Source organism: Thalia democratica, chromosome 6, assembly GCF_965202585.1.
Source record: "Thalia democratica chromosome 6, ktThaDemo2.hap1.1, whole genome shotgun sequence".
Classification (NCBI taxonomy): domain Eukaryota; kingdom Metazoa; phylum Chordata; class Thaliacea; order Salpida; family Salpidae; genus Thalia; species Thalia democratica.
The window spans coordinates 30,110,452-30,182,540 of record NC_139170.1 but is presented as its reverse complement, the minus strand read 5'-3'; the positions used below and the strand labels follow the sequence as shown (position 1 = coordinate 30,182,540).

General features: G+C 27.6%; 2 protein-coding genes across 2 annotated transcripts in view; one reads left to right on the top strand and one right to left on the bottom strand.

The window, feature by feature from the left end:
• The window catches only part of LOC145838046 (uncharacterized), a 20,606-nt gene extending 3,505 nt beyond the window's left edge, over positions 1 to 17,101 (top strand). Inside the window, exons 2-10 of the mRNA XM_082945574.1 lie at positions 1,744 to 1,884; positions 4,207 to 4,444; positions 4,769 to 4,919; positions 5,614 to 5,780; positions 6,509 to 6,803; positions 11,067 to 11,270; positions 11,779 to 11,954; positions 15,741 to 16,138; positions 16,224 to 17,101. Coding sequence (XP_082801700.1) covers positions 1,744 to 1,884; positions 4,207 to 4,444; positions 4,769 to 4,919; positions 5,614 to 5,780; positions 6,509 to 6,803; positions 11,067 to 11,270; positions 11,779 to 11,954; positions 15,741 to 16,138; positions 16,224 to 16,868 — 2,415 coding nt within the window. The 3' untranslated portion in view covers positions 16,869 to 17,101. The remainder of the gene's footprint in view (positions 1 to 1,743; positions 1,885 to 4,206; positions 4,445 to 4,768; positions 4,920 to 5,613; positions 5,781 to 6,508; positions 6,804 to 11,066; positions 11,271 to 11,778; positions 11,955 to 15,740; positions 16,139 to 16,223) is intronic.
• A 22,906-nt stretch (positions 17,102 to 40,007) lies between these two features.
• LOC145838943 (cullin-3-A-like) lies at positions 40,008 to 48,678 on the bottom strand. Its single transcript, XM_082946562.1, has 3 exons — positions 48,529 to 48,678; positions 40,462 to 41,444; positions 40,008 to 40,023 (listed from the first exon to the last, which is right to left on the bottom strand). Exons 1-3 carry the CDS (start codon positions 48,676 to 48,678, stop codon positions 40,008 to 40,010), a joined length of 1,149 nt encoding a protein of 382 aa, XP_082802688.1.
• Between the last annotated feature and the right edge of the window lie 23,411 nt (positions 48,679 to 72,089).

Sequence of the window (72,089 nt, the reverse complement as noted above, 5' to 3'; positions counted from 1 at the left end):
GGTCAAACTTCCTTAAACTAGATCAGAAATTATATTTTTATTTTTATTTTATTTTTTGTAAAATAAACTGTTCATTTTTTTATAGTTTTTTAATCTCTGGTATAGTTATTTTAGAATATGCCTATTTATAAAATAGTTTAAGTATTTTGTTCGGTTTAAATAAGTTACTTAGTATTAACTTCTAAATGTCCAAATTTGTTATATGAGATATTATTATGTCAGGTTTCAGTTAAGATTTCAGATGGGTAACGTACAGCTCAGATCAAGTCGCAGATCCAGTCGAATTTCGACCCTCTAAGTAAATTGAAAACAACTTGTGCAAAATAAATAAAATTTAGTTTTTTGATACTTAATATTTTGAAATACGCTTTCATTTAGTTTTCAGTTCACAATGTATTTCCTACATCACAATAATACTAAGTCATTTTATTACAATTTTGTTCGAGTTTTTTTATTTTCTTATTTGTTATTTTTTTTAAATCATGCAGCCCGCAATTACATTTTTTAACGAGTTGAAACTAGAAAAGAATTTTTAGGAAATATGAATTGCTGACTACAAAAGTTGTCCACCACTGACCTAAAAGTTTCATTAGTTTTAAAACAGTTCATATTTAAACAGGATTGATAACAGATTACACAAGGCTTATTAATAATTAAGTATTTTAATACACTTTACTGGGCTTCTAAGAAAATAACTGTAAACTATTTTCTCAAGTCCTGTAAACTACTTTGAAAACAAAAGTGCGTGCATAAGAAGTACCAGACTAAAATACATTTTGAACACAAGTTTTTTTAGCTCAAAAGTTTGTACTCAAAAGAAAAACTACTTTGTAAAATCGTGGGGGGCGATTTTTTTATCAAATTACTGAAAAGGGGGCGATTTAGTAAATGAGTTTGGGAAACCTTGCTATACACACAAGCTAGAAGTAGTGGCTCTTAATACCTTTAAAATTTTTTGAACTGTAGACAACTTTATCTATACTTTTCACTTGATAGAAAATATGTTTCAAATTTTAGTTGTTTTTACAGTGGCATGACATAATAAACTTGTTAATATATATGAAAAGTAGAAAAAACTTGTTTTGCTTAATTTAAGTTCTACCTTAAACATGTTTCTGTGTGCACTGATATTTTTTTTTATGGACAAAAATTGCCAGAATGAATTTTTGTTAATATGTTCTTGCATTTTCTTCCAACTAAAAACAGAAGAATGCTTAGCTTTAAATTTTGGAATAGAATGAAACAAACAAAAAGTAATCTTGCTTGAACAGTTTCAGTTTGTTTAAGTATGTGCAGGTGCACAGTGCGCACTAGCTTAAAAATAATTGTGCAAATGGGCACAAAAAAAATCCAGGATATCTTTTTTTCCCTCAGAGGGTGACAACCCTATACACTGTTTATAAAAACACAGTTTTAATGTAGTAAATTGACCATGAATTTAAGACTCACAATAGCTATCCAATTAGTTGTAGATTAAAATATGCAGTTAGCATTGAAATACAAATATTTACCTGAAATTTAGATTTTACTAAATGATTTAAAAGATGAAGAATAGAATGTAGAAAAAACTTATTATTTATGCAGTTTTTTAATGTTTACTTTAAAAGTATAAAGTCAAAATTATTTATTTTTAGCTCTAAAAAATAAAATTCAAATTTATTTATAACAATTTAAATACAATCAAATATCTTTAAGCTGCGTTTTCTTATAAACTTACTTATTATTATTATTATTTTTCAACAGGTCAAGTTGTACCATGTGATCGAGACAAAAACAAAACTTTATTTGATATTGGAGCTGGGAGACGGAGGGGACATGTTTGACTACATCATGCGCCACGACAGAGGACTCAAAGAGTGTCAAGCAAAAGAATATTTTTCTCAGGTTTGTTTCAAAGTTTGATAACTTGTGACACTTTAAAAGATATTTAACAATTCATTGACAAGTAACTTTGAGTTTGTTTTTATTGGCATTGAGGAGTTTCACTAATTTTTGTTGTTTTAATTTTTGAAACTTTATAAAAACTTTAAAAATTTTAAGTTTTTTAACTATTTTTTAAATTTTTAACTTTTTTTTATATGTTTTATACTTATTGCAATAACTAAAAATATTTAGGTTTTAAGTGTTTAGTTTTCTAAAAATAATGTTTTTTAATTTATACACGGCGTTATATATTCTTTTTTTAGCTAAATTTTTAAACAAATTAGTTTATATAGAAAAAATTTACTATTTTGTATTAATTTAAAATTTGTTTTTGAATATATATTATTCTTTTTATATACATTTACAACTTTTTAATTTTAAGCTCTAAAATCTTATTTTTAGATAGCATTTAGTCAAGTGAAATTCTCAAATAGCCTTATTTGTTTATAAATGCTTCAGCAATATTTTCATTAATTTTCTTTTATATTAAAAAAACAACCTACAGTCATAAATATTTAACAAGAAGATATAAAATATGATGAGAAATTTGTACTTAAAATTAAATGAAAGTAACAGATACATTACTAAAATATTTTTGTAATACTACAACTGTTTTTCTGCTTAAAACATCAGTTCTTCAAATAGTTTCAAAAATGCTCTTTTTTTATACTACCCAAGTTTGTTTTTTATTGATAGAACTAACACGGTTTAAACAAAATTAAAAATTAAAATTTCATAAGAATTTATAAACAATGTATGATTTAAAATTCTAAATCAGCCAAGTAGTTGGGTATATTTTGGATTAATTTTTTTTTTAGTTACAAATCTTCTGTTTTAACTATTTGTGCAATTTGTTAGGTCTATCTTCTGATTAGTAGTATACGGGAAGAAGTTTTTAAACCTTACGTAAACTCAAGTATGAGTATGTTTTAATGAAACAGCATTATTTAAAAGCAGTAATGCTGTTGCAATTAAAATATTAAAAATACAATATTGTTAATTAATCCACTTTGGAAAGGCAGATTTTATTAAAAAGTGTTTTTTGGTGTGTATAAATAAGAAGTGTGTTAAAGTTATTTAATTTAATGAGGTATTCGGTAGTAAAAGTATTTTCAAAACAATCACAAAGTTTAAGGACATGTTCTGCTAAAAAAAAACGTTTAAATTTTTTGTTTCAACAATTCAAGGCGATCTTTTTTGCTGAAAATAGGCAACGTTGATTAGATGAAAACAATTCCAGTTTAAACTAGTAGTTTCAAAAAAAAACTAATTGTTTGGTTAAGTTAATATAAAACTTAAAATTTAGGTTAAAAGCCAAAATTTGCCAAATATTATCTATATTTTATGATATACGTTGTTGCACTTGTACCATGGTTTTGTTTTTTTAGTTTTTTAATTTTTAGTCTGCTACTTGATTTTTGAATACAAGTAAAATAGCAGTTTTGTTTTTGTATGACAATTATATGTATTGAAAATTTTCTTCTGTGTGTCCACAATTGAAACAAGTAAAAGTTTCAACTCACAAACAGCATTTTAATAAAGATTGATCATTTTCTTCAAATACTAAATCCATCATTCATTGGTCGTTATTACAATTATTGATAAAAAATATGGTAATTTGATATAAACATTAAGTTTCATTGTTGGTGTTCATTCTGGTAAAGCCCTGATAAACAGCTGTGTAACACACTGGTTTTGAAAACAAAATTAGAAACTAAAACTGAGTTTAGTGTTTGTATTGACATATTTCCGTACAGATATTGAACGCCTCAGTGTACCGCCACATGTGAATACTATTTTTTTAAAACAATAAACTGCATATGCATACCTAATAAATAAAATGAAAAGTTGTTTGTAAATGACATAAAGCGCATGGATTAACTAAGTAAATATTAAATGCATGCCAGATGATAATATTTTTGTACTCACACTTAAATATTCCAAATAGATCTTGAATGTGATCGTATATTATAACTTTATATATATTACTTTATTTCGATGGCGTAATGTCACATATGAAAGAAAATCCAAAGCTTTACAACTGGCGACCCAACACAAACATGTTCTGAAAACTTTCATCGGTGCGTCCGCAATTAACAACAAACAAAAATATATGCTCATACATAACCTTTTGACCTTAAATTATTTCCCAAACAGATATTGAACGCAATTTTTATGAAAAATTGTATTTGCTATGTGTAGTATTAAAAGTTTGTACGCAGAGTGTCAAAAACAAGGTTGTTCTATGGAAGGGCTTTTTAACATGAAATTATTCAAACACAGATCTTGAACGCGATAGTGTACTGCCACAAGCTGCACGTCGTCCACCGCGACCTCAAGCCCGAGAACGTGGTGTTCTTCGAGTCGCGCGGGCTGGTCAAGCTGACCGACTTCGGCTTCAGCAACCTGTACTGCCCCGGCAAGAAGCTGTCCACGTCCTGCGGGTCGCTCGCCTACTCGGCCCCCGAAATTCTGCTGGGTGAGGAGTATGACGCCCCCGCCGTCGATGTATGGAGCCTTGGTTGGTTTTTGTCAATTATTTTATTTTTTTTAAAGTTTTTGTTCTAAAGTGAAGAGATAAATTTTAACAAACTCAATCAGTGTTTGTACAATTGCAACAAAGAATAAAAATCTAAACTCATATACAAGTTTTTAGTCAAAAAAAAAATTTGAGCTGATGTAATTTTTGAGCTTGGGTTGTTTTTTTTCTATTTTTTTAACTGAAATTGAGTTTTTGTATTTGTCTGGTAATGTTTTACGTTATGATAGTTTGTAATATCGGTCGTATGTTGTTTATTTCTTATCAATAAAAGTTCAACCAAACAACTAATCAACATGTTTTCAGGCGTGATATTGTACATGCTCGTGTGCGGGGAAGCCCCTTTCAACGAAGCAAACGACAGCGAAACGCTGACCAACATAATGGACTGCAAGTACACCATACTGGACCACGTGAGCGACCAGTGCAAACACCTCATCAAAAACATGATCATCAGGTTTGAATTGAGTTTTTAGTTGATAGTTTGTTGTATGTTGTTGTGTTTATAGTTTGATTTGTTTTCACTCTTAAGTTTAATTTGTATATACACTATTGCTGTCTCAATGTTAAAACTATGTAAATATTTTTTTATAATTAATCTTTTAAATATATATAAACAGAGCACTGTTTCATTTTATTTTATAAAACTTTTAGTTGCAAAATAATAAGTACTAAATGAAAATAGTATAATTATATGATTGAAAGTGTAGCTTTTTAAGTAAATAATTTTAGATTATATTTAAAAAACTTGTCTTATGAAACAATTTGACAAATCATTCAAAAACAAAATAGATGTCTTTCAAAGCCAAAGCGCATTTTTGTCCTTATAGAAAACAAGTGACAGTTTCGGATTACTTGAAGCATTTTCCATAACGCAGAATTTATTACATGACAATTCAAATCACGACAAATCAAATTCGTGTAAAAATAACAAGAATAAATATAAAATCAATATCTAAAAAAATATATTGGGTTTGCAAAAACTATAAAATGTACCTTAAATCACTTTACAAAACGCAGAAACATGTTTACTAAATCTATTAAGATTTTGAATTTGTTTAGCTCGGTTTGCAAAAAGTTGAAATAAAGATAAAAATTATGAAAATCACAACCATTTGCTTTGCATTAATAATTTTCTCATGTTTTCACAGGGACCCTTCGAAAAGGCTGAAGCTGGAAGACATCGTTAAGCACGATTGGCTGAAAGGAGCCAGGTCGCTCTCGACCAATCAAAACACTTCAAAGGAAAATCAGTACAATCGCAACGACGTGATTGGCAAGGAGCTGCACGAAACAATCGTGGAAAAAATGATACATGGTTGTTTGTTTTGAAATGTTTAAAATGTTATTCTATTAGATGTGCACATTTTAATTATTTTAAAGTCGTGTTATAGAGTGATATTTTACTTAAAACCAACGGTAAGTTGTTTCTAATAGAAATGAAATAACTTAGTGTACAGTTAAACGAAGAACTAAACAATTAGACAAACCCTTATGGAAGGATTTTTACTATAAACTTAAATTACTTGAAAACGACGCGCTTAAACACCCAACATGACGTTTTCACAATTTTTTTCCCATAAAACTACATTTTGTTTTTCTTGATAGCATATAAGTTATATAAATAAACAGGGTTGCCACTTTACCTGGAAACCTGGAAAAACCTGGAATTTTGATGTAAAAACCTGGAATTTTAACAACTTTAACATGTTCAGTAGTAAAATTTCGATTTGACTAAAAAAATCTTTCATATATATATTTTTTTTTTTCATCATCAAACATTTTTTTATCAAAAAACACATTTGAAGTAGCTTTAAAGTATCTTTTCAATGTTTTTATACTATTTAACACCGTTTCTTACCTAAAAATTAACTTAAAACTAAAAATAGATCCAAAAATGTGTACTTTTAAAATCATAAAAAAATTTGGAAAACCTGGAAAATTTTTTGAAAAAACGAGTGGCAACCCTGAATAAAATAACTTTTTCAGGACTTAAAAAAAAAGTCTTTTTATCTTAGATGTTTTTTAAACAAAATGTCTCCACAGAAAACATGGCGACGAAGGAGGAGATCGAACTCGCCATCGAGCAAGACAAGTACGACCACATCACCTCCTCCTACTACTTGCTTGCCGACAAGCATCACGTGGTCAATCTCCCACCGGTGACGTCACAATTCGACAGGGGCGACCACCCGGTTGCCAGGCAGCCCAGGATCGACGTCACCATGGCAGCGTCGCCGCAAGTGTCCAGGGCCAGAAGCTGCTCATTGGACGAGCTCGGAGGAGGGGGGAGGGCGAGCCACGAAAAGATGAACAACTTCTACAAGCCCCCCCACATCAGGTTAGTATTAAAATTGTTAATGGATATTATGTTCTAAATGATTTATTTGTATCTTTTTTGTATATATTTATTATGTTGTGTTTATACTACTAAAATCATCCCCACATCAGGTATTCAGAGTGTTTTAGTCTTTTTTAAGTATTAATTATGTTTTAATGCAAATTATTGTGTTTTTTTTGAGTTGTTAGCTTTTCAAATACTTTTATTAAGGTTTTAAATTAAATAGTTAACGAGTAATTTTTTTGTATAAAAACAATACACTTTTTTTGTATATTAAACTGGTAGTTTTTTTTAAAGTAATTTATCTAAAACGTTTTGTGATGTTTTTGAAGCAAAACTTTATATTTTTTAAACGTCCCAGTTTTCTAGCTTTACACTAGAGAAAATTTTTGGTGAAAGTTTGTTTTAGGGGTTGCATTGATAGTTTAAAATTTTACGAGTTTCGCAATAAATTTTTTAAATAGCTATTACTTTTGTGAGCAGCTTTGATCATTGCAAGTTAAATGCACACTTTATAATTCATTAAAAATAAAATTAAAACAAGTTTGAAAAGTTATGTTTGGAAGTTACAAAATATTATAATTATATTTACATTTTCTGTGCATACCAAATTACTTATACACACTATTTTTTTGCCATAGTCTAAAATTAATTCTTATTTTGTTCTTATTTATAATTTCTCATTTTCAATTTTTAACATAAATTTTACTATCACTAGTTTTAGTAGTTTATTCTATCCATTACATTACAACGCTAGTAGCCTGTGCATGTTAGAAAAGAAGTTATGTTTTTTTATTAAATTAAATTATCTTTTTCAAAATTATTAATGTTAAGTTTGCCATAAAACCTGGAATCTCGGAAAAACGGAAAAACCTAGAGTTTGACAGTTTAGGTAAAAAAATGGTAAAATCTGGAACTATAAACAATTTTTAAATTTAAGCTAAAGAAGTTTTGATTAGATTCAAAAAATCTATCATTTGAATTAGTTTTTTTCGTATCACCTAAAATTTTATATATTATTAAAACTTTTAAAGTGGCATTACACTTTATTTTCTATATTTTACACTATATAAACTAGTTTTTTACCTAAAATTTGATTTTATACTGAAAGTGAACAGAAAACTTGTACTTGTAAAAACTTGCAAGAAAGTCAGAAAACATAAAAAAATAATTCAAAAAGCCTATGGCAACCTTGTAACATTAATTTTGATGAAAGTATAAAAACAAAAATCAACAGTTTTTATTTTTGTTTTAAATTAATTAAGTCTAAAATCATTGTTTAGTTGTTTAAAATAAATTATAGTAAAAAGGTGTTTATAATTGCAATGAAATGGTATACTAACGTATTAAAACGTTACTAAATATCAGAAGTGAAAAGCAAACATTTAAAAATATAAATATTAACAGTAAACACGTTTATTTAAAATTTTACTTTCAAAAAAATATGAATATTAAATAAAAAACCTTCTAAAGCTCTGTTCATATAGAATTTAACTTGTGTTTACAAAATTCTCTTCAAAAAATAAGACAGAAATCTTATGGCTCATAAAATAAATGCTGTTTTGAATTTAATTAGTTACTTTTTCAATTTTTTTTAAATACTTAGATTTGAACATAAATGATTGATTATTGTAAGCTTTTAATCATTTTGACTGAGTTAAATAATCTAATGAATTTGTTAAATTTTATTTTTATTGCAAAAATGTTAAAGTATTATTGCTAAACCCTAAAGTACTCTAATATTAGAGTTACTTGATGTTTGTTATTCTTTTAAAACTGTAAGTAAGATTTTTAGTTAATGTTTATATACATATTTCATACATAACATACTTCCTCAAAATAGTTGGTATATAAAGTAAGTGTTTATTTAAACTTTTTTATAATCACTTATCTAAGGCGTGATGGACCTCTTAATAAATTTGTTATAGCTAAAAACTTTTTAGCGAAAGTCGCTTAGAAAATTATAACATGAGTTCAACTGGTTGATCCAAATAAAAAACTGTTAATGTCTAAAAAGTTTTTTGAATTAAAAAAAAAAGTGTTTTCTGTATAGTAAGTTACAGAATATTACATTTTAAACTTTTTTCAAAAGTAAAACTAAACGTTTTAAAAGTTTTCCTCATAATAATAGTTTATTTGTATGTAAAAATATACATACTTGCAACAAATAGTTTTAGTTTCACACAATTCGGTGTTATCACTTTATTTGTATGACTCTCCTGATATTAAATGTAAAGTTATTAAAACGGAAATGTTTTTTAATTGTTCATTTAATAAATTTTATATATTTCGGTTTTTATTACAGTTCAATTTCTAATCGTTCGAATTGATTTTTACTTGAACTAAATTATTATACATTAGTGTCATGTTGTTTTACGACATTAAAGCGCTTCCTCCATAATGGTAAAGCAAAACTTAAAACTGTTGGTTAAATATGGATCCGGACTTAACTATTTAAGATCCGGATCCGGCCGGACTCTGATCAAGTTTATTAGAAAGAATTTGCTTTCTGCGATCAGCTTCTTTCTGTTTTATACTTAAACTATTGTGTTTGTGTTCATAAAATTTTTTTTAAGGAAAACTTAACTACTCTTTAGCGCTTCAATTGTATTCCCCTATGCAGAAGTACTGTTTTTTATTTAAACCTTAAAGCGAATATTCCACCAGGTCAAAATGGTTCTTCAACTTTAGCAACTTTGTCAGAAGATATAGAAGAAACTTTCGAAAGAAAGTTGTATGCTACAAATAATAGCTCACACTTAAACCTTCACGATATGAAGTTGTCGTTAGTTATAACAGCTGTAGATATACGGAATCAGTTTTACTTTTTCCTTCGTAATCCAAAACAGGAGGTTGTAAGGCTGCTGAAATTAGAAGTAAAAAAGCAAAGTTGTCGTGAATTGTCAAAGTAGTCACTTTCCTCTAGTACCGCCTAATAATTCTAAAACTCAGCTATCTACAAATGATGTTCCCAATGATTTTTGTCGTTCTACTCAACGTTTAACAGAAACAAGTACAGCCACTCACGGAAGAGAGCAACAAGGTTTAGTTGATCTAGAGATTCAAACATAAATAAAGGTTTTTTTTTTTGCTGAAGAAAATTTACCTAAACAAATCAAAGAAGTATTAATTTGTTGGAAATCAAACAAGAAAAATACTAACATATTGCTAGGTTTGGAAGGAAATATCTTTCGGCACCACCATTTTCTGTTTATTTTGAAAGGTAATTTTTTAAAGCTGGTAACTGTACAAGCAAAAGCGAAAATGGTTGGTTCTAACGACCGGAAAAAAGTTTATTTCTTCATCACAATCTTTGTAGCTGGATAGCATGGGTATCATACTTTTAAATGTATAAATTTACCAAATAAGTTAATTTTCATCATTTATTTGGGACTTTTGTACTTAAAAGTTTAACCAGCTTACCATATATAATTTTAATTAAAGTCCGTTATTTTTTAAGCATTTTAATCCTTTTTTTTTGCATTAAGTAAGATACAAAAATCAATCGTGTAAGTAGCTTGAAATAATATTTTAGAGATTAAACTGAGATTTCGTCTAGTATTGTTTATTGAACGGTATAAAGAAAAGCGCTCGAGAAGTTTGGTCTAAGTTTCGGCGAGTTGGAAGGAACCTTCGGTTATCGAGTCGAACACCACAAGATAGATTTTATAGATAGAACTTTGTCTTTATTGTACGACGTTTCATGATTTTTAATGTTCAAAATAAAATAGTTTAACAAAAACATTGTGTTTCTTTCTCAACAAGGTATATGTATTTGATATCTTTTTACTAAACTAGTGATATTATAATAACTGGTTTTATAAGTTCGTCTCTATTGACATAACTTAAAACTGTAAATATTTAATATCCTGGTCCTAATTAAAAAAAGATTCAGATCCGGCCGAATTCTAATTAGTGGTTCCGGTGATCACTACTTAAAATTAAAAGTATTATTGAAAAATAAATTTAAACTATTTCTACTAAAAAAAACAAAAGAACGTTTCAAGGTGGATCAGACAAAAAAACAATACTTGTTTATTTACAAAAGAAAAAGTATCATAGTGTATAAAGTTAGTTATTTTTTTGTCACAGGGTAGTAGTAAGTTTAAGCTGTTTTATAACCTTCAAATATTTCGATTCAAAAGTTGCAACATAAAAATTTAAAACTCAAAAATAACTCAACTCATAAAGGTGTAAATATTTTTCAAAAAAAAGTAAAAAATAAAATAAATAAAAAAAAATCTAACTAATTTTTTCCACCAGGGAGCACCTGACGATTACGCCCAGGAGGGGCTTCAGCGTCGCCCACGGAGGCATCGACACTTTAATTGAGGAGGAGGAACGGAGTATGACGTCACAGTGCAACTCGAGCGAGGAAGACGATGACGTCAGGCCGCAGCCGTTCGTGACGTCATCGTCAGATTTCGGTACGAAGCAGACTAGCTTGAACGCTCAGACAGCGAACAGGTCAGATATATTAATAATAATTGTTTTATTTTTTTTGTTATTAACCGAAAAAAAAATGCTGAGTTGTGCAAAGTATACATTAATGACTATGCTTTAAATAGATTTTTGTTTAAAAAAAACTAGAGAAAATTATGGTTTTTTTTAAAAATAACATTCTTATATTTGTTTAGTTTGGAATTTCAATTGTTTTTAGATTAACTAACGAACGAAACGACACCAGTATTAGATTTATTAGAAATAATTTAAACATACTACAATTGCACCTCATTGCAAATAAAGCGTTCTACCAATGTTTGAGAATAGATATATTAAAAAAAAAACACTCTAAATCATTTTAAAAAAGATTACCAGCTTTTACCATGTTGTAAAAATTGAAAAAGTTTACCATTTTATTCCTAAAATAAAACATTAGGATGCGCACCTAAATACACTCTAAATCATTTCCAAACACACTACCAGCTTTACCATTTTACCATAAAAGTTTCCCAACTTTATTTCTAATTAACAGGCTGCAGCGCACCTCACTGCAGATAAAGCGCATCAAGAAGCGCAAGTCGGCGCCGATGATGCTCAACGAGATATGCGAGGAGAACGAGGTTGCCAGTTTCAACCTGCAGCAGTCGACCACGTCGAGTACAAGGAAGCTGAACCTCGTCAGCCCAACACCGAGGCTGCCACCGCACAGTACGTTTGCTATATGGTTAAATTAGTTAAACTAGGTAGTGAAGTTTATGGTTTCAATAGTTTGACAATGTTGTTAATGACTACAACACTGACACTTCGCAGGTACAAAGTATATTGCAAAGCTTGTGTATACAGGGACACTAATTGTCTTACTTAAAGATTTCCGTCACTCTGATTTTTAATTATGAGTTTGTTTAAATAAGCGTTAAAATTGGTAAAGTTTTTACGAAAATTCCTAAAAAAAAAAACAACTTTTTTAACAAATAAAAAGGTATTAGCTTTAGAAGTTTAGGAATTTTTTCTTGTACTTTTTTAACTAGTTGTTTTAATTGAAATTAAAAACTAACTTCAAAAAGTAGCTTAGGACATTTTGTTAAACATTTTAGAAATAGTTGTGAGATAAAATAGTTTTCAAATAAAATATATTTTCTTGCCGTTCTAGTTTTATACTCCAATAAAGGTCCTGTTAAATTCTCTACTGTAATCGTTTAAATCTCAAAAGTTTCTTTATTCTAAAAAGATGTAAAAAACAAACTGTTGTACCTTACTTTTTAGTGTCAAAAAATTATAACTTAAGGATAAGTTTATTTCCTCCCTACATTTTGTTAGAATATAAATCAGTCTCTCAAAATTATATCTAAGCTAATACAGGGTCGCCTTCAAACTTGAAAACCTGATATTTAAAAAAATACTTAAATTTTGAACAAAGGTCACTAAAAAAGCTGAAATTTTACAATTTTCAAATATAAATTACTAAAATTTATCTTAGATACAAAAAATCTACAATATGCAATATTGTTTTTTGTAATTTTTAGAACTTTAATTTTTATGAAGCACATTTAAGTATCTTTTAATATTTTTATACTAATTATAACAGTTTTTTATCTTAAGTTTAATTTTATACTATAAGTATATAATTTAATATACGAAAAAGCTTGTACTTTTAAAAACCTTGAAGAAAATCAGAAAACCTGAAAACAGTTTAAAGAAACCTATGGCAATCCTGCTAGCAGTTAGTATTTTTTGTTTTATTATTTTGCCGATTTATGGTACAGTACTTAAAAGTATAAGTCTAACTCCAAGGTTCCACTCACAATTTTTCTTATTTGTACAATTGGAAAGTAATAAGACTTGTCTAAAAATAACTTGTTGTTATTTTGAAGCAGGGTTTTCCACAGTAAAAATTACCGCACCCTTATTTACTGCTGTAATAACACAATCAGAAGTTTTTTTTTTGTAAATTACAGTTTTCTAAAGAAAAGTTATATGTATAATTAATAATTGAGTACTAAAAATTGAGGGCATATTAACGTGGTGATTAAAAAATAACTTAAGTAACTAAATAGAAAATAAAATATGCGACACCAGTGCATTTATTATTCCTGTTTTGAAGTTACCGCATATTTTGTTGATCAGTTGGTGTATGAACTGGGTATTTGTTACTACTTGAAAGAAATGCGTTAAAACGTGATAAAATGAATGTTTGTCTAATTACTAAAGTGAGTAATAATTGCAACATAAACCGCTAGCGTTACGTGTTTGTTGCACTTGTTTGTGAGTAAAGTTTAAATGTTTAAATTTATCAACAACTGGAAAATCAATTTTTACCACTTTTTATGGCCACTAGTTTATTTTTTTGTTTTGCATCATTTCATTTGTATTAAAAAAATGTTTATTTTTAAAACTTATCGTTTTCAGTGATGAAACATTTAGCTAAAAATTTATATTAATATAGTACATATGTTTTCTTATGTTTGTTATGAGCTGCGAAGTAAAATTTATCAAACATCAATTTAAAAAATATTTTATTGAGTTTGTTGGATTTAAACAAGTTTATTAAAAAATAGTGACTCAATTAAAAATTTATTAAGCTTTTATTAAAAATATGAAACAGTTAAGAAAAAAATTCAATAAATGGAATTTTAAATTCCAAGCCTCATTCACACAGCTCCAGCGTTTTATTGGAGACGCTCGTTTGTTTACATTACGCGCTTTAAATGCCACAGTAAATTTGAAACTTTCAAAGCAAATTTTCGTTCGAACAGCCTTATGCGAATAAGTTACACAAGCCTTTATTTTTGTTTATATTTTGTTATAAACAGCTTTTTTTTTTGTTTTCCATGCGTTCTGTGTGAAGTCGCATCTCAAGTTACGTAAAGATGTGAAAAAATCAATAAACTGCTACTGCTTTTTGTGTTAAAACAATTTGTTTTCATTCACTTCGAACTGCAAGGAAAATGCAATTAATCAAACCTTCGGTGTTACATGTAGTCGCAAGCTTTTATCTGACTAATTCGTTTATTCATGCGTATGCAAATGTTAACAGGTTATTTTTAAAAACACGCTTGTCTACTGTGTAAATTTAAGATGCATATTAATAAGTAAACATTTGTTAAATTAAAGAGAATATATATCCTTTACAGGCTTAAAAAATGATTAAAAAGTAAGTAGTAAAAAGTCATACGATTTTTTCTTAATAGTTATTTTAAGTAACTAATAATTTTATACTGTTCTTAAAGTGACTGTAGAAATAGTGTTGTTTTAATGTTAGTCAAATTAATATAAATGTAGGAAATAAAAAATCCAAATAGTATTAATTTATCTAATGTTTATTGATGCTTACTTCTAAACGCTAAAAGAAACTTAGTATTAATTTATTTAGTTTTTTATATAAGCCCAGTTGGTGTATAGTTCTTTACAATACTGCATGCCCTTGAAAATTTAAAATAATTGAAATAATTTTTGATAATTCAAAAGGACCTTCTTTCATAACTTGTCAGGTCAATTGAATTTAAAACAGATTGAGGTTAAAAATGTTTTTATAACAAAAAATTCAGGAATATTCTTAACACAATTTTTCTCGCTTACTTGGTACATTTGAATAATTGTTTGGGATCTGCTTAAGAATTAGTTAAGTGCAACATTCTTTCAGTTTTACAATAATAATAGAATATCAGTTGCATTGGTTCTTCGTTTTTAAACAATGTTGAATATAGTGACACGAAAACTACTATTTAAAATTTTTATAAAATGTTTCAATTAAAATCGATAATAATTTGACAGTTTAGCTATAAAATAAAAAGCACAAAATTTTTAATATTTATAATATCATTTCAAAACTGAAAAAATAAATCTTATTAACGTGTTGTATGCAAAGTTAAAATTTTTTTGATCAGATTTCACGATTGTACCTCGCTATTTAAATTTATGCATTATTCAAAACTTTCTAAAGCTCTGTCTAAAGCGGAAAACTGTTTAATTAACCGTTTTAATTTTATCGACTTTGTGACATCATACACTTGTTTGATTAATTTTTTTTTTAAATCAAATTTTAAATTAATTGAAATAAAAATCAAATGACCACTTTTTCCTCGCAATAGAAGTTTAGATCTCAAGTTAATTTTATGAGGAGTTGAAAAATAATTATTGTAGTTCAGTTTATGTTTTTAATTAAAAAAAAAACATTTTTTTACAATTAATTATAAAGTCTGACGTTGACAGGCTGCTGATACTTAATACTAAATTAAAAACAAATGTTGTTTAGCTACAGCTTCAATAACTTTTTGAAATTTTAAAGAAATATTTATTTTAGATAAGAATGTTCTTTGTTTAAGTTATTTGGTAGTTAAAAAATCTTATAATTATAGAAATAAAGTTTAAAAAGAAACATTTTCTTCTGCAAATTTTCCCGTTACAGTTCGTACTGTACACGTTGCCATACAAAAACACTCTTTTTCAATCAATTAAAACTGTTTACGACTCACTAGCAACACCACTTATTTGCAGGCTACCGCCAGGTGAGCGACAACGAGAGCGAATCGGCGTCTTCAGCCTCGTCTTCCCGCGTTTCCTCCGCAAACCTCTCCTCGCTCGTCCAGCAGAAGATGTCGCTGAAATTCCGCCACCGCAGGGACTCCTCCGAGGACCGCGACCCCGACGGTGAGGGGGGAGGGGGCTGTTTCAAACGTGGTAACTCCCCTTTTTCTTCGTTCACCCCACTTGACGAAGTCGACTGCCGCGAGCACGACGAAGGGGAGAACGAAAGCAGTGGTAAGGAGGGAGAAAGGGGAGGAGAGAAGGACGATGTGGGAGGTGCGAATGTGGAAGGCAGGAATGGTTGCGATGGAGAATCGCAGCAGAGAAGTTTGATTGTTTCCCGCAACAATATCGCGATGAAGAACAAGGTAAGTTTGATTTTAATTCACAAAACATAATTCGAACACGGTTTGCTATTTTCGTCACTGTTTTCTTCACGTGTTTCCTCTTCAGACGGCAGCTTCAAACAAGTTCCATAGCACGAAGCTGTGCAGCGACAGCCTCTTGTCAATAAGGAGCCTGTGCAGCGAGCATTCCTACCACAAGTCAATCAGGAGCCTGTGCAGCGACTACAACACTGCGAGGCGGTTCAGGTCGCTGCAAAGAGGCAAGAAGTTCCGCAACAAATCAAAACACAACTGCTTCACAATAACTCCGAACGACAGCCGCTGCAAGTTCATGAGCTGCTCGTGCTTCTACGAGTCGCAGGAGTCGGATAAGGTGAAGAGGAGCAACGTCAGCCTGGCGTCGTCGACGTGCAGCAAGAGCAAGTTCGCCGTCGACCCGGTGAAGAACGTTTTCGTTGAAGACCCGAGCGACAGGAACAACAATTTCGAAGCACCGCCGCCACCGAGGTCGCCCTTCGAGAAAGGAAGAAAGGAATTTGCTGTTGGCTCCCGGGGCAAGCAGAAGAAAATAAACCGCCACAATCTGTCAGGCTTGCTTTTGAGGCTAAACAAGTTCAAGCAAGCGCAAATCCGGCAGAACTCCAAAAGGCCCAAGTTTTTGTCGGGCGGGAAAAATTGCGCGGGAATTCAAAAGACAACATCTTACCAGCTGAGTAAAGCGAAGCACGGCGATTGTTGCGTTCTGATGTGAAGCATAAAATCGGTAGTTTTTTGATGTTTTTGCTGTTAAATTTTTATTTTTGAATAAGTTGAAAAGTTTAGGGTTTTCAATCTAAAAAAGAGTATGTTTACAAAATAGTTTTACATGTTTGCGATTTTATGTATTTGTTTAAGTCATTACATCAAGTTTTAAATTTAAAAAAGGCAACATGCAAGTAATGTTGTGTTGTTACTTTTGTTTAGTCCTTGATTTATTAATTGACCATCGATGTTTGACTATAACATTGTATTTTAAAATTTACTGTGAATATAACATAAAATTGAATTAAGAAAATTCATGTTATAAGCTTCTTAGTTATGAGTTTTAAAGCATTTTCATAAGTTGTTAAGCACGTTTTGAATGAAAGCATGGGTTTAAACTTTATCATGTTCCGTAGTTTTAAGAAGGTTTAGAGCAAGTTTAACTTTACACTCAATTACTTTGATCCTTGATATTTTTAAGTGAATCAGATAAAGAATTATGTGGTACTTAGTGTGCTTAAGAGTTTGAAATAAGATAAATAATCAAGTTTTTTCCATGGTAATAAGCATAATGAAATCTTTTATTCAAGTACTAAAACTGTTAACAATAAATTTCAAAAATTAGTACTTTAGAACTTAATTGTTTGTGTTCAAATAAGTTTTAGTTTAAAATTTTTATTTTAAATGAATAAACAGTTTTAACTGATAAAATATTATGCACAACCTACATTATTTGCACACTAGCATCAACATACGTTGTTTAAATAGTTGTGTTTTGAAAAGAGCTACTTAGAAGTAAATCTTGTGCACAATTTTGTACTTACACCGTTTACGGTTCAAACTGCTGACTTTTGCTCATTTGAACTTGTAGTTTAAAGTGTTGGATAAATATTAGTTCATGAATGTCTTGTAGATAACTTTAAATAGTAAAGTTATCAATTTTGTCGAAGTATTTTAATATGTTAGCAGTAAAGTTACACTGAATGGTAGTATAAATCAAAAATGCTATTAAAAAGTAAACAATTTTCTTTTGTATTTAGTTTTAGTAAGTTTTAAACTTTAGCAGATACTTTTTTTTGTAGGTGAAAACATTTTATTTTTAACAAATATTTAAATATTTATTTTACAATATTAATATTGTTTTTAATGCTCTTTGGAGATTATTTCTTTTTTTTGCTTGTTTTCATTCGCTCGATCAAATTATTCTTACACTTATTTACTAGTACTAGTTTTTGTTTATTCTTTATTGAATACACATTTCAAGTATATTTTTAAATAAGCCCATTTAAGTGAAAGCTTCTACTATTAACTATTGTTTAATCACCGATATAGCCTCAAAGTTGGTACATTTTATAAAAATATTGACGTAAAACTTTTCATCCCCGTTTAACTCATGCAAAAGTCTTTACGAAAAGTGGTTTATTGTTTGATAGTTTATTGAATTAAAATTTTTTTTTAATTAGAAAGTTTTTGTCATCTGCATTTATTTTGAACGAACTCAAATACTTGCCGAAATGTTTGTGATTATTTTTTGATATTTTTTTTAAATTAATTAGCTCGGTTTATTGCTTTCAGATTTTAATAAACATATTATATAAAGTTGTAGTTTTTTATTTTTTTGTGGTTACTCAAGTTAGTTGTGTAACTGTAATACTATTTATATAACAAAAATATTTTATATACAGAAAAGCGTTTGTTTTAAAGCTTTTAGCTAGTTTTAAATAAAAACTACTATTAGGTCGGTCTCTCACATTTTTATACAACTTTTTAAATTTTAAAGTATTGAAGTTCACGAGGGGAATGCCCCGAAGTGGTGGTCACTTAAGTGGCCATGCCAGACCGCTTTTAAAGAAGCTTAGCTACATCTCGACTGGAGGGGATTTATAATTACCAGGGTTGCCACAAGGTCAGGAAAAGTCAGGAGAAACTAAAAAAAATGACAAAAGTCAGGAAATTTGACAAAGTTGTAAAAACGTCAGATTTTGTCTGTTTAAATTTATAAAATTTTGTTTCTTTGCAAATTTACAAAATTTCTAACAGTTTAATGTCTTCATCTGGTAAAAATTAGTAAATATCCTTTATAAAACCCCCCCTTTATAAAAGTCCTTTGTAAAACTAAAAAAAAAAAGCGGTTTCTCGCGACTATTTCTGCCTGATTAGTCCTGAAAAGGACGAAACCGGTCGTAGCATTGTCTCGGATTCTGTTGTTGTTGATCTTGCGGTAAAGTTCAAAAATTATATATATATATATATATATATACTTTAGATAACTCAAACGTTTTTCATAAATATCTCAGACAGGTACAATACTTGAACAAACAGTTTTTGCATGCTTTTTAGTATTGATGGACACTTCCATAGTGAAACTGTGATCTATACACAAAAGTTTATTTTGCAGAATTTTAGAATTAAAATTTTTTTTGTTCAAATACAGTACACTACCGCTTAAGTACGCAAATTGAACCCGACCAAAAAGTGCGTACTTAGCACGGGTAGTGCGTACTTTTTAAAGACATAATATAATATGAACTTTAGTTGTTTGTTTTCTTTCTTACAACTAGCCACCAAATAATTAAGCCAAATAAACAAGTCTTTATATTTTAAATAACATTTAATACATAATTCTAATCTGCAAAACTTTTTATTAGATTTTAAAATAATTTATTTTGTCTATAAAAAGTTTCTACATAATTAATACATACTATTAATATAGAAAGTCAATGTCAGTCAATGGTATAAAAAAGAATACTAAGCCATATTTTGTTTTGTTAGAAGTAAAGTACCAAACTACATTGTGTTTACCAAACATTTTGAAAACATCAATGTTTGTACATTTAAATTAAATGACTTAACTATGTTGTATTTGTAGGTTTTTTAGCTTTGTCATCTAGATTTATTAATTTAATAGCATTACAGCTCAAATATCATTATTCTTTTCACTTTTCTGCAACCACTACATAAGTTTTTAGTTTATTAACATTTAACAACAGGACTGTCACAATTGGCCACTTAGACTACTCAGGATTACTCACCCTAGTTTAAAATTTGTGAAAGTCTTAGGCTAACTCAGCAGGTTGGCCATTCTACCTTTCTTGATAAGTGCGTACTTAAGGCGTGATGCGTACCAAAAAAAGTGCGTGCTTAAGCGGTAGTCTACTGTAAATAATTAAGTTTTTTATAATTAAGCTCTAAGTTAGTATTTTATGTAACAGTTTTATATACTTTACCTTTTTATAATTTTTTCAAAGTTGTTTACATTGGAAAAATAAATTATAAGAGAGGTATATGCCGTGGTTAAGTTTACTTACTTGTAAATTTTTGAAATAAAAAAGATTAGATTTATTTGTTTCAAATTTTATACTAAACGATAAAATTAAAAGCTTTACATAGTATCAAGCGTATGATTATGTATTTCAGAATAAATTTAAATTACGAATTTGATTTAGAAAAGTCAGGAACATTTTGATAAAAAGTCAGGAAAAATCAATAAATTTTTCTCAGCTTGATCTGTGGCAACCCTGAATTAGGCTCAATGTTAGAAATAGCTTTGAGTATAAGATAATTTCAATCTGTAAATAAAATCAAGACAATCAGCAATGTTAAATAACGAATTTATTAAGATTTAAAATCAATACAAATAAAAACAAATCTATATAATTTACAAATTAATCAAATATAAAACTTAGCAGTTAAATAATTTAGATTAATAGTAGCCATAACTAATTTGTATATAACAGCAGTTAAAAATGTTTTTAGTTCAAGTTGGAAACAAACTTCTGGGTTCCAATTCAATTACTCAGAGCTAAATATACGACTCGTTCCAATAAGCAGTAAATTCAACTACAAATCAGCTATAGTGATTTATTAAATAAAAACGAAAATTTCTCAAAATTTTTTTGGTCCAAGGACCTGGGTACGTAAAAAGACCTCTCGGTCATCGAGTTGCATAAATATAAATGAACTACTTCAACTACTCAGAGCCAAGTATACAACCCGTGGTTCAATAAGCAGTGAATTGACTGCAAGCCAGTTATAAAATATATTTTTAAAACTTAAGTTACAACAATGCATTTTATACTTAATTAGAAGTGAATTGCAATTAGCAAGTTTGTTAATTGATGATTGAACGTTCAGTTTCATTTTGATATTCATGAAACTGCTTGCAATATTACAAAATAAACTACTTTTTAGAAATAATCGCATCTACGTTGGTTGTAATTTTATAAATATTTGCAGTAAGTTAGAAGTTAAATTTCATAAGTTAAAAAAATCATACTAAATTAACTGTTAATGTTTATAATGTTAATCTAAAAATCTCATGTAAGGTTTTTTAATCTTTTGCTCAACTTTTTGACATGAGCGAGTAACCACTAACTTCTACATTTGATCTTAAAACGTCTAGGTTAAACAAGTAGATTTCTAAAGCAAATAGCTGAAAACTTTCAAAAACAGTTGTATTTTGTCTTATAGCTAGAGTACATTTATCATAAGTTCGACGTGTGAAATTTTTTTGTTAAGCTTCTTTCAGAAATGTATCTTACGCAAAATCAGCAGCTAAATCCAAAAAGTATTAAAAAAAAAATATATATAGTTTTCATAGGATCTGCTATTAAAAATATTTGTTTAAGAAGAAAATTGCTAATCTACAGCTTTTTATTTGTAAATCTTCTGCAGGGAATAGTTTTTTTTTTCATTATTTTTGTTTATAATGTTAGTTTTTTGAGCAACTTTACTTAGCTAAAATATTAAAATAAAGTGTTATAGTTCATAAAAGGTCAAAGTTTAAAATATATACACATTGTTGTTTATTATAATTTAATTCAAATGCAATTTTTTTTGTAGTTCTAAGTGTTTTAAATTTTACATAGTTCTATTGACCTGGACAAGATGTTATAAGATATCCGTGGCGTGCGACTCGACAACTGAAAGGTTTTTTCGTGCACCATGTCCTAGGACCAAATATTTTGAGCGTTTATTTTTGTAGATAAATAAACTAAACTAATATCTGGATATTATTGATAGTAGGTATAAAAAATAACTTACAATAAACTGAAAGAACTTCTATTGGTCGCACTTATTTACAGCAGACTGTTGATCTGCGAATTCGAACTCTTTAAATTATTTTTGATTTAGCAAAAAAGACGCTAACACTAGCTATAAAGATGTAGTTTATTAACTGAAACATTTAAAATAAAGTTTTCAATGCCCTTCTCAAAAGCCTCATATAAAGCTGGAGTATAATAAAACGCCAACTCTACTGGCACACTGCAGCCGCTACCTAAAAACAAATCACCGAAAAATCGCTACCGGTCAAATTTATTTTTACATAAGGACGTTTGCAAAATTAACTCTTGCAATCTTTCAAAGAACGCAATTCACGAAAAACCCCTTTAATGTTCTTAGGTAAAGTATTTTCTTTCTGAAACTTCTACGGCACGTGAAAGGACTTTTGGAGGGTGAATTTGGCTGAGGAAGTCTGGCAACGTGTCTGCCGATGTGAATTGTCAATTTCAAGGAGGTCAGTGTTGGGGTGTGACACCGCAATCATGTCGGCGAAAATATCTATGACGTAGTAGTTTACCGCATTCTGAAGTGGTTTGTTTTCTGCTGAAAAATATGTGTTCTATTTAACTTAGAGTTAAGGTAGGCGAAAAAAAAACAATTAAAATTTAGTTTTTTTTTATAGTTTCATTGGTTTTAATATTGTTTCCAAAGAACAGAACAAGTATTTGTAAACAACACACTACCGAGTTCTACAACTGCTTTTATTAAAGTATAAAAGTGTGGAGTAACCGGACAACTTCTATTTATAATTTTTGTTAATGACATCGCAAGAGATGTCGGTAATCAAAGTGAAATAAATTTGTTTGCAGATGTTTAGTTTATCAAATGATGCCTTACATTTATCTCTTGATAACTTTTACCAATATTAAATCAAAAGAAAACTTAAATCATATCCTAAAAAACTTCAAATCTTAAACATTTGCAAAAGCAAACCTAACCCTATTGATCTCCTAATTAATAAAACTAAGTTAATCTCAGCTGCAGTATTTAAAGACTTAGGAATATAAATACGTCTTAAAATTTAAAATGAAACAATCACGTTAATTATGTACAAAAAGCTGCACCACACTCTGTCCATTATTAAAATAATCAAATCTGATATAATTATTATTATAACCAAATTATTTACGCTTTATGTTTGTCCTAGACTAGATTACAATACTACAACTTTGTCCCGTTATCTTAAAAAAGACGTCATTAAAACTGAGAATATACAAAGAAACTTTATTCATTAATGCTTTATCGCCGAGACATTTCTAACTCAACATATCAAGAAAGACTAACTAAATTTGGTTTAAAGTCTTCAGAGTATGGAAGACGGCAATTTGACTTAAAAACTCTTAAATTGTAAGCTGTACAAATAATATATTATTTGATCAATTTTTACCTTGATTTAAATAAACTAATTATTAAGAGAAAATGACAAGAATATTAATATCGAAACGAATATTTTGATTTTCTTTCCCGTATGGTCTTGTTTTTTGCATCAATGCAATAACGGAAAATTTCAAAACATCTACTTTTATTACATCTACATAAGTTAACTTAATTTTTTTCATTGCACACATCAGTTTTTATCTTTTTAGTTTCATAATTTCTAAGTTCACAGAAATTTTTCGTATAAACATAAAGTATGTAAATTTAGAAAGAAGAAAACTAAAACAGTTTTTAGTAAAACATCAATTTAAGCTTTGAATTTTTTTTTCTTGAAATTTAATAGTATTTTAATGTTTAGTAACATTATAATTTTTAAAATCCTATTATAGAGAGTAGAAAATAATGCTGTAATATCTTTGCACTTTTATACTAAACTTTACCTAGAAATTCAACCTTTAATAAGTATTGGGGGTTCGTCGCATAATCACTTGTATTTTCTGCTCCGCCTGAAGTGGTAGATGTCCACGCCCCTTTTAGTTGAAACAATTTACAGCTGTGTTGAAAAGTAACAACTTCTAAGAAATTAAGTTGTGAATGTTTACACAAATACACAAATCTAGTTTAACAAACTATATTGCTGATAAGTTGTTTCACGACTTATATTAAAATCAGATCGATTTGTGTCAAGTTTATAGATAAAAAGGCGATATACTGTTATGAAAAATACTGTATGTGTAAGGCATGTAATTAGCAAAACTGAAAAATGTTTAAGTCAGAGCTTAAAAACGATTTTCAGCATGTAGGAAAGCAGTTACTGTTTACAGATATGAAGTTGAAATAAAACTTTTTAGTTGTTGTTGCTCAAATGACGTCACAACTAACTTAGAATTTGTAAGCTGGCCATCTTGATAAAAGTCAGGAATCATGGTGCGGATTGACAACTCATCAAAGTTCTTAAGAAATTTGTCCATTGACATCCAAAAGCTTTCATTGTGTTCTTTGTACTTTGCTTTTTCCTTACCGTTACCTTTAACTCGTTGCCAGAGAGGAAAACTATTTGTAAATAAAGTATTTTTTTATATTTCTACTGGTTTTATATAAAAAGGTGCACTTTGTGGTTAAGTGACTAAAAGGTAACGTATACGTTCATTTTACGAAAATAACAAGACTTTTCGCTCAAAACTAATTAAACTAATTCAAAAAAGTTTTTACTAAAATAAAACTTTAAAAAGTTTCATATTGATGCTTTATGCTAGTGTGTTTTGCTAAGTTAAAGTGATATTTTTAATGATAACTACAATGACTATTAAAAACTTAGTAATCTACGCAAGTTAAGTAGTACAATTTATAATCAGTGTTTAAATTAAAGATGAAATTGAAGTTCTTTAAATTTTAGAATCAGGGGTTGGCAACTTTTTATAAATCGCGGGCCGCAGTTATTTAAGTAGTTTGTGGTAAGTAGTATAAAAATATTTCTTTAGAACAAAAAAAGATGAGTTAAGCAATACTAAAGGACTAGCAATCAGCCTTTATTAAATTAAAAATCTAGTTGAATTTTTTTCAACGTAAAGCTTATCACTGTTTTACAAAAGTATCTTTTTTGCTAAAAAACAATTCGCAGGTTAAAATTTTTCGTTTACGCGTTTGGTCCGGGTTTGCCAACATCTGGTATAAGTTTATCTTGTATTTTAATTATAAGAAACAAGTATTAGCAAACCTGGCACTAAAATCACCATTCCATTCTTTACTTTCTCCGTGAGGGTTCCTCATATTGATTATGTTGACTTTTTCATTATCCATGGTATAGCGATTTATTTGCTCTATCTATGCATTATTTGACGTAAAATAAAAACTTGTAACTTCATATTTTTATGGGTATACTATCAAAACCCACCCGCGTTCAAAATTCACCCGATCAAAATCCACCCGCGGTCAAAATCCTCCCGATTTAAAAAGATTTCTTTTTATATTTATAAGTTTATTTTATAAAATTTTTGCTTTTTTTTATTTATTTTTAGTTTATTTTATACTATCACTGTTACCCCTAACCCTTACTCTCGATCGGTAAGCGGTTCTCAAATTTGACTTGGTGGATTTTGATCGGGTGGATTTTGAACGCGGATGGATTTTGATCGCGAGTGGATTTTGAACGTTTCCCATTTTTATGCAAACCTTAAAATTGTTAAAAAAAGCGTTAAAGTACTAACACGCATACAAAATATACGCTTTGTTATTTCAGCTTCATCAGGCAAAAAATGCATAACTTGTTAGAATTAGTATTATTTACTCAATTAGTTTTAATTTAAAATGTATAAAAGGTAATACTTAAACTCAGCCTTTAAATGAAAGAAAAAAAATTTTGCTCAGATACTAAAAATCGTTGAATTTAAGCAGTTTTTGGCTAAACCTGTAGCGTTTATTTTCTCAACTAGCTATATAAGTTAATTAAACTATAACTTATTTACCAAAGCTGTAAAGTTTTGGAACGGGTCGAAATTGCACAAGGGGACTAAATTTCACGAGGACTAAAATTTACGAAGGGTTAATTTTGCACGAAGATACTTTTGCATGAAGACAAACTTGCACGAGGGGATAAAATTGCACGAAAATAATTTTGCACCAAAGGTAAATTTTGCACGACTTACAATTTTCCACGGAGGGTCATTTTTGCACGAGAGTAAAAAAAATCAGTTAAAAAAAAAAAAAAAATAAAATAAAAAGTTATTGACCGAGGGTAAGGTTTAAGGATAACAGTAAAAGTAAAACTAAAAATAAAAATACTGATATAAATTATTATTAAAAAAAGTAAGAATAGTGAACAAACAAAATATATTGAATAGTAAAAAAAAAGCTAACGACCGAGGGTAAGGGTTAGGGATAAAAGAGAAAAAAAAAAAACCCAAAAAAAAAAAATAATTTAAAAAAAAAGTTACCGAGTAAGAGTTAGTAAGAGTGATAGTAAAATAAGTTAAATAAAAAACTAAATTAATAAAGAAAAATGTCTTCGTGCAATTTTGTCCGCTCGTGCAAATTTGACACCTACCAATAAACAACTTATTATCTATATGTTTCTTTATTGTTTTTAAATAGTTATGAAAAAATATAAATCTAAACAAGATACTTTTTAACGACACTTAAAAATAGATTTAAAATACGAATTGTTATAGGATAAAAAAATAAAAAGATACTAGATAAAAGCGATAAATTATATAACTATATCTTATGAAATAAAAAAGATTCAATTTTAACTTAGAAAAGCTAAACAAAAATCAATTAAATTTATTTATAAACACCAGTTTCTAAAGTTAAACAAGGATTATATATTATTTTTAAATTTATTGTAATTTTTTAATGTATGGTTATAACAGATTTAACACGGAAATCAATTCAAATTGGAGATTTATTTAACAAAAAAATAAATCTATCAAAAAATCCGGTAGTTACTCAGTTTCACCGCAAAAAGTAACTGCGGTTTTTATTCGAGCAGAATGGTTTTTTACTGACAGAAAAATTGTATATTATTTTCAAATGTCGTATATATTAATAATTGTTGCAATTTTAGCACATTAGAGGTAGTTCAGAGACCATTAGAAATGTTCGAAGGTCAGACAAACCTGATAATTGGTTTCAACACCTTTCTTTCAGCTAAATGAAAAATTGTAGTTTTATTAGTTTATTTATGTTTTTGAAGAAAGGTTTTATAGCAAAACGGTGTCCAAACCTTCTCACAGCAACAATAGTAGAAAAGGTAGCGTAGATTTCAACTGATAACCTGTTGTTTTTCGTAAATAAAACTATTGCCGCAGTATATTTTGAACTAATTTATTGCATATACTAAAAGAATTTTAAAGTACCTTTATATACATTGAATAGTATCCGCAAAAATTATACGAAACTGTTTTTACTTAACCTACAAGTATTAGATATTATAGCTTGATTAGTTTAGTGTTTCTAAAATAAAATTAAGTTTAGTAAGTTTTTAATACATCTAATCCGTACCTTTTGAGTAAAAATCTAATCGTTAAATGATATAGTTACGTTAACATAAATAAGACTATTTGAAAACTACCAATCTAAAAAATTATAACTCAAGTGTGATACACTAAGCCAGGGGTCGGCAAACTGCGGCCCGCGGGCTTGTTATTTTTTTGAAGGGAATGCGGCTCGCAAAAGAAAATTCTGCGGCCGCGAATATGTAAATTTGGCCCGCTGAGAAAAAAATTATTTTAGTCAATTTTTTTTTGGTAAAAGCTTTAATTTAATTAGTGTCTGTATAAAATTTAAAAAAAACAAAAAAATTAACTGCTTTTGCTTAATAATGTGAAAAAGGCAGACTAGCATTCAACCAGTGTTATTTTTTTCACGAGCGTGAACTTGGTATGAATAGCTTTTTTTGTAATTTTTTTTTAACCAAACATTAAAACCAATTGTTTTAAAATTCTTTAATGCAAACTTTAAACTTATTTTTTATTCTAAAGAACGTTCTTTTGCTTTGCTTTTCACAACAACTTCCATCGAATTGGCGTTTGACTTTTGTAGTGGGGCCCCTTTAAAAATTTTCAGTTTTTTCTACTTTTTTAATTTTAAAAGTTTTTCTCCGAAGATGATAATATTTTTTAATTTTTTTCAACATACTTGTTAAACTATGTTTAAGCTTGCAATTAATTATTTACTCAATTTTTTTTACACCATAAGCCTAAACAAATTTTTCAGAAAAATATCAGTTTTGCACGATTTTCGATTTTTAGGTTTACAGACTTTTATGCAAAAGTATTTTTTTTAACAATTTTTATTTTTAATAGACTTGTATAGTTAAGTTTCATAATGTAATTATATTTTTTCCCCAACTAATTATAGTTTTTTAAATATATGACCCATACAAGTTTTACTTAAAGTCTTAGCAAATCGATTTGAGGGATTTCTTGCTCAAGTGCTAAGAGTTTAGGTAAAACTTGTATGGGTCACATATTAAAAAAAAACATTAACTAATTGGGAAAAAAATATAATTACATTATGAAACTTAACTATACAAGTCTGTTAAAAATAAAAATTATTAAAAAAAATATTTTTGCATTAAAGTCTGTAAACCTAAAAATCGAAAATCGTGCAAAATTGGAATTTTTCTGAAAAGTTTATTTAGTAAGTTTCAACTTAGTTTAATAAGTATATTAAAAAAAAAATTGAAAAAAATATTATTTTTGGAGAAAAACTTGTAAAGTTACAAAAATTGAAAAAAATCAAAATTTTTAAAGGGGCCCCACTACAAAAGTACAACCCTAACTTGATGGAAATTATTGTGAAAAGCAAAGCAAAAGAACGTTCTTTAGTAAAAAAAAGTTTCAAGTTAGCATTAAAGAATTTGAAAATAATTGGTTTTAAAGTTTGGTTTAATAAAATTACAAAAAAAGCCATTCAAGTCAAGTTCATACTCGTGTTTTTTTCCTAGTTTTGTAAATCTTTCTTCATACAACAAAAGGTTATTGTTTGAAAAAAAAACCTAAAGAGTGCTTTAATTTAGTGAGTTAGTAATATACATGGTTTCCAAAAAACCTGAAACTTGACAACTTAGCCTAAAAAAATCAGAAAAACTTGGAACTTTAAAAAAAAAACTTTGAATTTTGAATATAAACTACTAAAACCTCAAATTTTGAACAAAAGTCTTTAAAAAACCTGGAAAAATCTTAATTTATAAACAAATTTTACATATCAAAGACCCAAAAAATCTATCGTATAGATAAAATAATTTTGTCATCATCAAAAATATTAAAAAACACATTTTTAAAAATTTACGATATCTTACCAATTTCGTTATACTATTCAACACAGTTTTTTTACCTAAACTTAATTTCAACTAAAAATGTACCCTAAAAGGTATAATTTTAATAATTTGGAAGAAACTTTGAAAACCTGAAGAAAATTTACCAAAAATGTTTGGCAGCCCTGCATATAATACCTATTTAGTAAACAAACTAAACAGTAGTTATTTAAATGTCATTTCCTTACAGTTAATGTATTTTGTTTAAAATGTATTTTTTTACCAAAGTTTCTTTCATAGATATTTTATCACCATACGTTATATTTCATATAGCGCAAAAACATTTGAAATAAATTACAATAGTATAAATAAAATAATACTATGTAAGGTTTATTTTATTTTAGTTTTACCACATTTTGTATTTTTAGAAGTTTTCTTTGTAGTTTAAGTTAATTCCCATGCACACCAATGAACGAAGATGCTCATATTTTAAACCATTTTTTATTAAACATTTAAGTTAGGTTAAGTGTAGTTTATGCACATTTTGTATTATTACTATTGTTATTGTTCTTATGTTGTTGTTGTTGTTGTTGCTATTATTATTATTGTTATTATTATTATTATTATTATTATTATTATTATTATTATTATTATTATTATTATTATTATTATTATTATTATTATTATTATTATTATTATTATTATTATTATTATTATTATTATTATTATTATTATTATTATTATTATTATTATTATTATTATTATTATTATTATTATTATTATTATTATTATTATTATTATTATTATTATTATTATTATTATTATTTTTATTATTATTATTATTATTATTATTATTATTATTATTATTATTATTATTATTATTATTATTATTATTATTATTATTATTATTATTATTATTATTATTATTATTATTATTATTATTATTATTATTATTATTATTATTATTATTATTATTATTATTATTATTATTATTATTATTATTATTATTATTATTATTATTATTATTATTATTATTATTATTATTATTATTATTATTATTATTATTATTATTATTATTATTATTATTATTATTATTATTATTATTATTATTATTATTATTATTATTATTATTATTATTATTATTATTATTATTATTATTATTATTATTATTATTATTATTATTATTATTATTATTATTATTATTATTATTATTATTATTATTATTATTATTATTATTATTATTATCATTATCATTATCATTATCATTATCATTATCATTATCATTATCATTATCATTATTATTATTATTATTATTATTATTATTATTATTATTATTATTATTATTATTATTATTATTATTATTATTATTATTATTATTATTATTATTATTATTATTATTATTATTATTATTATTATTATTATTATTATTATTATTATTATTATTATTATTATTATTATTATTATTATTATTATTATTATTATTATTATTATTATTATTATTATTATTATTATTATTATTATTATTATTATTATTATTATTATTATTATTATTATTATTATTATTATTATTATTATTATTATTATTATTATTATTATTATTATTATTATTATTATTATTATTATTATTATTATTATTATTATTATTATTATCATTATCATTATCATTATCATTATCATTATCATTATCATTATCATTATCATTATCATTATCATTATCATTATCATTATCATTGTTACTGTTGCTGTTGCTGTTGCTGTTGCTGTTGCTGTTGCTGTTGTTGTTGTTGTTGTTGTTGTTGTTGTTGTTGTTGTTGTTGTTGTTGTTGTTGTTGTTGTTGTTGTTGTTGTTGTTGTTGTTGTTGTTGTTGTTGTTGTTGTTGTTGTTATTATTATCATTATTATCATTATTATTATTTACTGTTACTGTTACTGTTGATGTTGTTGTTGTTGTTGTTGTTGTTGTTGTTGTTGTTGTTGTTGTTGTTGTTGTTGTTGTTGTTGTTGTTGTTGTTGTTGTTGTTGTTGTTGCTGTTGTTGTTGTTGTTGTTGTCGTTGTTGTTGTTGTTGTTGTTGTTGTTGTTGTTGTTGTTGTTATTATTATCATTATTATCATTATTATTATTTACTGTTACTGTTACTGTTGATGTTGTTGTTGTTGTTGTTGTTGTTGTTGTTGTTGTTGTTGTTGTTGTTGTTGTTGTTGTTGTTGTTGTTGTTGTTGTTGTTGTTGTTGTTGCTGTTGTTGTTGTTGTTGTTGTCGTTGTTGTTGTTGTTATTGTTATTGTTATTGTTATTGTTATTATTGTTATTATTAATACTATTATTTTTATTATTATTATTATTATTATTATTATTATTATTATTATTATTATTATTATTATTATTATTATTATTATTATTATTATTATTATTATTATTATTATTATTATTATTGTTATTGTTATTGTTATTGTTATTGTTATTGTTATTGTTATTGTTATTGTTATTGTTATTGTTATTGTTATTGTTATTGTTATTGTTATTGTTATTGTTATTGTTATTGTTATTGTTATTGTTATTGTTATTGTTATTGTTATTGTTATTGTTATTGTTATTGTTATTGTTATTGTTATTGTTATTGTTATTGTTATTGTTATTGTTATTGTTATTGTTATTGTTATTGTTATTGTTATTGTTATTGTTATTGTTATTGTTATTATTATTATTATTATTATTATTATTATTATTATTATTATTATTATTATTATTATTATTATTATTATTATTATTATTATTATTATTATTATTATTATTATTATTATTATTATTATTATTATTATTATTATTATTATTATTATTATTATTATTATTATTATTATTATTATTATTATTATTATTATTATTATTATTATTATTATTATTATTATTATTATTATTATTATTATTATTATTATTATTATTATTATTATTATTATTATTATTATTATTATTATTATTATTATTATTATTATTATTATTATTATTATTATTATTATTATTATTATTATTTTTTTTTTTATTATATTATTATTATTATTATTATTACTATTATACCTCATGTAGTATTTAAGCGTGTACAGACACATTTATAACACCATATTTATGACACAAAAATAGATTTTCATAGGTATATATTTTCAGTTTTCAAATATTTTTTTGCAAAATAAGTTAATTCCTATGCTTTGCACACTAATATAAACATATGATGTTTTTTGGAACTACTTGTTTAATACAAACTAGATTTAGGAATGTAAAATTTAGCACGTATGTATATTTTCAAACATAACAGTTTTAACTTTCAAATCAACAACTAAACATTGGCACAAACTCAGACTCAGTCAGGCAAGTTTGTAGATTTTTCAAATCAAGGTCCAATTTAGATGTTTTTTCAGTGAGTCCTTTTGTTGATGTGACGGAAATTCCCCAATATTTGTTGAGTCAGCATAAAAAAAATTATAACAAAATTATGTTTTAATTAGTTTTTAATATGTTTGGTAAGGTGGGTTAGGGTTAAAGGTATAAATATTAGAAAAAAAAATGATGATTGATGATTCAGCAAATATTAGGGTAAACACCTTTGATTTAAAATCGGACCCTGTTTCAGTTTTTGGCTTGAATTAATATTTTTGTTCTAAAATATCAGGCTAGCTTTTTTTTAATTTTGCTTTGTAAAGAGCCAAAATAAAATTATGATGTATGTTTTGTTATAATACGGTGTTGATTTGAATTATAATATATGTTAAATTTTTAGACTTAAAGCTAATATAATAAAAATAGTTTATATTAATTGTATACATATAAATGTGAACAACCAGTATTTCCAAAAAACCTCGAATTCCGGAAAAGCTTGGAATTTGATAATTTATGGTAAGAAATCTGGAATAACCTGGAGTTTGAGAATTTTTAAAAAACCTGGAATTTTAAACAATTCTTAAATGTTTTAACTTTTATCAATTATTACAATGCTCAGAAAAAAATAAGTTTTTCTATTTCATTAATGACTTAGTAAGTTTTTGTACTTTAGCTAGTAATATTAAAAAAAAAACTTAATTTTGCATTCAGGCTGCCTAACAATAATTTTTTTTGCTGTATATTATTACGCTGTTAATAAATTTCGTTATTTTTGTATTGTTAACTATATTTGAACTGGGTTGCAAATCAAACAGGCTAGTTTAAAGATTTGAATAATTCAGACTATTTTAACCTGTATAAGACGTTTTTTTAAAACTCAGGTGTGTGTGAAGATTTTAATACAAACACTTTGAATAAATTTTCTATTTCTCAGAATAGTTTTTATGACTGTAGTGTAGACTGTAGAGTTTACTAATTATAGTTTTTTTTTCTAGTCTACTTACATATTATGTACTTTTTCTTATTTATGGTATTTTAGTTAGGTATTTAAGCTTTTGTGTTTTTAGAAAGTTTTTTAATTTTTCAACTTTAAAAAAACGTAGGCTGATTTGGTAAAATTCAAAAAATTTCGCTTTTAAAGGGAAAACTTTATTAATAATAAATTAAGGCTGATTAATTACAAATTAAGTATTCTTTTTAAGTATTTTAGGATTAAGTATGTTGAATTGTTTTTTTTTTGATTTTCTACAATAAAAATAGAAATTAATTTTATTTAGTTAACTAATTACTGAGTTTTTTAAAGAGTGCAAACTGTTTCAGACACAAAAGTTATTTTCAAAAATTAATTTTCCTAAAAATATGAAAAAGTGGTTCATAATAATAAAAATGTATAAAAGTGACCTTTTAATGTTTTTCAACCTCAGTTTTTAAAGAAAGTTTGGTTGTAAGTAAAATAATAAAAATATTAAATTTAACTTATTTAATGTTTAAGAAAGTACACATTCTTAATTGAGCGAAAAAAAGAGCTCAAAAACTTGGTTAAATGATCTGGTGTACAAAAAACCTTTCGGTTATGTGTCATATACAAACATACAGTTTAATATCAAAGTTAAGTCCATAGTTTATTAAGACTTAAGTATATAAGTCAATATATATTTTACTTCAATAAATATTAATAATTTAAATAGGCACTCTATGTGTAGCTAAAAGTCATTAAAAAAAATAATAGTGAATAAAAGTAAAACTTTCTCTAGTGTGACTAAAACTAAAACTAAAAAAAAATGTTTAAATGTCACTAAAACTAAAACTGAAGCTCGCAAAGTTTTTGGAAACTTGAAACTTTACCCGCGAGCACCAACTAATCTAATCTATAACCAAAATTTTTTAGTGGCAATTTTTTTATTTAGCTGGCCAGACTCACCATTATATCTCTTTTGCGGACACATCATAAAGTTTGCACTGGTTGCATAGTTTTTATTAAATAGTCGCGTATAAAAAAAAAAATTATGTTGAAATAATAATTTTAAAAGCACTAATGCTTACTAAAAATATAGTTTAAAGAAAATAAAAAACGTTAGTTAGAGAAAACTAAAATTTATATGTTATACAAAATTTGTTTATTAACTAAACTACTCCATGCTAGCTTTAATTATTATATCACTATAAGAATATGGCTACATAATTACCTAAACATATCATTTTGAAGTTAAAACTAACAAATGTTTAATCACCATTTAGAGTTTTTTATTTCTGTAATTCTGCCAGCTTTGCCTACTTTCTTCTGCTTGTCGGGTCATACGATATTCAACTTAAGTTAGTTTCACCTCTATGCTATTTTTTTTTTAAATAGTAGGTTAAATGTTAATTTTTTGTACTTCAAGTTTTTTTAAGTGTTCTATTTTATCATTTACAAGCATAAGATTTTTAATATAGGTGTGTAAACTCCAATGATGTTTTATAAAAATAATATTATGCATAAAATTTACTTGTCTTTGAAGAGACAATTTTAATTATTTTAGGTGACTAATTGATAAATTAAAATGAGGTTGAAACGCTATTAGGTGTTCCTAAAGTTATTCCCAGAAGTTTTAAATATTTTCTTATACTTAATTCCTGTACATTTGGACTTTTACAAGTTGTAAACATTGGACAAAAACATTAAACTAGTTGTATAAAATTGATATATTTAAATAATAAGATTTACTATATTAAATTAATATACATTCCGTTTAAAGGGGCAAGAATATAAGTTATGAGGTGACGAACTGTATATCAAATCCAATATTTAAAACCAACGTGTTTTTTACATTTACAATTTAAATTAACAAAATTTATCATTTAAAATAAAATACAGATCAGTGCAGTTTAAATTTTCATACTTTAAGAATATAAATTATAAATTAAAAATACTTAAAACGTCTTTTAAAGTTTAGATAAACGAAAACAATGAACATCTACATACAAAATGAATGCAACAAAAGCGTAAAAGTCGTATAAAAATAGCGATATTAGTAAAAAGAAAGAAAAATTAAATAATTTTTTCTAGAACTAGATGCTTTTAAAAACATGTCTGTTAGTGTAGGTCGTCTTTTGAGTTTAGGAGACTTTTTATTGCTTTTTTTAATGATTTTTATAACCTTAAACTAGCGTTTTAGAATAAGAGAAATTAAATAAAAGTATAATTAATAATTTCATAGAAATTTGTTTAATAAAAATAAGTAATTACGTAATACATATGTACAATGTAGATTTTAAAGGTACAAGGAAGTACAGCATACTTTATTTTAAGTTTAGTGTAAATATATACTACATACAAAAGTAAAAACTTACATATAAATACTCAAGATTACTAATATACTTCCAATATTTTTTTGTTATTACAATAAAATAAAAGGCTTTCTTGTTAGGGATTTCGCATTTATTCTTAAACTTAATTGACTTTTAACATATTTTATTAGGCTAAATGTAATTAATTGATGTCCAAAATGTCCTAGGTACGCACTGCCGTTTAAGTCATTTTTTATTGTTTTCAAAGTGCGTATCTAGTTGATAGACAACTGTACTACATATTCTGGAGTTTGTACACTAAAACAATAGGAGCGATAAAAAACACTTAGGGGAATGAATAGTAAAATAACAATAATTAACTTACTCTAGGTATTTTAGGGTTTGTAATAGGGGGTTAAAAAAAAGTTCGAAAGTAGAAATGACGGGAGACTTGAAACTTACACTAAGTATTTTTAGGTTTGTATAAAGGAAGAGGGCCTATTCCTAACTCTTTAAAAGGGCGATTACAAATACGAACTAGAGAAAACTTGGTTTAACCTTAATGTAAAAAATAAAATAATAAAATATTAGAATTTAGAATACAATGAAAAATAATATTTTTCCAAAACTAAATTTCAAATTCAGACTTATAAAAACAGCCCTTATAAATATATTAATTGTATTAGTATTTGTTTATAAGCATGCAAACTAAAGTCTGCTGAATATGACTGGCTTTTAAGCTAAAATTGATAGGTACTAACGATAAAACCCGTAGTTCTTTAGTTTAAAGTTTTTATAAGGTTTTTTGAAAGTGACTAACAATTAAGACATTCTTAATAAGTTATATAGTCATTTTTTGAAACTCGAATATTCTAATAATTTATAACCAGTGCAAGCTTAGTTTAAAACTATAGAAATAAAAATAAAACATCAGCTGTTATAATAATATATTGTAGTGCTTATAAAGTAATTTTGTTTGAAAAAGTAAGTTTATATAGTTTACACAGAGAATTTAAAGTATTATAATTTAAAATTCTATGTAACTTATTGAACAGTTTTTTTTTTAAGTGGTCGTAATTTATTTTATGAGTTGTATTTTTGTTCACTATCAAAATTTATGAAGACAATTAAATTCATACCAAGGAATTAAATTGTGTCCATAGAGTATGAATTGATCACGGAAAAGTTATTCTTACCCCTGGTCCTTAGACCAAACTTTCTAAGTGCTTTTTTATCCTTTAATAAACAATAAGAAAAACAATATGGTATTTTAGTAGACATTTCACTTTAGCATGAGTTTTTCCTTAAACTATAACTTATCATACTAAAAATCACATAAACATGTTTTTTTAGTTTCGGATGATGATACTAAAAAACTTAATTATCCTAGCAACGACTTGAGATTTGAACTTTTTTTTTTAAATCTCTAAAGTTTGTTTATTTATTATCTTATTGAAAAGGGTTGAGTATAAAAGAGTATTTGTAAAGTGAGAATTACAAGACCATCAACAACATTTTAGCCTATTGTGTTTTACTAGGGTAATATCTTAGCTTTGCTGGAAAACTATCAAAAAATTAAAAAAATCACATTATATAATATGTACATTATACAAATATTAACCTCTTTTAGTCAAAACTGGTATAAAATAAACTTTCGTAAATATTTGACCTATTACAGAAAATAGGAAAATAAAACAAAAAATACCTTTGATATTAAGTCATCAAAAATTCAAAATTCTTATAACCCAATCTAAGTTTAGTAAATATTTATTTCTTGTTTATCTTGACTTAGGTCAAATTTTTACAAGATGCAATAAGTTGATTTGACGTAAATTTTTCTACTGTGTAAAAATTCGTAAAATTTTGATGATTTCTCTAGTATAAACTTTAAATTGAAAACTAGTGTAAATCAGTGACCATAGTTGCTATTTTGGACCTAATTTGATATCCAAACAAAAGTTTATTTTGTTATTTTTCATTATTTATTATAGATGGTGCTTTAAGTCGAGTGGTACTAAATTTAAAGTACTTTCATTGGTAGCTTATTTTAAACTACCAATTTAATTTTCAACCAAATTGCTTAGTTTTAAAGTTTTAAGAGTTTTATATTTTTGTAAATTATATTTTATACTATATTATTGACACTTGATTTTTGTTTAAGCACTCAATACTTGTTTAATTAAGTGCTTTTAGTCAGAATAATCTTATATTACTGTACATATATATACTTATATACTTAAATATACTTATACTGTTTGACAAATAATATGTTTGCTGTATTAAAATTGTTTTTTTTTCAACTTGAACACAAATTTAATAATTATACTATTCTAACTTCTGTATTGTTAATTAGTTCAGAAATATTGTTATTAATTAAAGTTGGACAACGTTTAGCCATTAAGTAAGTAGATTAGGAGTGTTAAAAAGAACGTGACCTGAATTTTCACCTAGAAAAGTATTTAAAAACTTTAAAGCGAAATTGTATAAAATTTTAACTGATTTAAAGGAAAAATTTTTGAAACACTTTAGTATTTACAAAATATATATAATGGACGAAATATAACTGGGTCCAGTTAGTGGTGTAAAATATTTCTAAATTAAATTTAGCAAGTTATTTTATTTTTATCGGCTGCCGACTCTTGTATAAAAGTTGTAGCTGCTAGAAATTTCAATGTTCAACAAAATCATAACTAGCTTTTCATTCTTAATTTTTTTCTAGTTGTTTTGTTGTTATATTTTCTTATAACTTTGTAGCAAATAGATAGTAGTTTTCAAATAGTTTTAAACAAGATTGAAAATTAACAAGTATAAATACAATACTTAATAATTATATGTTACATATAACTATTCAAAAATATAAATTTAATCGTTTGTTAACAAAGATCTGAGGGCAAAAAGTTCACTGTATATATAATAAAAACAAATTAAACAGTATTCTTTCTATATTACACTAATACATGTTACTGGGTTAACACACTTAAACGGAGCTCCGTAAAAAAATAAATACTGTAAGGAAAAAATAGAAGCTAAAGTTTACTTTACTTTATCTAATTAAGACAAAATGATTGAAATATCATATAATTTTATAACAGTCGGGATTAATATTATGTATTGTATCTATAATTAACTTTTAATCTACAATAATTTATAGTATTTATTTTAATTTCTAATAAACACTTATATATATCTATTTTAGCTTCTATTCTTTACTTACAGTATTTATTTTATAACAAAGCTCCGTTGAAGTGTGTTAACCCGTTAACATACAGAAACATGTGTTAGTGTAATAAAAAAAATACTGTTTAATTTTTTATTATTACGTCACATATAGAAACATGCTTTTATATTGTAATATTAAAATCTCTTTTTCTACAATAATCAACTACAAAATTAATAACTAAAAAAGTAAGCTTTTGAAACTTAAAACTGCTTATTGGATTATATGCAGCTTATTAGATAAAAAAAATTATCAAAAGCTTATCTCTAGTGCATTATTATAATCCAGTATTTATAAGTAAATTAATATTATCGCTATTTTTTGAAACAGACATATTTTGTAGTTTGTTTTCAAACTGGTACTTACTTAAAACCTGTAAAAGTAAAGTATTTATAATAAAGTTAAGCTATCAAAATTTGTTTGTTATACAAGCGTTCAACTTTTTACTTTAATCTAAATATTACTTTTAATAAATATAAAAACTAAACAATATATTAATAATGTTCATCAAAAATAAATTTATTTCTAATATTACTTTATCTGCTTTTTAATCACCGTCGTTCTAAATTTAGATCGTAGAAGTTGTTAAAATGAGCATAACGTTACAGTTGTTTACTATTTATAGTTTAAGGAAGAACTGTACTAAAAAAAAATATTATTAAATGGAAAAAATAATGAACAAGATTTACTAAACAGATCACAATACATTAAGTTTCATTTCACTATAACATTTAACTTACCAAATAAAAAAACCTTAATAAGCATCAATACTTTTTTATATTAAAAAACAATTTAAATTTTTTTTATCAGTTCAACAAATTTTGTTATTTGAAAAAAAATATTAAGTTCGGTATAAGTTAGTTAAAAATTGTATACTTACAAAACAAAAACTCTTTTTCAAAGTATAAAAGAAAAAAGTCGTCTTAAAAAATCAGAAAAAAGTAATTAAAGCAAATGTATTGAAACTTAAACGTACTTTTCAATTAAAATAAACAATTTTACTTAACATTAAAATACTACTTATGTATAACTTTTCAAATTATTCACAGCTTTTCCAGAACTTTCTTCATCGGTAAAAAGCTTTAAGTTCCAAAACACATTCATCTCTTTATGAAACTGTGAAGTAATTATAGTTAGCATAAACTATTTTAACATATACAACTACTGAGCTACATTTTGATATGACTAAAACTTACACATAACTAAAAATAAAAAATTTTCTTTAAAACTAGTTCACTGAACGTATTCAGGTAATAACTTTTTATTATATTTTTATCAGATAATAAGTATATGGATTTAACTAAAACCAATTGTAAATAGTGTAGTTCGTAATGGTAAAATAATTGATTACAATTATAAATGATATTTTTTGCGGAAAATACACACAATTTTTTTTTCATCAGTGCAGTCTTCATTGACGTTTCTACTGAAAAACTATGCTTTCAAAACTTTACAGCTTGGAAATTTTGCCGTACATATAACATAACATTGAGAAAAAATTCAAGTTAGTATATTAAGCTTATAAATACTTATTTATATAAAACCGCAACCAACCTGTATGAAACAGCACCGCCTTCACTCACACTCCTGCTAACAAAACCAAAATGTGTCAGGTAAGCGATTTCATGGTTCACATCTTCCGCGGACACTTCATCTTTAAACCTTCCTTTCAAAACTCTTTTGATCAGCTTCTTTTGATCGACATTCTCGTTCTCCATCACGATCCTCAATATCAGCGTCTTCAGGCTCTCGGGATCGACTTGACACTTTCTATCTTCGAAATCACTCATTGGAAACGAAATAGGGGTTTCCCCATCTTGGATAGTCTTCAAAGTGTCGTTGACCGCTATCAGGTCTGTCGGGGAAAAGTTTCTTTCCTGGTGCTTGTTTGGAAATCTTTGGAGTATTCCTTCGGAGTTTTGCGGAAAACACAGGGATTCAAGCACTTTCACCAGAAAGTTCTTTGAAATTCCAGTGACCAGCTCGATGTGATTGACCGCCCAGAAGTCTTTATCATTGAACAAGATCAACACTGAAAGCTGGTAGTTGTTCACCTTCAGCATTTTTCTCACAATTTTGTTATTTTTCTGATTTTGTGCATAGAAATAGACCTCAGCGTGGCATTCTGAATGCTGTAAATTCAAAATTTTTCCTCTAAATTTGCTCTCATAACATCTTTTGAACGAGCCATACTTTTCTCTTATTGCTGTTGGCAGATTGCAATTGGAAGTATCACTGCTCACATGCCAGTTGTACTTGTACAGTGCTCTGAATTGAGCTTCGTAAATTCTTAAAACTTCGTAGTTTTGCTTGTTTTCTTTTTTTAAATCATTGCTCAGGACTTCTGATACTTTCAAATCATCAAATAACTTTTCAAGGTCTATAGTGTAAAATGTTGCTTGTTTTTTCAACTCGCAAACAGCCAATTTTTCTACTTTCTCATCGGATAAGTTGTCAAGCAGTCTTGAACTTAAATGTTGTTTGTAAGCTTCGATAAAGTTATCTTTGTCTGTAACTAAATTAATAGTGTGTCTTACCTTATTTTTAAAATTTGTTTTTTCACCATTAAAGTATTTTTTAACTGTCTCATCAATACAGTCGGAAAATATATTGTCAGATAAAAAATTAGCTTGCAAAAAGTTTTTACTGTAAGAATACATTAGCTCTTGATAACTTTCAGATTTTGTGAAGACTTTATCGTAAATTTGAAAGTATGTTAACATATTTTCCAATAACAAGTTATAAAGCTCCTTTTCTTGGTTTTTATCAAACTTGGACGAAGTATAAATTTTAGTAACTTCTTCTATAAAATATTCAGAGATTAATTTAGCAACTAACATGACCCCATTTGACGTTTTGCAAAGTTTTTCATGAAGTTGTGATAGCATTTTTACATTTTTGTTATTTAATGCTTCTTGAACTTCGGTTTTTGCTAAAACTATAGCTTCGTCTAAATTAAACTTGTAGATATTGCCGTCTCCTTGTTTGTGTAATTCAAACAAGTTCTTGTGGTCTGAAGAAGATTTATTTGGATGATTAAAATTCATAACTTATTATTTTCTGTTTAAAAATTAGGCGTGATTTTACTGTAAATTTAAGTTGTACAATAACTAGTTTATATAAAACACTTAAAAAAAAATTAATTTTTGTAAATTATTATATTTTGAAACTTATTATAATATTACACAACAAGTTAATACAGATACTATACTAAAAAAAAAATAAAAAGCAGACTGGTAACTGTGGCCGTGCACAACAAGTAAAAATAAACTTTTGGTTTTAAATTAAATTACTAAATTTTGATTTGTAAATGTAAATTAAGGAAAAAATAGTATCATTTATGAAGATTAATTCTATCAAGTATTTTATAACGTATGAACATTTATCATATCAATAAAGTTTGAAAACGTTTTATTTGGATACTTACAAGCTAGTCATTAAACATTTTTAAGTAACTAAATAACAATTTTTAATTTTTTTTTGAAAAACTATACACACTAACAAATCAAGCAGTTAAAATATAACAAAGCTTACATAAGTATTGTAAAGTTTTAAATTTTAAGAAATGTTTTACAAATATTTCTTTTTTTGTCCAAAAAAAAGATTTTAGAGTTTAATTTCGATTAAAAATGCTAAAAGATCTTAGAATAAAACTCATTTTTGTTTTAAAAACTTTTCGTTCTGTATTTATAAGAACAATATTAAATGAGCTGTAACATAAAAGAATCAAAAAAATTCTAACATTTTTAGTACTCTCTATACTCTTTACTTTACTGATATGAACATTAGTTTCTACTTTCGATTAATAACACATACTGTAATAAATGTAAAATAAGTTTATGTTTGGTTACTTTTATAACCATTACACTTTTTTTTAAGTTTTATAAGTAATTTATTTTACTTGTTTTTAGTTTAATGTGTTTGTTTCTTTAAATTAACTAAGAGTTTAAAAAAGCTTAGTGTTTCCTGATTCTTGATAAAACTGCTGCAAGACGAGATAGTAACTAAAAATAAAGCTTTAACTCTTTATTTTTTAGAGAAATATAACTAAAAAGTTTACAAAAAGTATATTATTAAACTTTTGTTTCTAAGTTACCACACTTATATTATACTTTCGTGTTTGCTAAACTATTTTCAAATAATTTACACTTTTTGATAAGGGTAAACTAAAAAATTAAGTAGATGTGGATTAAATTTGCAAAATAACAACTAAAATGTACACAAAAATATTATTTATAACCATATGTAGCTGCCTAATGTTTACACAGTTTGTACTTAAGTGTATAAAACTATTTGTTATAAAAAAGTTAGATTTTTTTTCTTTTTTATAAAAATAAATTAAATTTAAGAACTTAATCTTAAAAAATACAGGAAATGCAGCTAGCTTAAGTTTAAGTTTAGATTAAAAAGAAAAACTCTAAAATTAGCTTGTTGTTACTAAGAATAACACCTTAGAATTAGTTGGTTGTTTTTAAGTATAAACGTTAAATTAATTGAATATTTTTAAGTGTAACACTTATAAATATGCTCAGCTTTTTTATTTATAATAACTTTTATGTATTCTTAATAGATTGTTACAAAGATACAAACAAATGATTTAAAGTGTATTAAAATACTTTTAAAGATTTTAAAACATAAAAATGTATTAGAACTATTTAGTTAAAAATGCTTTTTATAATCTATCTTAAAGATTTTTGAAACCAAAAAGTAATTTGAGTGATTTAAATATACAAAAATTGTTATAACACTTCTGTATGCATTAAACGCGCAAATTCAAAATCATTTGGGTAAATAAACTCAGCATAGTACTATTTTAAATTTTAAACAACCGTTACTAAAGAAACTAAAAACTATACTGGTCATTTTTTAGTTTATTAAAAAGTTGTACAATAAAACTTTAAATTTTTTGAATAAGTTAAGAATTGTACAAACATTTTATTCAAAAATTATTTTTTTTATTTTAAAGTAAAGACCTTTGACGGTAAGGTTTAAACCTGCGTTTTATTTTTTGATTTTATAGTTATGTAAACCAGGGACTTTTGCAGACAGTTAGCCAGATTTAGTTGTTAATGAAAATATGTTTAAATTATTAAGTATTACTATAAACTCAGAAAAAATTGAATTACAGCAAAATTGTAAACAAGTAACTATTTAACAATTTACATACTGTGCTTTTAAAATACTGTTCTACATTTTTTTTAACTTACACTAGTTGAGAGTTTTTAAATTTATTTTCATATTCGTTCCCTTGGGGCAAAATTTAATAAAGATAATTATTTCTTAAACCCCGCCTCTTTATGAGAAAGATTTAGCTTTTTTTTTGACTTTTTACTAGTTACCTGATATCGTCAACTTGGAGAAACAGTTTAAGTCTTACCTCACAGTAAAATTTAATTTGTAAATGAGAATTAATAAAATATCAAGCTAAAAACTAAACATTTTATTACTGCTTAAAACTCCATGTTGTGATTGCGACCAGAGAAGAGTGTTAATTATATCTTTTACATTAATATAATGTTTGTATAATGTTATGATGTTTCTTGAATATCAAAATTTTCTTTTAGATGCTTTATAACTATAGAATCAAATTTTTAAATTATAACAAAACCAACATTGTTTTAAACACTTTATTTTTAAGCAAGCTTATTAATTTAAATAATTTTTAAAGTAACATTTTTTATTTAATTGTTTCTTCTAAGTTTAGAACAACTAAGAGAAACAGTTTTTTATCTGAAATGTAATTCATTTCAATTACCAGACTAAGACAAAAACAAATCTTTTTTGAATTATAACTTAAGTTTTAAAATTTAATGCCGTCATCACAATTTTTTCTATTTGTTATATAGAAATTTAAAAATATAACAAAACACATTTCATTATTTCTCTAAAATTATTTGAGATCTTTCGTAGTAAGTCTTACCAAAAATTATATCTTATTAAGTTTAACTGAATTAAAATTAAAATAAGATTGTACTATAGTTGAAGTTTTAAAATATTAATTGACGTAATAAACAAATGATAAAACTAACTAAATGCTTATACTGTAGAAATTTGTTGTATGTACTAATAAAACTCGTTAGATTAAAATAAAACTAAAATAAACCAGCGATAAAAATAGATATAAAACTACACTTTAAACAAAAAACAAAAAATTTACGAGTAACTAGTTACTAAAAATTTACTTAATATAAGGATTTTAAAAGTCTAGTTTGGTATACGAACTTTTTCTGCTTACTTAAACTTGACTTTAAACATTGAATGCATAAGGCTTCCAGAATATGTAGCTGAAAAGAGTTCTCCGCTCTGACTAAAACTGAAAAGTTCTCTTTTTTATAAGATTCACATTCATGGTTGTCCAAAAAATGTTGCCCAATCGCCGAGAAGTATTTTTTCGTATGTTTCTACGAACGACCATCATACCAGCTATTCAAGATTTTCGGAACATGCTGATCGATTCTTACATGAAACCTATGAAATGTTTTTCCAACGTAGTCACTACCAAAGTGACAACTAAATTCATATATGATGTTACTTTTTTCTTGGGTGGGAGAAACATCTTTAAAAATTCCACTTTGATGTCGATCAGTATACAAAACTGTTCTTAAACGAACAAGGCTGAAATTCTGGCTTATTTCCTAAGAAATTTTCTTAGAAAACCTCTCAGAAATATTTCTAAGATAAGAAAGTTTTAAATATACTGTACAACAGAGTGACGTAGTGTGGTATTTTGGTCAGGGGGTGCGCAATTATTTTCTCAAAAAATCCCCTAACTTAAGACTTTTGTAATTAAGTATAAAAAGATCTTTTTATAAGTAATATAATTAAAATAAATTCATTAAGTAAAATAAATTCGAAGTAAATGTTTGAAAAAATACTTATTTATTACAAAATTAAACAATAAAAATAGTATAAATTTCATTAGAATTGTTATACTTGCACAAATTTAAACTTACTTAATAAAAATTGTTTTTACTCCTTACAGTAAACTTTATATCTTAAAAAATGAATATATTCAATAAAACGAAAGTATCTGTTTTATTCACGAAATAAATATCAAACTCTTTAATATGCAATACAACAGTGATAACAACACCTCATTGCACATAATCTAAATAAAGTTACACAGAAGTTAAAATAGACCAACTTTATAACTGTTATTACAATTTATTACAGCTTTGTAAAATAGTTAAAAATATACTTTTTAAATTTAATTCATCTGATTGTATTTGTTTAAAATAAAAATCACAAACAAAGTTTATTTCTCATAGGCCGACACGCTTTTTCTCGTATGTTTACAAAAATAAAGATCAGAAAACTAGCAGTAGTCTTAACATTTATGGTAGCATAAAAAAAAACTTGTAAAATTGTTTAGTTTTATTTTAAGCGTGACGTATTTTTGTAAATTTTTTGAAGAAAAATCTGTCATAAGGTTATACTACTGCGGTGCACTAATTAGTTGCGTTCTTTTTGAGTGTAAATTCTTATAAAGTTAATGAAGTTATAAATTTTTTGCTTATGGAGTTTTTCATCAACATCGGTGCGCACTTTCGCTTGCGCACCGAATCAGTATATTGGATAATTTCCCTAACTTTTCACTAATTGGTATTCAAAATTTTGTTTAACTTTTCTAATACTAGATAAACATAGTTGAAAAAAGGCAAATTAAGCAGAAAAAAAAACAATAAAGTATAAAGATATAACATTTTTTTTACTTCTTTTCTTTTTTTGGGTGGCACGCATGCGCCAGTGTCCCTCCCCACGCTACGCTTCTGCTGGACAATCTTGGTATTTCGAGCCAATCAGTTTTAAAGCTGTTGAACTTTTTGCTTTTGTTATAACTTTGGAAACTAAGTTACCTGGATAACCAACTTAGTTTCAAAAGTTATAACAAGAGCAAGAGGTTCAACAGCTATAAAAGTAATTGAAGTTATGCACCGGAAAAAAAACTGTTCAAACACAAAAATTGTACAAATTTCAAAAATTCTGTATCACTTTTTATACATTTTAGTTACTAGGTGCAACCATTTTTAGATTGAATAAAACTCAAAGTAAAATAAAATAAATGTCTGTTGTGTAGCTGTTAATAAATCGTATGTATATTTATAAAACTGCACAGTAAACATGGTTGGCAGGAAAACGTGTTGATGAAGCTTAATTTCAAATCTTTACAATTTTTTCGTTTTCGTCTTTGCCCGGCTTTAGTAAGTGTATTATTAAATTTTAAAGTTTTTTCATCTCTGGGACTTTACAGTGTAATAACACTCTTTTCTTTCCAAAAACTCAAAAGTTTTTTATAGGAGGCTTATTTGCTTTTTAATCTTGTTTTAACTTTTAGTACTTAATAGAGTGTCTAACGATTCTGTGCTATTTAACTTACAAACTAGGGCGTCGTGTGAGGTTGAGCGTAGGAGCAGATGCATCACCTAAACGATTTCAAATCAATTTTTGTTTACAACAATTTGCTTTAACTATGTAATTTCTTTTTTATTAAGTTAACTTTAAAAATAACATTTTTACGGGTTTTTAAATACTTTAAAAATGTCCGCACTACAATCAAATATACCGCTGTCGCCTTTTCTAAAGGTAGTTATTAATTTGCAGATTAAAAAAATTAATACCAGCAATTTTTTTTTCTATTAAACTAGTCATTTTAGGAGCTACTAATTTTTAGCAACTGTTCTGATTTTGTTACAATATTTTTTATACTGTTAGTGCTTTTAATTTTGAGCGCTATAAAAAATATTTAGAATGTGTAAAACAATTTAAAAGTTGTATAATTAATTTTAATATTATGTTGAGAACTTTAAAAAAATTTCATTTAATCTGTTTAACAAAGCTTTACAATTAAATTTTCTAATTGGTTACTGGTATGTATATTGGTATGTATATGTATACTGGTATGTATACATTGATTTTTTTTATTACTAAAATTTAATTATTTAGATGATAAACAAATTATGTGTAATAGCTCGTATGAAACTTTATAAACATGCGGTGTACGACTTGATAACTGAAAGGTTCCTTAGTACACCAGGTTCTTAGACCAAACTTTTTGAGCGCTTTTTTTATCGTTCAATAGACAATAATATACGAAGTGTAACAATATTTTATTTGAAGTAGTTTCTTCTTTCTGTGTGTCAAAATTTACTATTGCGTTTTTTAATATTATTTTGTAAGTTCTACAGGAACGATTAAGTATTTATTAATACTTGTATGTCTACAACGAAAATCAAAAACATTTTTCAAAACTATCAATTAAAGTTGATTTGTTTATGGTTGTTGATTTAATTGTTTCTTTACTTGGATTGTTTTATACATCTAGTTTGATTGTTTTTGAGAATATATCTCTTTAAATTTAGTTGTAAAAAATTACTCTTATTGTTTACTTGTACCCGTACCGGAGCTATGATCCGGCAGGAACCGAATCTCGGATGCTTATAGATCACTACATAAAAGTAAACTTTACTTTAGTGAAATATTCTTCAACTGAATGTTGAATGGTTAGTTTTTAAAGAAAGTATTTACAATTATAATTTAGAAAAAATTGTAGCCAATAGTCGACAAACATACAAAATAAAAATTTTCTTGTTGTCAATTTACATTTGAACTTGCTTAGCGAACGCAAGCAGCTAACACCACTTCCGCGCTTGGCGAAGCGGATTTGAATGGTTCGACCCGAAAGACGCGGTCGACCGGGTTTGTCTTGCATTTCGGTTCCCTGGCACTACTGACGCACGAACGAGTCAGATCCCCATGGTCCTCGCGCGGCATCGAAAGTCAGGGTGGACGGTAGTTCTGAGCTAAAATGACCCAGCTAATGCTCCGAAGGCCAGATCAACGACTTTCTCTCAAAAAATTGCAACGGGAAACTACTCATACAATCAAAAAATCCAACTAGGTTGTTTGCAAGTGATTTAATACCTCGCCTTTTGACAAGGAGCAACGCTTGTCTTACCCATGAAGGTCGGTAAGACACTTACCATGAAGGTCACTTGACGTAGTGACGATCCAACGGCCGTCTAGCATTGTTTATCGACGGTGAGGCACAAATGCAGTCATGATCAATACTTGTTTTAAGTCGGAGCTGTCCCATTTCCCAGTTCCGGCTCCAATTTCGGGCCCACCGACCAGTGACTCAGGAAATTCACTTTCCGGAGCAACCGCTTGCACCACAGCCACTGACAGTTCCGATAGGAGGCCTTGTGATCTGACTTCCCTGATCGAGACAACCCGTAAAGCAACTAAGGGGATACCTGACTTCCGCCGTGCTTTCCTCAAGGCGACATTGATTGAGGGGCGACAATGCCTCAGCTGAGACCAAAACTGCAAACGAATGGTTTCTTTCTATGTTTGTTACCAATGCTGGATCAAGGGCCGCCGCCGTATGTTGGACGTCTGCGCCCACCTCTCTTTAGGCTGACTAACTATTTCGGAAAAAAAAGTTGTAGATCAGCTATTTTGCAGTATATATGTTTCAACTATTCATTAAAAAAACAGACCTTAACGTTTCTAGATAACCTACATACCATGTTTTTGAGAACTAGTTGCTAAATTAATATATAATTTTTTTATGAATAATAATAAGAAAAACCATGAGTCAACTTTATATAGGTAAGTGTTTTTAGTGATGTTTGTAACAATAGACCTTGTTTTAAGTTGCTTGGATAAATACGTTTAATGTAATTAACTATAAATAAAATTTAGTCTAAATAAATTGTTTATATAAGCTGCAATTATTTCGTTCTTAAATAATACTGCTTGAAGTTTTATATACAATGTAATGTTTTTACTTTAAAGTTGATATTTAAAACATTATAACTTAACAATAAAGAACTAAGAACATATAAGTACATAGTTTTATTTCATACAAACAACTTTTTAGATAGATGTGGTAACCATTAACATTTAAAAAATGATGCTTTAAAGAAAACTTCACCACGATAGCTTATATATATTTTGTTAAACTATAATACTTTTATTACGTAAAACTATCAAGATAAATTTTACAAGATAAATGTTCAGCTGTACAAAATAATATAATTATTGATAGCTGAAAATAAAAACTTTTCTAGTACAGTAAAAACTAGTAGTATTCACAAAACAGTTAAAGAATTTAACAAGTTACGCCCTCATCTGAAGAAATCTCCTTCAAAAACACTCCATTTCTGTCCATACACCAACAGTGAACATTCCAGCACTAAAAATAATACAATTTTAATTTAACATGCGTGTTTTAAACGGCTTTAAAGAGTTTGTAATGTTGGAAAGTATTTTTTTAGTTTAAAGACTTTCAAAACTACACACACTTTGTTAGTTGCGAATTGAGATTAAAGTAATTTATTATTTTAATATTTTTGAAAAACAAAACTTAGTCACACTTACATTTTTTTTAGTTGTTGAATAAAACCCATCCTGAGAGCACTCTGGATACCATAGTTTGTAATCACGTTTTGTGTATCTAATCTTTTCTCTGTGTTTGTCGCACGGTTGCTAAGTTAAAACTATTGTTATCATTTCTAAACTTTTAAAGTAAACCAAACACATAGTTTAGGGCAGGGGCGTAGCGTGGGAGGGACACTGGCGCATGCGTGCCACCCTAAAAAGAAAAGAAGTAAAAAAAAAAATGTAATATCTTATTCCTTTATTGTTGATTTTTTTTGCCTAATTTACCTTTTTTCAACTGTGTTTATCTAGCATTCGAAAAGTTAAACGAAATTTTGAATACCAATTAGTGACAAGTTAGGGAAATTACCCAATATACTGATTCGGTGCGCAAGCGAAAGTGCGCACCGATCTTGATGAAAAACTCCATAAGGAAAAATCTTATAATTTCATTAAGTTTATAAGAATTTAGAATCAAAACGTACGCAACTACTTAGTGCACCGCACTAGTATTTCTTATGACAGATTTTTCTACAAAAAGTTTACAAAAATACATCACGCTTAAAATAAAACTAAACAATTTTACATTTTTTTTTTATGCTACCAAAAATGTTAAGACTACTGCTAGTTTTCTGATCTTTATTTTTGTCAATATACAAGAAAAAGCGTGTTGGCCTTTGAGAAATAAACTTTGTTTGTGATCTTTATTTTAAACAAATACAATCAGAAGAATTAAATTAAAAAAGTATATCTTTAACTTTTTACAATGTTGTAATAAGTTGTAATAACAGTTATAAAGTTGGTCTATTTTAACTTCTGTGTAATTTTATTTAAATTATGTGAAATGAGGTGTTGTTATCACTGTTGTATTGTATATTAAAGAGATTGAAATTTTTTTCGTAAATAACACAGATACTTTAGTTTTATTGAATATATTCAATTTTAAAGATATAAAGTTTACTGTAAGTAGTTAAAACAATTTTTATTTAGTAAGTTTACGTTTGTGCAAGTATAATTCTAAAGAAATTTATACTTTTTTTTTATTGTATAATTTTGTAAAACATAAGTATTTTTTAAAACATTTACTTCGAGCTTATTTTACTTAATGAATTAATTTCAATAATAAAACTTATAAAAAGATCTTGTTATAGCTAATTACAAAAGTTTTAATTTAGGGGATTTTTTTGAGAAAAAAAAATTGCGCACCCCCTGACCAAAATACCACGCTACGCCACTGGTTTAGGGTAAGTTTTTAGTTTTTTTTATTTATAATAACTACATAAAAAAACAGTGTTATGAAAATATCTGATGTTTCAAGCTTAATTCGTTTTTATTTTATCTATTATTTAAAATAATAAACAAAAATTTAAAAGCATCTGTTTGCAGTTTTGCATATTGGTCTTTATTACTTAAAACCAATTTTAATGAGGCTTTTACAAAAACGTAATATATCTACTAAAAAAACATGACAATATTTTTAGATTTTTTATAACTAGTTTAATTACAAAAAACATTACTTTTGATTTTTTTTTTGCAAATCTCCTAGGCAGTATTTGAACTCGTTGTATCTGCGCATCGGTCATAGGGGGGTTGATACTCCCGTCGAGTTTCTCGGGAAGTTGATTAAACCAACCCTTGACAGCTGCACCCCAACAGCTCCAACAGGGCCAAAATGATTTTTGCGGTTCAGATTTGTTTACCTGGCGCAATAAAGTAAACAGGCTTAGTTGAGTTATTTTTATATATAATTTGTTTTTTGACTTTGTTTTTTCTTTAATTAAGTTTAATTTTTATTGTGTGAAGCCAACTTTTAACAGTTTTGGAATGTTTGAGCGTCGCACAAAAATAAACTAAAATTAATATTTTGTATTTTTTCATTACTGAGTTTAAAAAATAACTTAACAAATAATATTTATGTACAAAAGTTTATTTAGCATTTTTTTCGGAAGGTTAAACACATACAAGAAGTTTTGCTTAGATTAGTACCATATTTTTTTTTTAACACAGATCAAGGAAACTTACTTTATCTGTTTTTATTGGTCCTTTTGTAATTTCGTCTTTCCTGGTTTCACCTACGTTTAAAAGACGTTGATAGTTTTTTAAAAACTTTAAGGTTTCTTTAGAAACTTAATTTATATACGCTTATCTAAGTTTTGACATGTTAGAACAAATATTAGTTTTACATATAGATGTAGAATAAAAACAAAACAGCCATTAAATGTACAAAACAAACTATTTGCTTGTTTTGATGCTTTATTACATATTTATAAATCTTAATAATACCTGAAGCACTTGCACTTGATAATTGCAATATGCAAACTACTACAGAAATGCAAAATATTTTCATCTTCTTTTCTAACTTGTTTGATGTTCCTTTAAAAAATCTGAAACAAGAAGTTTGTTACGCCTACTTAGACAACTAAAAAAACTTTTTATTTTGTTTTAACAACTGTAAACAACATTGTAAATAAATTTACATAACTTTTGTTTTTACATACAAAAAATTCAATCAAATTCTCATAAAGCAATAGTCTTAATGTTAAACTGAATAAACTTAATTTTTCTAAAAACTTTTAGAGTTAATATTTATTAGAGTATTCAAACTTTACGCAACTTGGCTTTTTTAACATACTGATAACGTTTAATACTTCGGTCTTATATACAACAATTTTGTGCTAATTAAACAATCTAATGGCGGAACTGTATATCAATAATATGTTTTAAAGCAATTTCCTTGTCTTTTCAAATATTTTTAAACATAATTAAACAAATTAAACTATCAATTAACTTTTTTAAATAATTAGGCGCTTGAAATGGTATGTAAATTAAGTTATTTTTATTTTTATATATAAACTTTTAAAGCACACTTAAATGGGGAGCCAATGATTTCTAACCCGATCACTTTTATTCCGTTATCATTTCCAACCCGATCATTTTTAACCCGATCATTTCTAATCCGATCATTTCTAACCCTATCATTTCTAACCTAATCACTTCTAACCCGATCACTTCAAACCCGATCATTTCTGACCCGATCACTTCTAACCCGATCACTTCTAATCTGATAATTTCTAACTCTATCACTTTTAGCCTGACTCGTTTAACCCATTTTACTAATTTATTTTATTTTATTTTATCTGGGTTTCTTGCAAAAACAAACTAATCTTAATAAACTTGTTAAAATAGTAAAACAGTATCTTTTTAATATTCATATGTTATTTTAGACAGTTTTTTTTTACCTTTTTTTTTTAATTTTATACTCTAAATTAGGGCTGGGCAACGTTTTTCAATCAACGGGCCGGATCCGGAAAAGTTTAGTCTTTTGTGGGCCGGAGCATTTCGAGCTAGTGATTTACCGGATCCAGTATCTGGATCCATCCGAATAATGACTTTTTAGATTTGAATCCGACTGGATACAAGTTTTAAGTCGAGATCTGTATCCGGTTGGATTCTAATTTAAATAAAAGTTTTGGAACCGGCAGGAATCTTTTTTATTGATACAGTTGATCGCTTTTTTAAATCCGTAAAATTCTCTAAATTCCTCAAGTCTGAGAACTTTAGATGTAGCTTGAGAGATATCAGATGTTTAAATAATGTCTACAAAATAAAACTGATATTGTAATTGACAAAGGTACGTATGTAAAACATCGTGTTTAAAAAAACACTTTGCTTGGGGTAATTTAACAAAAGAATATTCAAACTAAATTAGAACAACACAAAGTATTAGAACAAGTTGATGTAATTATTAGTACATATTAATTTAATAATTAATTTTCTAGCATGTTTTTAACATTAGATTCTTACAGCTATATTTTGTAAAAATATGATACAAAATTTTATAAAAATTAACCTTTTTCGGACCTGTCACTTCGTTCGCTGGCCGTATCCGGCCCGTGGGCCGTACGTTGCCCACCCCTACTTTAAATGGAAGAAAAAAATATGTACTTTTCAAAAACTTTCTAATGGTCCATTGCACCTTTGCTTTCAAAATGTATTTACCTATAGTTGTACTTTGCATCGGAACTAAACCTATAAATTCTTCTAAAATGTCTAAATAAGTAAAATCCCCTCTAATAAAAATTCTCAGATAAGCAGTAATTGTTGTATCAGTGCTTTCATCTTAACAGTCCTAGTTTGATTTATGCGGCTTTATAATGTTCAGACATTTTCTAAACACGACTTCATATAGTCATTGGAGAATGTACAAAAGTAATATACTACCGCCAACATAAACTCTGAAAAAAATAAAAAAATTGTATCTTCTTTTTAGTAATTACTTTTGCTACTTTAAAACTTGCCTTAACAATTTCTTCGGTCAGTCTGTAGGTACTAAAGACTATCAAGTGCTTTGTTGGAACTGACTAGAGCGATTTTTTTCGTTTCTCGCAATAACTCCTTACTAAAGTTTTTTAATTCTTATAGCTCGTTTTATATTTCACATTTACTTTTTATTAATGCACTGTTTTTATTGCAGATAACGAATTGCTATAATGCTCATAAAAAATAAGTTTTTCTACTTCATTAACATCTTAATGAACTTTTATACTTTTGTTAAAAATTCAAACTAGTTTATAATTTTTTTTTGCTTTACATTTAATTTACTGTTAATAAATTCGTTATTTCTTTATTTCATGAACTTTATTTTAAACAGGGTTGCCAAACAAACAGGCTAGTTTAATAGTTTTATCTTTCGCACGTAGGTTGTGGTTGGTCTGATGGACCAGGTTGGCTACGGCGCGAAGAGTGTGGGGGCTTGGATCTATTACTCATTATGCTATACCCACTATATACTATATAATAGTTAGGTATGGCCCACTAGTTATTTAATTAAATTTAGATATTTTAGATATTTAGATATTTAGATATTTTAGATATTTAGATATTTAGATATTTAGATTAATCAAATTTGGTTTGTAAATTTCAGAGATTATTAAGAGCACCAAAAAGCAGCTTGCTTCTTAACTAATTATCCACAACAAAGCTTATTTATTCAATTTTATATAACCAATTTACAGATAATTTCAATATAATGATCTATTAACACCAAAGTTTAGTTATTTAAATTTATGCAAAATCAAAAGTACAATTAACTACAATTTTATTTTATCAACAGCAGAGTTTATTCAAATTTATGCAAACCACAGTAAAATTAACTTCAATTTAACTAATTTAGAAATTTCAATTTAAGAGACAGGACTAGAACATAATAGATTAATGACAATACTCACAATTTAGCACCAGGAAGTTCAGCTTGAGCTTTTTCAAATCTCATCATTTAAAACTCAAGGCGGCAAAGTTAACAAATTAATAAAAAACCCCTAATTAGAGAAAACTCTTTTGCTAAATTTAATTTTTAGCCAGAGGCGTTACATTTTCCCCTCTTATTAAACATTTTTAGAATTTTAACTTAGGTTTTTTTAGATAAATATTAGTTTTAAGGTGTTAAACGTTTGTTAAACTGAAAAAAACTTTAAATATAGTCCAGGTGAAAACCATTATACACTAAAGCACTCAACTTAGAGATATATAAGCATGCAACATAAGTTTATAACTTTCTTTTTGTAATTTACATGTAATAAACAGAAATAATATTTTAAGAGATACTTATGATCATCAACTTTATGTGCTAAAACGTACTTGCATATAACAACATTTTTGAGCTAATTCAAAATCTGGATTTAAACACTCTACTAGCTATTTTTAAAGTAAAATTAAAACTATAAGTATTTAAATGTAGTAAATGCTTAAGACACTTTTTAAGTGTGGTAAAAATGCTTTTTTACAAAATAAAAAAGAAATTCTAAAGAAATTGTAAAGAAAAGACTTTTTTTGAATATAAATTTACAAATTCCTAATTACAATCATGAGTCAAAAGTTTGTTTAAAAGTCAATGTTTACCGTTCATGATGATGGTTCCTTACTCTTACACTGGAGGTTGAGGCTCGGCCTCTTCTTACTCGCCTTCTCCTCCTCTTCTCTGGTTGCTCCAGCTGCGGCCGCTCTTCTTGTAGCGGTTCTCCCGGAACTCTGGCGGGAAGTTTGTCTCCAATGACGTCCTTCTCCGCGAATTAATCGCTGGCGACCTGGCGTTGTTCACCATCGTCATCAACGCCAACGGATTCGAGGGTCTGCTTGACATCATCAGCAGACGGGTTGGCATTGCCCCCCATGGCATTCGAAGGTGTGCTGCCATGTATGCATTTCCATAAGAATCGACATCGTCACTACAATTCTGCTGTACGTAGTGGCAGTCTGTTCCTATTAGAATGGTTCATTCTGAGGTCTCTGGGGTGTGGCAGTTCGACTTACCCCACCAAACTAAATGAGTGAAAGTTACTGAGCCATGATTTTTACAATTTGCTTGGCAAGCTTTCCCAGTGCTAAACAGGAGACAACCAAAACTCAATGCAATATAGAAAATTTTAGATTGTTATATACAATATCACACAGTACCTATTTTAGCTAAGATAATTACAAAAAAAACATGTCTATAAGATACCAATTTTTAATGGTTGTACAAATAAATATAAAATCAAAAACCCCATTAATTTTAAAATTAAAAAAAAATCTTAAAGTTAAGTCATTTAACAGTAATATCAAAAAATGCAAGCAGCTTCTAGGTGTTGTACAAAATAATCAGTGAAAATCAACTGTTGCTTATTTGAATAAGCCCTTAAGTAGTATTCATCTAAAAAGTACCAAATATCTTTCTATGCTTGTACAAAAAAACACCAGGTCTCCTGGCTTTGACCATGGCAGGCTTGTAATTATCCAATATTATCTCGAGCTCGTAGTTGTGTTTTGGCTTTGCGTGGTAGGTTGGCTTCCTGGTAATTTCAGGGAAGTCCATTAATAGTCTTTTGCATTTTTCTTCTAACGGAGTCGTATTCTTACCACCCAGATTGATGTGGTTGACTGAAGCGACTATAGGGGTGGGCAACTCAGCAGGTGCGAACAGTCTAGCTGATTCGTTTGACCCCATCTTGCATAGTTGAGAGGTAGATGGCAGGATCGCTAGTTCGTTCTTTCTTAACAGGTCCATGCCAATAATGCCAAAGTGGCGTGATTCTTGAGTAACCCAGAACGAGTGGTTAATGGGTTCTAAATTCCCAAATTGAAGTTCGACATCCGCGCTACCAATAGGGTGGGTTGTTTTGTTACCAAACCCTTGGATGGTTCTACTTAGTTTAGGAAAATATTTGTCTATACCGTTAGTCAATTCCTTCGGCAGGATTGAAATTTCGGATCCGCTGTCAACCAAAAAGATAACATTTGTGTTTGAATCCGCTAAAAATAGTAGACCCTGAGGGAGGTTCTTCGGTTTGGGTGCAGGGAATTTATTCAGTTGAAAAGTCCATTTTTCTACACTTTTCTCTTTGTTGTGATTGGTAGTGTCGAGAGATTTTTGTTGTGGTTCTGGCTGCGGTTGCGCTGACCGTTGGGACTGCCCGTTGTGGTGCTGGCTAAGGTAGCTCGGATCGTTGGCGCTTGTCGTGGAGGTGCTGGCTTCGGTGGCGCTGACCGTTGACGCTGGCCCTGGTGATGCTGGCTGTGTTTGCGCTGACCGTTGGGACTGCCCGTTGTGGTGCTGGCTAAGGTAGCTCGGATCGTTGGCGCTTGTCGTGGAGGTGCTGGCTTCGGCGGCGCTGACCGTTGACGCTGGCCCTGGTGATGCTGGCTGTGTTTGCGCTGACCGTTGGGACTGCCCGTTGTGGTGCTGGCTAAGGTAGCTCGGATCGTTGGCGCTTGTCGTGGAGGTGCTGGCTTCGGCGGCGCTGACCGTTGACGCTGGCCCTGGTGATGCTGGCTGTGTTTGCGCTGACCGTTGGGACTGCCCGTTGTGGTGCTGGCTAAGGTAGCTCGGATCGTTGGCGCTTGTCGTGGAGGTGCTGGCTTCGGCGGCGCTGACCGTTGACGCTGGCCCTGGTGATGCTGGCTGTGTTTGCTCAGAACTTTGGTTCTCATCAGGTGTTTCTGCTGCACTACGTGAGGCTGTTTGCTTTATATGAAAAGTCATCTTCGGTTTGTTTGAAGGTGTGGACACTTCATTTCCTGGATGACTTATAGTGCAGTTTGAGGCATTTCTGGTTGGTCTCGGTTGAGATGGGGGTTGCTGTCGTGGGGCGGTTTTATTTACAAACTGGACAGCTTGGGTGTGAGATAGTGTAGCCCCAATCACTCTCCCTCTCACTGCGGAGAGTTTGGGAGCTCGTTTTTTGCATGAGGCGGAGATATCACCTGGCTCCTTGGTAGGTCCTGAGCCTTTGAGGTGTGTGAAACCTGGTGGGGAACCTGGATTTGAGGATCCATGTATGTATTCTGTCTAACCTGAGTTGAGATGTCGTGATTTGTCCTTGTGGATGGATTTAGACTTCTCAATTCATGTAATTCTTCTTGTAATTTTCGAAATTCCTCTAGAAGTTTAGCCCGTCGAATTTGTTCCTTCAAATCTTTGATCCCCTGTACTAACTCCTCGGCACCCAGTTCTTGAGGTGGCACTTGAATAGGGGGTCTCCTGTTGTTTTTGAGGGAATAGTCCATGTTTAAGTGGTTAGGTTGGAGTTGCTGTTGGAGTGGCAAAAGAGAGGTTCTTGCTGGAGGAATGGAGCTGTTGCTAGGTGGTCCTGTCACCCTTGGTGGAGGCCCATAGTTGCTAGGTGTAGAATTTTGTTGGGGTGGGTAGCTTTGTCTTGGCAGACCACTTGGATTAGGCTGGTCTCTAGGTTGTTGATAACTGCCCATTGCTGCCTGGGGCTCTTCCTCCTTTTTGTTATTTCCTGACTGATACCCCCCTATGTTCATGTCAATCTCGGCACTGATTTCTCTACACTGTGTATCAATTAGAGCGTGTTCACTCACGTCGTGGTCACCATATCTTTCGCACGCTGCTTGTGGTTGGTCTGATGGACCAGGTTGGCTACGGCGCGAAGAGTGTGGGTCAACACCCCTTTTATTGATTCCTCTGTCAATGTTTCGCTGGCTACAGCGAGTTTCGGGGTTGTTGACCTTGTCTAAGGCATGATGTATGTCCTCTTTAGAGAACATACTATCCTTTTTGGTGGGCTTGGCTCTATTACTCATTATGCTATACCCACTATATACTATATAATAGTTAGGTATGGCCCACTAGTTATTTAATTAAATTTAGATATTTTAGATATTTAGATATTTTAGATATTTTAGATATTTAGATATCAAATTTGGTTTGTAAATTTCAGAGATTATTAAGAGCACTAAAAAGCAGCTTGCTTCTTAACTAATTATCCACAACAAAGCTTATTTATTCAATTTTGTATAACCAATTTACAGATAATTTCAATATAATGATCTATTAACACCAAAGTTTAGTTATTTAAATTTATGCAAAATCAAAAGTACAATTAACTACAATTTTATTTTATCAACAGCAGAGTTTATTCAAATTTATGCAAACCACAGTAAAATTAACTTCAATTTAACTAATTTAGAAATTTCAATTTAAGAGACAGGACTAGAACATAATAGATTAATGACAATACTCACAATTTAGCACCAGGAAGTTCAGCTTGAGCTTTTTCAAATCTCATCATTTAAAACTCAAGGCGGCAAAGTTAACAAATTAATAAAAAACCCCTAATTAGAGAAAACTCTTTTGCTAAATTTAATTTTTAGCCAGAGGCGTTACAGTTTGAAAAACTAAGACTAAGTTAAACCTGTTTAAGACATTCTTAAAAACTCAGATGTGTGTAAAACTTTTATTTCAAACACTTTGAATAAATAATAAATAGAAATATTTTTTTTAAATAATAATTAATTTTAGTAAGATGAAAAAGAGTTAATAAAATAAAAAAAGTATAAAAGTGACCCATAAATGTTTTTCAAGCTCGGTTTTTATAGAGAGGTAGGTTATAAATAAAATTACAAAACATTAAAATTAATTTATTAAGTCCAAATGAAAGTACACACTTTATTAAGACTTCAGTATATTAGTCAATGTAAGTCTTATTTTAATATGTATTTATAGTTTAAATAGGCATTCTATGTATAGATAAAAGTCATTTATTTAAGTGAATAAAAGTAAAACTTTCTCTAGTGTGACTAAAACCAAAGTATTATTCAAGCGTCACTAAAACTAAAACTGCGGCCCGCGAAGACTTTGAAAACGTGAAATTTGGCCCGCGAGCACCAACTGCCTGCCAACCCCTGATCTATAAAATACTTAATGCTACTCTAGGCTACTTTATAAAAATCAGTCAAGACAGTTCTAAGTGATGAATTTTTTATTTAAAGAACAACAAAAAATACTAGCATATACAAAATTATAAACTACTATTATAAACACTTTTTCAATATACATTGAAAGCTATTTAAGTCTATTTCAAAACACTTGAAAAAATAAACTTTTAATTAGCAATAAACTATAAAGCATGTAAATCTGGCTCAAATATTTGAATAATTAAACACCAGTTGAAATATTGATATTAAAACAAAAAAATACTAGCAATTAACATTCACAAAATAAATTAAAGAGAAGTTGTTGCTTCCAGCTGCACACAAAACTAAAAACTAACTGCTCACATGAAAACTACCTCATCATCTTTTGTTGTTTCGTTGCATCAGTATTTAGTTTGAAACATTTCGTCAGTGTACGAATATGGCCGTTTGTTGTCTGGCTCGTGCATTCAACCGTATCAACTCTTAATACTCTCTAAAACAAGGAATAACTCATAAAGCAAGGAATTTTTCATTGTCATTACAACTAAAAAAGCTTTATAAACATAATTATCAGTATAGAATCCTTTTGGGTTAGCTCACTTTTAAATTAGCGTTTTCATAAATTAAGCTTCTGGTATAAATGAAGCTTTACTTTAACAGTATAAGTAATTGTCTTTTGAATTTTAGTATAAAGTGCGTTTATCAAGTAATAAATAACATAATAAAAACCTGCTAAAAATTAAAAAAAAAAAACTCTAAATGATATCAAGATTTGTTTAATGAATTTGTTTTAGAAAAACACTTACTTTTAATTGTTGATTTTAATTTTATTTAAAACTGTCACTTTTGTATTACTAGAACATAGAAACAAAATTGCAAAATGTTAAACTTAAAGTTAGCAAACTTTATATGTGCTCGGAAATTAGGCTTAAATTAGATTTCTAGTTTGAATTATACTACTAGCTATTTAAAAAACAAATGATTTCATAACTAGTAATATGAAAGCTTTTTTGTGGACTTATTTGTTAAGGTTACTATGAAACTTTGACGAATATTTTTGATATACTTTTATTTTTTCAACGTAAAGCTACTTGTGTTTATCTAGCAATATATACGGGATATAGTTTTCTTGAAAAGTTTTAACAGGCTTGAATACATTTTTAAATCTTATATTTTTAGTGCAAATTTGAAAATAAAATTTTTGAAAGCAATTACTAACAAATATCAATAAAATTTTTGCCTTTGCTTTTTGAATACTCTTATAACTGGAAAGACTATTTAAAAAACACTCAATTTAGCTTTAAATGTCATAATACAAAATGATGTCAGTTACATCTCTTCTTAATTCTACACGCATGCATCTCAAAACTTATATATGTGTTATAAAGTAAATATAAAAGCTTTTACAAAAGTATGTAAACTTAATTCAAATGATTTTCTGTCTGTTTGTTTTTTGCTATAATAAAATTCAAGCACTTTTAAAATAAGCTAATACATTACTGCTCTATATAAAAAAAACTTTAAGGAGCTTCAGATAAACGGTTCTGCAACTTTAAGTTTATTTTAATGTCACCAAAACCATTAACACGCCCAATTAGTTTTAATTTTCAATATAAATTTAGCCATATGCAGTGATTTTGAAAGTTTAATTTTAACTGAATAGCACTGGTAGTAATACCACTGCGAAACTCTAGTTTTAAAACAAACTTAGAATCACTGAATTGTTTATGTTATTTATATTATTTACTTTGCAATAAAATCGTGAAAACTTGTTATTTTTTACATCATAAAAACCAAAGATTTAGCAAAACTTTAAGATATATCTACAATATTTCTAAAGCCTAATTAACTTAATTTAAAGTTATAATATATTTAATTTTTGTTTATCATAAGTTTAAATTTTAATAGATGTACATCAGTGGAGTCATATTATAGGGTACAGAACAACATAGTTTGCTTCAAATAGTTAAACCGCTTAATTGATCCTTCTAAATATGTACTTTTAAAGTTTTATCATAACTGAATATTTAGTTATGATACACAATAAGACTTAATACAATTTAAATTTCTCCGTTCTAATGTTAGTGATAATATAGTTTAATGATATTTATTAGTTATCAATTGTAACGAACTCGATTCTCGATTTCGTTGTTCTATACTTTTCCGCCAGTCGGCGCTATAGTCAGCCGAAATTGTGTACTTATTTCAAGATAACGATAAGAAAATGCTCATTAGCCTGTAGCTCGCGCACTACGCGCAGCTCGAATATGTTGTTATTTATTTTTGTTTTTGGCTCAGTTAGCGATAAGATCGTGCAAAAAGCACACTAATTATAATAAGAACTTAAGTCACTGATTAAATTTAAGAACTTTGTTATAATTGTCATTTATAAGAACTTTATGTTTATTTGTATAACTGTATTGTAATGTGCTCAGTTAAGCCATAAGACCGTGCGAGAGGCACACTAATTGATTATAAGAACTTTTTTATTATTTTCATTTTATAAGATCTTGATGTTTATTTGCATTATAATATCAGATTGTGCTTAGTTTAACCATCGTTGTGCATGAAGCACGACATATATTAAGACTCTGTAATATAAGTAGTATTTTTAGTAAGACCTATTTTGTGTTTAAGATTGTGTCATTCAGACACTTTAAGAACATTATTAAGACATTTTAGTTTGTAGAACTTGGTGTTTACTTGTTGTGTTTATATTCGCAGTTTTATTCTACTGATAAATTGGCTGCTTTATTATTTCTACTTCTTAATTTTCACATTAACATCACGTTTTCAATAAACTCACTTCATTAAAGAAATTATATATATTAAGTTTATTACATACTTATTAATTACTAAGTTAAACCTAATGAGTAAGGTAAATTCAGTAAAAACTTTAAGAGCTAAACGCGCTAAGCGTTTAGCACAAAAAAGGGGACTCCCCTCAATTAAAGGTAGTTCCTACCCCCTGGCCAGGGAGGACTACACAATAACATCACTCTTGAATAATAGTAATTATTATTTTTATTTACGATAGTTGTCAAAATAATTTGATGAGTACAAAATATTAAACTTGAAACCAGAGGAGGTTGGCACGCCAACTTCCAAGGGTTTATTAGAAGGGTAGGTTTAATGGTTAAATCATGGCTAAGAGGTCTTCTGCTCTGAATGCGAGCACTCTTAACCCGAGTTTGAATCATAGTGTCTGGAAGACACTGTGGATTTGGACTGACTCGTGACTTAACTTAAACTTACTTAAACAGAAACTATTAAAAAATATAAAGAACAAAGCAGTTGGGATAAATTTATGTACTAAAAACTCAAAAGTAAACCAATTTGTAACAAAATATAAACAATTTAAAATGAATAAAGTAGCTAAAATTAGACAAAATTACATAAAAAACTCAGGTTTAAAAAAACCAATAAAATTTTATAAACTGTTATAAAATTTTAAAACAATATTATCAAAAATCAAAAAAACACTTAAATTTGTTTAATGTCAATTTAAGTAACTTGGTTTTAAAAAAATCATTAAATTTTCATAAATAGTGTTATAAAATTTTAACTAGCACACAGGAAAAGGTGAATCTACTGTACGACAATCAACTCCACTCAAATTCTTTTCTCAGAACTCAGACACCTGTCTCTAACAATCACTCTGCTCACAGTAGTGATTCCTTAGAGTGATGACAGTTGTTAAAGCAAAAATGTTAAACTTATTGTAGTATAACTTGTCAACATCTCACTTCTTGTTGTTTATAGCTTGCACAACAACAAAGTGTTTCCAATTTAAAAATGGAAAATTGTAATTAAATAACGTTCCGTTACAAACACATTTAGAAAACTCAATTATAAATTGGACCAAAGGTTGAACACCTCGCAGCTGGTCTCGTCGTTTCCCGCCAAAAGAAAAAAATTGCTTGTCACAGTTTTAACTTTTACTTTTTCTGTCGAAAATTAACGACGAAAACAGCTAAAATACACTTTTACTTTTTTAACAATCGACTTTTCAGGTCGATTTTAGTCCCGAAAAAAGACCATTACATACCAAAATTGTAGAGGTTAAAATTGTAAACCGCTCAAATATATCGATTAATCATGAGATTTTCTTCAGAAAAAGTAAAAGTTTAAAGTAAAAAAGTCATTTTTGAGTAGTTCAGCGCCCGTAGAGGGCAAAAATGGATTTATTTCACATTTTTTATTGAACAATCTAGGTTTTAGAGGTTATGAAAAAATATTTAAACAAAAATTTTGTTCGATTTTTCGGTTTCGGAAAGAAAAAGTGCTAAATTAAAAAAGGGTCCAGCGTCATTTGATGATCAAGATTCAAGACAATTTGTTACGAAAGTTTTGGCTACAAGGCAGGGGCGTGTTTTGGCTGGTTTACTGTTTCCTGTGAACCAGTGGCGTCGCGTGGTATTTTTGTTAGGAGTGCTGCAGATTGAGTTGTCAACTTAAAAAATCCCCTAATTTGAAACATCAAAATAAATCTTAAGGAGTTAGAAAGAAATATGGAAATTTTTAAGCTAAAAGTCTTTAAGGTATTAGCTTAAATGTTTCTTGTTATGAAAATAAAAAAAAACATGATATACTTAAAAATATATATTTTATATTTAATTTCAAATAAACCAGAAATTTTTTTAAAAGTAATTAATGAAGTAAATAGATTACTTCGTTGCAAAAAATTTTATCATAATGCAATACATAAATTTCCAATATATCATACATTAATAAAAAGTTTGTATGTAATAACATAACTTAATTATAAGAGCAAAGTAAGTTTTCTTTTTATAGATTAAAAAATTAATAATTTTTCGAGTTTAAATAACTTCTTACAATAAAACTTTAAAAAAGATTTAAAAACTACGTATTTAACTATTTAAGCATCAATGCTTTTATAAACAAAAAAAAAATAAAATATGTTTAGCAAAATAAAATTAAGGATCACAAAATATCATTAATAACTTTTTTGTTGATTTTAAAGTTAACTCAAAAACTAAAGTAACTTTTAAAGCAATTAAAAACAAATTGCTTTAAACAGTAAATTTGTTTCTTTTGAGTTGCTTACTTATTTTTCACTAGTAAGAAATAACATTATAATTAAAAAAAATTCACACTAGAAGTAATTTTTTTTTAAAACGTTTACAATGCAATATAAAGGTCTTGAAAAAGTTATAAATATTACAGCAGTAAAAAAAATTGACTTTATTCTTAAAATAGTTTTACACACTAAAAAAATTTAATAAAATTCAACATACGTTTTGAAACATATATAATTTTAATATCATTTATAAAATACTAAAAAGCAATATTTAGTCAGAATTAGCTTTCAAAATAGATAGTAAACAAATAAAGCAAAATTTGTTTAAAATTTTTTTGTTTGCAAACTAAATAACTACAAGTTACAAAATAACCTTTAAAAATTTATACCTAGATCAAAAAATAATTATCTAAAACAACTAACTTTTACTCAAAACATAATTGAAGTTAAGTCAGAATAAGTTTTAATATACAAAGTTAACAAACAAAGAAAAATATATGTTATAGTTAACAATCTGTTGACTAACAAAACTAAAATTTGTATTAGAATTTATACATATTTAAACTTGAAAATCAGTAATTCGAATTGAGAACTTTATAAGTAGAAAACATTAATTTTTAGTTTTCTAGATTATATATATCAGGTTTATATTTCGTATTAGAAAAATTATCTAAACAAATTTTTAGCGACATACAATATTTTTATTTGAACGGGTCAGAGTTGCACGGATGGTCAGTTTCGCACGAAGGGTCATTTTTGCAAGAGAGTAAAAAAAACAGATAAAAAAAACATCAAAAAAATGCGGTCAGTATTTAATTTTATCATATACCATTTGTAACAAGTTGCTAACAAAAGTAATAAAAGTTTCATCGAAATACTATGTTATTATGGGCAAAATACTTTTTGGTTTTGCTTGTCTGTCTGTGGCAGTCAGTGCTTTATTTTCTTTAAAATGAAATAAGTCACCAAGAAAAAGGTAACTCAAGAAAAATGCAGTAAGAAATATGTTGTCAGAAGTAAAAAAATTGTTGAAAAACCTAAGGTCTTTAATACTTACTAAAAAAATTAGACATTACTTCAGCTAAGTTAATTAGTTAAATTTGTAAAAAAAGAACTAATTAAAAGTAACAAAAATTCAAACAAAAGTTTAGAATTGTTAAAAACTGTTTTTTATTGAATTGTCTTGAATTTTCAGAATTTTTTATATAATGTTAATATAGTGCAGAAACAGAGCGAATGTTAATATTAAGTAAAACTTAAGTAAATTATACAAATGTTTATTATATTAAGTTGTATTATATGTTTTGGTTTTAAGAAAACAAATAGAGAGATCTCAACTGCTGGAGGAGAAGTAATATATTTATTCTTTCAAAAATTTATTTTGCAAACTAAGTTTCGGTCAAAGACCTCGTCAGTGCTTAAATAAATCTTATTCAAATAGAATCTAATTCAAATAGAATTCTATTTGAATAAGATTTATTTAAGCACTGACGAGGTCTTTGACCGAAACTTAGTTTGCAAAATAAATTTTTGAAAGAATAAATATATTAAGTTGTATCAAAAATTATGTTTAAGGTTTTTGTGAATCATTTTTGTGTTACTCTAAATTAGTGATGTACCGGACTCACTATCCGGGTCCGGGTCCGGCCGGATATTGCCATTTTTGTCTGATATCCGGATCCGGCCGGACTCTAATTTGAAAAAAAAGTCCGGATCCGGTTCCGGCCGGATTCTAATTTGAAAAAAAAGTCCGGGTCCGGTTCCGGCCGGATTCTAATTTGAAAAAAAAGTCCGAATCCGGGTCCGGCCGGATCCTAACAGAGATCCGGCCGGACCCGGATCTAGTTAGTAAAAAAGAGCATACTGAAAAGTATTTTTTCAAAAACAAACCCTGTGTAAATTAATAAGAGTCATTTTCATCAATTAAAATTACACACCTACCGTGATTGGCTCATTTTGTACACGTGACTAATTTATATTTGCTTACATTTAAACAATGAAATAAACATTTCAAAATGCAACTCTTTACATATGTTGTAAAATTGAAAACTTTGGAATAAATACTTGCATTATTTATTGTTTAAAGTTGAGCTCAGAGAATATTTAGAGTTAATACGGTTGACTGTACGAGCCAATGAGAATCATATAACAAAATGTTTCAAACTAAATACTGATGCAACAAAACATCAGAACATGACAGGCAGTTTATATGTAAGCAGTTAGTTAGTTTGGTGTGCAGCTTGAAGCAACAAAATATCTTGAACTTTTTTGTGAATGCTTATTGTAAGTAGTGTTTTGTTTTAAAAGTGAATATTTCAACTGGTGTTTAATTGTTTAAATATTTAAGCCAGGTTTATAGTTTAATAGTTTATTAAAAATTTAACTGTTTCTTCTTTACTAAAAGTTTTACTTAATTTTTAGTTTATTGTTTTAAGTCTTTTGATATAGATTTAAAAAGCTTCAAGTTTTTAAAGTGTTATCAAAGTAATTAATAGTTTTATATATGCTAGTATTTCTTGTTGTGTTTTATAAAAAAGATTCATCACTCAAAACTGTCGTGTCTGATCATAGAAAGTAGTCTCAGTTAGAATTTAGTATTTGTTTCATATTAATTAAATAAGGTTGGATTTAATTATGATGGGTAGTACTAATAAGTTAAGTGTACCACAATCAGTCCACAACTTTACTACCAAATTGTCAACCTTTGCTAGCTGTTCTACTGATTATTAAATTAAAGTAATTTTTTCAGTTTTTACAAACCTTATTCTGACTCAGGCTTGTTTATACTCACTCTAGCTAGTTTTATTGACTTAAACAGTGGCAACCCTGCTAGTTTAAAAATTTTTGGGAATTTTAGAAAATCTTGGACTGCCTCAGGCTAGTTTAGTTTTTTATAAAAACTCAGGCTAGTTTTCTTTTAAATTTTGAATAAGTTTGAGCTGATCCGGTTTTCAATATTTGGTAATTTTCTAGTGTATTTTATTCAAGAACTTGATTTCAGATTTTTAATTGTAAATAACAACTAAATTTGTAAACCTTTTGGCTAGCTGTTCTACTTATTATTAGATTAAAGTTCTTTTTTTTTCAGTTTTTAAAAACCTCATTCTGACTCAGGCTAGTTTATACTATTGATGTAGCGGACTCACTATCCGGGTCCGGCCGGATATTGCCATTTTTGTCTGATATCCGGATCCGGCCGGATTCTAATTTGAAAAAAAAGTCCGGATCCGGTTCCGGCCGGATTCTAATTTGAAAAAAAAGTCCGGGTCCGGTTCCGGCCGGATTCTAATTTAAAAAAAAAGTCCGGGTCTGGTTCCGGCCGGATTCTAACTTGAAAAGAAAGTCCGGATCCGGGTCCGGCCGGACCCGAAATTGTGGGTCCGGTACATCACTACTCTAAATAGATATCTTAATGACGTCACTAAAAATTACTAGATTTTCAATTTGATATTTTCTATCTATCTCATGTATTTATGTTAGATTAAACACTAAATTGACTGCATTTTGTAATTAATAATTTATTTTAAGTTAAAATATGTTAATTAATGTATATATTTTTTTGTGTGAACTGAATTTTATACTAAATTAAAATTCTACCTTTTTATATTAAACACAACATCTGGTTACCAAATTTGAGTCAAATATATAAAAAGCATTTTTTAATTAGAATCTGTACATATTTTTCACTTATTTATATGTTATGTTAAATTTTTATATCTTGATACTAATCGCTTTTTTGAAAGGGTAAATTTTTTTTACTGAAACATTTTATAACTTTGTTTTTATTTTTATAATTTAAATTATTTTTCTGTGTTTAGACTATCTCTATTTCTAGCAAAATGTCTCAGATCCATGAAAAAAACAAGTCAATTCCCTTTCAAGTGCCAAAATATTTGTATGAAAACAGATATTGCAACCAAGAAGGCTTCAGTATTTTGATTTGTTGAGGAAAAGACAACAATAGAAAAATTACAAACAAAGCTATAGAGTTGGAAATACCTAGTATGAATCTTAATAAATTTTCTTCAATGGTAGAACCGCATTATTATTTCTACTTAGCTACTATTAAATCTGATATTATAGCTTTTGGTAATAGTCCAGAACTAAATTGATTTTAGATGAGAGCCATTTGTTTCTTGAAATTTATTCTGGAAAAACTAAAACTTGGACCTATTATATAGTTGGAAAGAAAAAACGGTATTTTTATTATGTTAGTTCATTCATGTTTGAATTGTATTTAATTAGAGGATGGGTTGGAAACAGTGGGCAAAGTGTTAGTTTTTCTCACAGATACGACATCAGAAGAAGAATATGGAATGAAATAGCAGGTTTAAATGTAGCAAGAGATAATGATAAATCTACAGTTTTTGAAGGTAAAATTGTTGTTACTGGAGGTAAAAAAAGTTGGTCTACATTAAAATCAGTAGAGGCATATGACTATCATGAAAACAAATGGACATTTTTATCAGATATGATCAAAAAAAGAAGTAATCATGTTGCAGTTAGGATGAGTAATAAAATGTTTGTTATTGGTGGAAACTTAAATACAAGCTGTGAAGTATTTGATAGTTTTTCAAGAAAATTCACAAAAGTTAACTCAGAAGTTAAAGTTCGCAATTCAGAAAACAGTACTTTGATGCTTTCAGCATTGGCAATAAAATTGTGATATTTCAAGGTTTTAGGAAACCTTTTACAGAAACAGTTGTTTTATTATACGATGTTGAATAACAGAAATGGCTAAACAAACAGTATGGTTTAACTAAATACTTGTTTGATTTAAGTTATGTGAAGTACTTTACCTAACTTCAAAAAACTATAGGAACCGGGTGCAGCATTATTATTAAAAGTTTATTAAGTTTTAGTTATACTTTGAAACTGCAACCTATTTTCATGATCGAATCAAGCTTTTGTAGTAGAACACTTTATTTTTTGGTACACAATTTTCTTAATTGAGTTTCAATTTAACATTAAAATAAAGCATGTAAAACAGAAAAATTGTTGGAGATGTCAACTTAGTTTTTGAAATATGATTTAACTAACTTATGATGTAATTAAAGGTTTTTTTAGTGAACATTAGTGTAAGAGGTCATTATAATTTAAAAATTGCATAAATGGTTTATCAAAAATATAATTGTTTTTTTTTGAAAAATTAGAGAGCTAATTTGTTAAAATCTGCAAAGTGTTAATATTCTTTATTTGTTGACGATATTTTATTAGAAATACAACTTGACAATATTGTCCATTAGAAGTTTATAAAATTGTATTAAACATACGTTTCAAATTGTAGTCGATGAAATATTTAATTACAATTCAAATATACGGTTTAAAAATATAATGTTTGTTTATTTTACTAAAGTTTAAGGCTTGTCATATCTTATACAACTTAAGAAAATACATAGTACGTAAATTATGTTAAAAACAAACTAAATGTGAACACATATGTAAGCAAAGTGCACAGTTTTAACAAACTTTTTTATTTTTCATGTTTTAAAAGTATGTACAATCACTTTTATTAAATTTTAATCATAATAATTATAAACTAATTGAACTAAATTTAAGAAGTTTTAATGATACTTATTTCTTCATCTCTTACAATTTTATGAAAAAAGTAATTTTATAAGCCTAATCAAATCCTGACATTGAAGTTACCGCAAATTGACATTAACTCTTAATTAGTAATAAGTAAACTAGTGAGAAGGAGAAAAGTAAATGGGTAATTGACTAGTCAAGGGATGATATCTAATAAACAAAGTCGATAATTTTTTTTATTTTGCGTCTAAAGTCGTTAATGGAAATGTAATTAGGAAACCATGGCAGTTTAGTCGATATGATGTAAAAACAAGTTCAAGACTTAGTTTTTTAACAAACATTTTTCTAAAACCCTAATCATGCCTTACAAATTAAGAAATTAATTTATATAGATTTGTTTGTAAACCAACATTAGAAGTGACATCATTAGAATATTAAATTTGTGTTTAACCGTATCTACAACTTTATGTACCATAATATCAAACCAATATGAATAGAAATAATTTTACTTCAGTTTGTTTTTGTTTAAAAATATTGTGACGCCTTATAAACTTTACAGTTGCGGTCTATTTTACATGTTTGAAAATATTTAAAATTCATTGTAAGTCAAAATTAGTGCGTAACGTCATTAAAATACTTTACTTGTATTAAACAGTTATTCTAAGTTTGTGAGAGTGATTTTAGTGTATTTGAACTAATTTCATTTATTATAATATTAAACCACTATGGATCGAATTAATTTTGATAAATCAATCTTTATTGAATTTGAGAATTCTAAAGCTCAAAACTAAATGAGATTGCATAACTAAACAAGACCGTATATTCGCGAAAGGTTACTGTTTTTTGATTTCTAATTAATTTTATTATTAGAATTATTACAACCTAATTTTCTAACTTATTTGTATTTGTAATCAAATCAAATACTTGTATTTGTGTGAACCCCATGAAAAAAAAAGAAAAGAAAAAAGAAAAAAAAAGATTCTTAGAATATCACTTAAAACGTTGTTTATTGACTTTGTTTTGGTTATTTGATAAA

Coding starts and splice junctions, on each gene's coding strand:
- LOC145838943 (XM_082946562.1), bottom strand. CDS start 48,678: ATGCCGCGCGAGGACCATGGGGATCTGACTCGTTCGTGCGTCAGTAGT. Junction 41,445..48,528: donor AAGTGGTGTTAGCTGCTTGC/GTTCGCTAAGCA, acceptor TTTAAAAATAAG/GTAAGACACACTATTAATTT.